At 32.5% G+C, this 72,089-nt stretch overlaps 3 protein-coding genes and 1 long non-coding RNA gene across 6 annotated transcripts; 2 read left to right on the top strand and 2 right to left on the bottom strand.

Annotated features, from left to right (window-relative positions):
• Positions 1-15,012: 15,012 nt before the first annotated feature.
• LOC114170306 (RING finger protein 44-like) lies at positions 15,013-19,678 on the bottom strand. Its single transcript, XM_028055787.1, has 6 exons — positions 19,546-19,678; positions 16,342-16,432; positions 15,922-16,163; positions 15,511-15,806; positions 15,245-15,403; positions 15,013-15,147 (listed from the first exon to the last, which is right to left on the bottom strand). Exons 1-6 carry the CDS (start codon positions 19,676-19,678, stop codon positions 15,013-15,015), a joined length of 1,056 nt encoding a protein of 351 aa, XP_027911588.1.
• A 30,574-nt stretch (positions 19,679-50,252) lies between these two features.
• Positions 50,253-53,927, top strand: LOC114169745. Of its 3 annotated transcripts, XR_003600998.1 has the most exons (7): positions 50,253-50,332; positions 50,476-50,605; positions 51,216-51,313; positions 51,414-51,572; positions 52,885-53,024; positions 53,397-53,564; positions 53,632-53,927. It is a non-coding gene; the product is annotated as an uncharacterized LOC114169745 (long non-coding RNA). The 3 variants fall into 3 exon arrangements; XR_003600999.1 differs by lacking the exon at positions 50,253-50,332 and having other exon boundaries at positions 50,400-50,605; positions 51,201-51,313; XR_003600997.1 differs by lacking the exon at positions 50,253-50,332 and having other exon boundaries at positions 50,403-50,605.
• Positions 53,928-54,114: 187 nt separating this feature from the next.
• On the bottom strand, positions 54,115-55,229 carry LOC114169743 (senescence-specific cysteine protease SAG39-like). The gene is made up of 2 exons (XM_028055028.1): positions 54,791-55,229; positions 54,115-54,707 (listed from the first exon to the last, which is right to left on the bottom strand). Exons 1-2 carry the CDS (start codon positions 55,227-55,229, stop codon positions 54,115-54,117), a joined length of 1,032 nt encoding a protein of 343 aa, XP_027910829.1.
• Positions 55,230-56,286: 1,057 nt separating this feature from the next.
• Positions 56,287-57,523, top strand: LOC114169742 (senescence-specific cysteine protease SAG39-like). Its single transcript, XM_028055027.1, has one exon. The coding sequence runs from the start codon at positions 56,423-56,425 to the stop codon at positions 57,521-57,523; it is 1,101 nt and encodes a 366-aa protein (XP_027910828.1). The 5' UTR covers positions 56,287-56,422.
• The last annotated feature ends 14,566 nt before the right edge of the window (positions 57,524-72,089 follow it).

The following is a 72,089-nucleotide window of genomic DNA, read 5'->3' as shown; positions in this document are numbered from 1 at the left end:
ATATTGAGCAATAACATCATTGTTTGCATTTGGTGGAAGCTGTTGTAAAGTAGTGTTTAACCAAGATACTCTATTTGAGTTCCCTCTTATCACCGTTGGTGGTGGAATGACACCTAGATGTTCATGGAAGGTGGAGAATATGTCTTGAACTATAGTGGGACCAGTGACCACATCTTCGTCTATCGGCATGCCAAGGAGGATGGCTACATCCTCTAGTGTCACAGTGGTCTCTCCATGGGAGAAGTGAAATGTGTGAGTTTATTATCTCCACCTTTCTAATAAAGAACTGATGAGGAAGTGGTTCACATCCATGTCCGGAATATACAAGGCGTGTCCGAATGATACTTAAACCTTGAAAGTAGAAGCAACGAAAGAAGTGATGAAGTTTTGAATACTCTTCCACTGCGCGCAACTTGAAACAATTTTCTGCCAATCCAAGCACAATGCATAAACCAAAGTGATGAATATGGGCGCAAGTTGAAACTATTTGTACCAATGCTAACATTTTATTCACGTGAATGCACAATGCAGTTGTCCATCAATGCATTATTTTTCGTGCAATGCATTATTTTTTTCGTGCAATGTGGTTGTCAGTGCATTCACAAAAAGCTTTAAAAGCTGCCACTAATTTACACCATTGCATGCAAATTTTGAACTGTGCATGGCATAGGGAGTAGGAGGAATCTCTGAATTCCACTATTGACCCCGAATTCTTAGTGTAGCGCAGGACATCACAGTCAAAGAAAATAAATGCGAGTGTGATGGTGTCAGCGATTTGGGAGGGCGAAGTCGTCATTATTGCGGGCAACACCCAATTGGAAGTCGTCATTACTACGGATGACAATCAATTGATGTCGCCAGGCCGCCTAACGGATTCATTTTAATGCACCAAAGTCGTCCTAACATGCACCGGTTTCAATTTAATGAAGTCGTTCGGTTATTTAATGAAGTCGCGTGGTTTAATTAATGAAGTCGTGGGCTATTTAAAGAAGTCGTGTGGTTTAATTAATGAAATCGCGAGTTTTAAGACAAAATCGTTGCCATTAATGGCGGCTTCTGTGCATTAAAATGAGGTTATTTATTACAAAACTGTTGGCATTTATAGCGGCTTCTGTGCATTAAAACCGGATAATAAATGTGTTGTTGTGGCCTGGACACGAATTAAGTTTCTCGATTTATTTATACTGCTTTCAACTCATTCAATTTTTTCTTACCTTATTATTATTATTCTCTTCACCAAAGTTGCACTCTTCACCAAATTTGCATACAAATGGCCGATCAATTGAGTCAATCTCCAGATATTTTGCTTGATTTCAATGAAGATGAGTTGGTTACCAACCAATATACTATCCATACAACATATCATAGTGGCTCATCAAGTCACGCCTCAGTTGAAGCTTCAAATCCAGTGAGTGAAAATTCACTATGTATTGGCATGTCTTTTGACACAAAAGAGTCCACAGTGTCATATATCAAGCAATACCATATCGATAATGGTTATAGATTTGTGGTTGTTGAGAGCAAATCTGAAAAATTTATATGTCGATGTGTCGACTAAAAAAAAGGTTGCCCGTGGCGTTTACAGGCTGCTTATAGCAAACGGAGTTTAAATTGGGAAATTAGAAAGATTGACGGATCACATACGTGTTTGTCAACCATGCAACCTGCAGATCACGTCAATCTTGATTCCAACCAAATTGGTTATATTGTGATGAACTTTGTAAAGGAAAATCCTTCCATACCTATCAAAAGTTTGGTAGCTGAAATTAAAAATCGTTTCGGATATTCAGTTTCATATGACAAAGCTTGGAATGGTAAGCAAAAAGCGCTTGCGAAGGAGTTTGGAGATTGGGAAGAGTCTTACAATGAACTTCCCAGGTGGTATCAAGCTGTACAAGAAAGCAATCTCGGCACAATAATTCAATATACTGGACCTTCTGTACTTGTAAAACCTCACCCTTCTTGCTATATTATGGAACGCGTATTTTGGTCTTTTGGACCATGCATCCAAGGGTTTAATTATTGCAAGCCAATTGTCCAAGTAGATGGCCCATTTCTCATAGAAAGATATCAAGGGACATTACTAACAACACTAGCTCAAGATGGGTCATATAATATATTCCCTTTGGCCTTCGCGATAGTGGAAGGAGAAACAAAGGAAACCTTAATATGGTTTTTTCAACTCTTAAGGGAGCACGTTACACCACAATCAAACCTCTGCTTGATAACAAACATGGGGAAAGGCATATTGGCAACCCTACAATATGAAGAACTACAAGGGAAGCAAATGAACTGTAATCAATATACTACATATGTCATATTGATTTAAATTTCAACAAAAAAATCAAGAATCACGAATTGAAAAACTGGTTAAAGAGTATGGGTAATAAAATTTTTCTTTCATTCACCATATTGAATAATTAAACTAACTAATATAATTGCATTTTTACAACTTATGAGGTGAAATAACCCATATTGGATGCTAAATTGGCGGCTTTGAGATCACATTCATCAGAAATGGCATCTTGGATCTATAGGATACCACTACAAAAATGGACTCAGGCCTACGATGGGGGTAGTAGATTCAGACACATGACAACAAACCTGGCAGAATGTATGAATTCTATTTTAAAAAGAGCTCATTCATTACCAATTTGTGCTCTAATTAAGGCAACATTTGAAAGGACCGCTACATGGTTTGTTGAGAGAGGGGTTAAGGGAGACTCCATATTATGAGCAGGCCACCAATATCCCGAGGAAATTAATGCTATTATTTGAAAAAATCAACAACAAGCAAGAATCACCAGTGCAGTAAGGGCTTTTTACCCTAGTTATTTTCCTCATTTTGCCTCGGGTCTAGAACCGAGGCATATTGGGACGAAGCCAAAAGGTACCCCTTTTGGCCTCGGTTATTACCCGAGACCATAGAGTCCCTTTTATGCCTCGGTTCTAATGAACCAGAGCTATAGGGTTCCTTTTCTGCCTTGGGTCCATGAGAACCGAAGCCATATGGTAAATGTAGAAACTTCCGCAGATTCTCCCATGTGCATTCCTCCGAGTGTGACAGCTATTACGGCAGCCACCGTTGCAGTAAGACCCGTAGAATTTAATTAATTAAATAAATAATTAATTAATAAATACAGGAGGAGTAATAATTATGACATTAAATTATGGTTGGTATGATGTGGAAAAGTGTTAGCTCATGTGGTTGAGAGCACTTTGATTGTGCGAGAGGACTTGGGTTTGAGTCCTATGTATGCTAACTTTTATTGTTATGATTTTATTATTTAAATCTATGAAAACATGTTTTTGTATATTATGATAATTGAATTGTGATTCCTAGCAAGAAATATGAATTGGTTAAGTGGTTTGATATAGACTTGGTGATTACATGGTTGTGGGTTCGAGCCTTGGAGAACTTACATTAAACTTTATATTTTTGGCATTTTTGGTTTTGACGTGAATATGGAAAGGTGGGAAGGAAACCTAAGTGAGTGGGCAGCCAAAGGAAGCTGAAAGGGCAGCCATAGGGAGGGATTGAATGGCACATTATGTCTTATTCAATGCCATTTTCGTTTTGGTAATTAATCACTTATTTTAGGCACACTTTAAAAAGGAAAATTAGGTTAAGGGCTAAGGTTTGACAAGCTGGGAAACTATACCTAAAGAGAGAGCGAAAATCTGAGAGAGTATGAGAGGTTCTGGTGTGATTTTGCGTTGCTGAATAGTGAGGAAGCAAGGAAGGTGGGTGATCAAGGGGGAATCTTACAAATTGTCAAGCTTAAGCGAAGGAGAACCAGGTTAGGGGAGCTGGACTCCGCTGTTTTTGCTTCAAATAATATTGTGATGTGATGTATGTTAATTTATGGTGCATGTATACTGTTAAATCTTGGAATACTGCGTTTCTGGGAAATTCCTAGAAACCACCTGACGGGTGATGAACCACCGCCAGGCGCTCATCTGTTCTACACTATTTTGGGGGTTCTGGAAAGGGAACCGCCTGGCGGCACACTCCCGGCCGCCAGGCGACGCTTAGGGTTGTTTCAATTTCTGGGTTTGTGGATGAAGCGCCTGGCGGGGCTGGTTGAATCGCCAGGCGGCGCGGGGCATTTCTCCGATTTTGGGTTTTTCTGAGGTTCTGGACTAAATGTAATCAGGGCAAAAGTCAGTGGGGAACCGTAAAGGGTGATAATGTTAACTAATAGTAGGCATGGACACCTAATTAGGGGCTTAATTGAATGGAACAGTGTATGTACGCTTAGGGTTGAAGGTGTTATCTTGGATTGCTATTGAACTGAATTGTGGTGAATTGGATATAGGGATAAGGATTAGTATAATTAAAATATGGAGTCGTCGTGATTGTACTTGGACTGGATTACGTGAAGTGGGAAATCACAGAGGTGGAGAAATAGTGGGGTTTTGGATGCGGGAAGAATCTGGGAAATACCCAGATGGCAAGCACCGCCTGGCGGCACGTGGGTTGGCCCCCAGGCGCTCGCGCAGTAGCAAAGATACTGCAAGTTGAGGTGTTATGCGCTGAGGATGGATTCTGCTGTACTGGGTTGGAATCAACCGGGGGAAAGTTTTAGTGATGTTTGGGAAGGTTGACGAGGGAGTCGTGCATGAGTTTCAAGAGGGGGTTGAATTGCTTTAGGAAGGAGAGATATTAAATTATAGGGGCCTCCCTTGTTGTCGGGTAATAGTGATTCTGAATAGTGAAATAGTTGAGGGAGGAGGGGATTAAAGAATTGACCAATTATCGGGAATGAGAGCTCAAACAGCAAAGTGGACTTGGCAATAACTTAGGTGTAATGAATTTAGGAGTACTAATAAGCTAAGAATGGAGGAGTTTAATGTTAGAACTGAATGGGTGCTGCTTCCAAGTTAGGATGTCGAGGACCTTATCATTGTTAGTAACCATTTAAGTAATAATTCGGGAATAGATCAAATAGAGATATGATAGAAACTGTGTTAAACTTGAATAGTAAAACTAGAGTATGTTGTACTGTCATGACGCCTGGCGGTGGGATCTGGACCGCCAGGCGGTAGCAAAATCACAGAGGGGTCTTAGTGCTTGGTGCGCCTAGCGGCAAAGGCAGTTCCGCCAGGCGGTTGCTGTTGCGAGAACGATTTAAAAAGCGTTGTGCGCCTGGCGGCACGTGTCCCTCGCCAGGCGATTTATACTGCTGCAGCTTTGAGTTTTGTTTATGAATTTGTGATCTACGGTGCGTCTAATGATGCTTTAAGGGTGAGATTGTTGTTGTTCCTGGAGTTGTGGCTCGGAACGTATCCCTTGAGTTGTGGTTCGGGATAGGGGTTAAGCACGTGGTATTCCTTGAGTTGTGGCTCGGAATAGCATCTCTGGAGTTGTGGCTCGGGATGGCGGATGAACACGAGGAACCCTTGAGTTGTGGCTCGGGTTGGCGAGTGTTGCCGGTGTGAGTGTGCTGGTTGTGGCCAGTACGGATGGGTCCGGATAGATTGCCCTCCTCAGTTGTTGGCTGACGAGTTTGGTAGTCTTGGGACGATACGGACTATGTTCGCATATGGGAACTCTACCTGGCGTTGCGGTGTATGATCCGTAGCATGTTTTCCCGCATGTGCTCTATCGGTTGTGGCCGATAGGTATGGCAGCAAGTCACCTTGAAGAAATCCTTAGACGTTGTAGAACACGAATAATCTGATTGGGGGTCAGATGGTAGGAATTAAAGAACTGGGTAATGTGATATGTTTATGTTATGTACGCTATCTTGTGTTGATATGCTTATGTTTCTGCAACTTTATTCATGTGATTTAATTGTTAAGCTCACCCTATCTGCGTGTGTGTGGCGATGATCGTGTACGCGGTACACGGGAGCAGATTCTGTTAATGCAGGTGGCTCAGGTGACGCTTAGCCGCGGAGAGGGATTAGATGTGGGGAAAATGCTTATGTTTCTTTATTGCCTTTGAAAACAGTTGTAAACCCTGATGGGTAATTTTATGACGTATTGTTTTGGTATTCGTAGACTTTATTTGATGGTTTAATAAAGTTTTTAAATTTTCCCGCCGTTTTGGGAAAATGAAGTATTATTAAAAGTACGTGGTTTTAATTTAATTCTTTTATTTATTTACAAATCAGTAATATCCTGGCGGGATGTTACAGTTGCCGCCGCAACTGTATGGTGGGCTGCCCATGGACTACTTCCTCTGTGTACTCCACTTCACACACCCTTTGTGTGTCCTCCTGCACCACCCAGTGCACCTCCATCCATGGCTCCCATTGAAACACAACACAAATCCAACAAGGAGAGGTTAAGCCAGAAAAACCTCCTCTACAAGATCAGATATTGGATCCAGAACAATCGGAAGTTCTGCAAGCTCAACACTCGGTTTCGAATTTACCAGGTGTTTCTTCATCGGAATCTGAGGAGAAGGGTGATACCAATGTAAATACCGCATCAAAGGCTACTAATGATGAGATTAACCAAGCGATTTCGAACTCACCCGCGGCGGGAGGTGATTTGCAGTCGATGAACCTGAATAGCGCGACGGAGGCGACGACGCACGATTATTAATGGAGGATGCTGGTCGGCGACAGAGGCAGAGTGTAGTGGTGGTGGCAGAGTGAAGAAATTCGCGCAAAGAGAAGAGAGTTGGGGGAGACGATGAATAGTAGCTAGGGCTCGCGAATTGGGAATTTTAACAGCCCTTATGGCCTCGGTTCAATTAATAACCGAGGCCAAAAGCCCATTTATTGCCTCGGTCCTTAAAGACCCGAGGCCAAAAGCCTGATGTTGATGGCATTTTTGAAAATTTGAAAACTGACGTTGTCTTATATGCTTCGGTTCTGTTGTAACCAGGGCCAAAAGTCCCATTTATTGCTTCGGTCCTTAAAGACCCGAGGCCAAAAGCCTGATGCTGATGACATTTTTGAAAATTTGAATATTGACGTTGCCTTATATGCTTCGATTCTGTTGCAACCGGGGCCAAAAGTTGGACGAAAATTGCAAAAATGCCACCGCCTCCTTATAGGCTTCGGTTCAGCGGCAACCGAGGCCTATAAGGCGAAGTAAAATGTCAAATATGCACTAGTGAATGTGTCAAGTGCGTTGATACTCAAGAGAAAATAATGAATTTCAAGTTCAAGAGATGTTTTCTCCACATGATCATCGCCTACCAATGTCTTTTACAGTTAAACTAAATGATTGGTGGTGTGATTGTGGTCGTTTTCAAGCTCTTCGAGTGCCTTGTCATCACGTAATAGTTGTTTGCTCTTTCTCGCATATAGACCTAACCTCATACATCCATCTAGTTTATAGCCTCTACAACATCAACAAAGCATATGAAATACAATTTCATCCGGTTAGGAATAAAGAATATTGGTCCATATACACCGAACCAAATTTCATTCCAGACCCAAATATGCGTCGTAGGGTAAGGGGAAGACCACCAACTAATAGAATCCATAATGAGATGGATGAACCAAATCCAAACAGACGAAGCAAATGTGCATATTGTAGAAATGAAGGACATCATAGGGGCAACTGTCCCTATCGTCAGTAATTTATTGCTTTATCCAATTTTCTAGTTCATTTTTATTATATAATTTTTATTATGTTATTTTTATTATGTCATTTTTATTATATCATTTTGATTATGTATTTTTAGGGTGCGAATTTTTATTATGTTATTTCTATTATGTAATGTATTTTTTAAAATGAATTTATTGTACCAATAAAAAATTAATTCCAAACAAATTAAATATAATAACTACTCTTAACAAAATTCTGTAAAAAAAATTATCAAATCTAAAAGGTTAAAAAAATTGAAAACCGAAAATTTTTAAAAGATAAAATAAAACTTCAATGATGAAAAAAAAACTGAAACCGACCTCCTACCTGACGACTTCAGGGCAATATTTGCATAAACGGATCTCCTGTCAATGACTTCGTTTTTTTTTTGAAGAAAAAGGAAACCGGCTTTTGGGAGGACGACTTCACCTTTAATGTTGCCTCTCCCCTGATGACATGATCCAGTTTTACAAAAAAAAATTCAACCGACCCATATTTATAAATTGTTGGTCAAAATGACCCAAAAATACAAAAAAGCCTCCAATCTGGTCTGCTTAAGATTTACTGGTTGCTATCTGTCACTAATATTATTGGTACATTCTATATCAATGCAACTGTCATCTTAATTATTTGGCAAAGCATGTGTCCACTATTGGATAAGCTATATCGATCACAATGGATGAAAAAACAACAAATTCTCAGGTGCGTAAGTTGTTGGCCACAATCTCGAAAGGTGAATATGAACCACCAGTGAGCATCCTAATCCTTTAGAGAGATCTGTGAGACAACATGTGATCCTTAGTCCCTCGATATATTATTGAAAATAACTCGTTCTTTGACTTCTCCGGACAGTGTTATAGATAATGATTCATACCATTCATGGTGGTATAAAGTAAAGCTACTGTTACAGAGTAGGCCAAGTTAATTGAAGAAAAAAAAATAAACCTTGAAGATAAGTCAAATTTTATGTTGCAACCATGCCTATTTGAGCAGAGAACCAACCTCTTTTGTTAAGGCCCTAGCTTCTCAAAATTTTGCTTTGCTACATATATTTTTATTAATAAACTAAACTACCCAATTAAATTTGTTTCCTCTTTGGTCCAAGTGAAATTTTTTCACTCTACCATTCTAGGAATCATGTGGTCTATTCCCGCATTGACATTTCACAGAATAGAGTCTAGTTTTAGAACTGGACTTAACCTTGTTCATACAGAAGAAGCGAAGATTGAAATTGGTAAACTAAAAATAATGAGTAGCTACTTGAATAGTTGAGTTCACTTTCATTGCACATCATTCTTTCTCACAAAAGGGAGATCTTTACAAGTTAAGAAGACGCCTATTGTACAAAAATGTCTCCACCAATCTATGTTAGTCTCCTAAAGTAATGACATCTATTGTCCATCCAAGCAGGAAGTTATATGATAGAAGATTTCTTCACTACAAGGAATTGTGAGGCCAACCATGGGATGATCATATCCAAACTCTTCCTCGACTTTACTCAACAAGTCTTGGAAGGAAGGTTTGTTCAAGTATGATACAGGAATCATAAATCTCTTCATTTTCTCTCCCACATACACCGCAAGATAGTCCTTTTGTGCATCAACTGCTTGTGAAGATGCTTGATTCGCTGCAGATATTACCTTTTTGATTCCAAGTAAACGAAAACTCATTACTATCATGAAAATCATGAATCTTAAGATCTCTTATAGTAACTTTTTATAATGAAGTATTATTACATGAAAATTACAAAATAATTTAAGCTAAATTCATTTCATTTCTGTGAATGCATAATACATTAATGATGTCTCTCTGAAGGAGGATCTTAGCTGCTAGTTATAACTTGTGGTCAGGGACGAATTATATAGTGTGACAAGAAAGTCACGGCTCCCTAAAATTTTTGAAATTTATTTTTTATATATATTTATATATTTTTTTAAATTATATTTATATATTATTTATATTAAGTTTATATTATGAAAAATTATATTAAAAGATAAAATAAAAATTTAATAGACACATTGATTTATAAAAGAGATTAAAGTCTTTTCTTTTGACTATAAGATTTTTTTCACCGTGTAAATTATCATAAAAGTGTGTGAGAAAAAATAAATACAAAGAAATGAATTGAGATTGAGGAACACATAGATTGAAATTTAAGTATACATTCTCGCATGATCTCTCATAGATCAAGGTGGATATCTTATTATGATTTATGTATGTTAGATTTATGATTCTTTTTAGGATGTTTCTTCCAAATTAAGTTTCTTTCAAATTAATATAAACCCTACTTATGATTTTAGGGATTCTTTTATGAAATGGTATGAATCCTAATTATAATTTTTCTCAAATTATTGTAACTCTTAATTATGAAATTTAGGACTTTTTGTGATTTTCGTTGTCTATGGTAAATTTTTCTTTAAAGTTTTGAATTTATAAAAGGTTGTTTATTTAATTAGTTTTGTTAGGTTTTCAATTGTTATAATTGTGATTTGTGAATATAAATTTAATCTTTTTTTCTAAATAGGTGAGAGGTGATAAATTTATATTAGAAATATTATAATAAAGAGTAAAATAATTTATTCTTTTCTTAAAGAGAAGGTTTGTGATAAAGATGAAAAAAAATACATCTACTTTAACTCAACTCTAGAAATTTTATGAGAACCAAGAATTCAAAACAATGAAAAACAAATATCGAAAGTTTCTAGAGTTACATATAATGAATTTAAAAATTCATTAGAATGTGATCCAAAAAAAAAACTTCCTCAAATTTAATAATACCCATCAAATCAAATTGATGAGGTAGAAGTGCTTATCAAAATAGTATTCATGGTTTGATATCATGATATAATAGTGAATGGTAGTCATATTTTTTTGAATTCTATTATTATGTGTTTAAGAAGAAGAAATGAAGAGAAAGAATGAAGAGTTTTTTTTCTAATGAAAACAAATTATATATAACAAATATAATATAGTACTCCTAAATTTTTTTTCCAACTTCTGCCATGCTTGTGGCAAACCACATTCGATCCTTTCTACATTCGTCCTCACATATTTTGCTTGACTGCTGTTATCTTTTATACATTCGTTAAGTTGATTTAGTTCAACTGTTTCCTTTGTAGTTGTTGTAATTGAAACGTGCTGCATGCTACGATTAGTGGTGCGGCTTATTTTTTATTTATTTAAAGTAGAAGGTTAAATCTCTCTAAATTAATATTGAAGCATGCAGTAGCAACATTTTTAGTGCATTTGGCTTATTTTATCAATGCTAATGCATACATACCTGGCTCTCCCAAGGCCCTTTCCCTTCCCACAGGGATAGGTATTGTGGTTGTAGACCCTAAAGCTATTATTAAGGCCTCGAAAAACCCTAAAGCTATTATTAGAGTTTTATTTGTTGTATGGTCTGAGAGTTGCTCTTATTCTAGTTTTTGAAGAAGGACTTGACAATGTGATTGTAAGGAACAATCGTTTAGGCACAACAACATATGCTAGTCCAAATCCTGGTTAATGATTTTAAGATGTGACTTTTTATTTTACTGATATAACTATTTTTGAATTTTATTGATCTAAAAGATTATTTTATTTTATTTTTTGTAAATTATATTCTTTTACTGTTAAGTATTTTTTTTTTGCGAAAAAGTAAATTCCATTATGCTCTTTTTAGTTTTGCAAATTATTTGTGACTGAAATTATGTCGCAACATTTTTTTCTAGCTTTATAAATTTATATATTTATTTACAATAAATTATTTTATTAAAAATCTATAATTGTTTATAAACTTTTGTGATTATAAATTTAAAAAATATAATTAATTTAATATTTATAAATTAAATGAGAATAAAAAAATTGAAAAGTCGTTATAATAAATGTGAGGACCCTTTTTCTTTATTTATTTTATTTTCCCCCTTTTCTAATAACACTCTCTGCCAACACACAAGGACAATACGCTCCACTCACCTACACCCCTCTTCTGCACAATTCTCCTTCTTCTCTCTAACCACCAAGGAAGTCCAGATTTCCAAATTCAGTTCCTAAACCTTGTTTTCATTCTTTCAGCAACAGCAACATCACCTGAGATCACCACAGAACCCCTCCCCAAGCCGTTCGATCCATCCTTACGCGTAAGTCGAATTTCAATTTCCTCGGTTCACCTTTCTTCTTTCTGATTTTAGGGTCTTTAAGTGGTTAGGTCAAATTTTGGGAATCAACTCATGTCTAGCATTCCCTTTCAGCTCCTTAAGTGTTGAAGTGGTACCATTCTTCTATTGAGAGCTGATCTTGCTTGGGCTTGGTTGTGGGAAGGTAAGGGAAGCTAACCCTCTCTTTAAGGTTTCTAGAAAATCCGTGAAAAAGCTTGAATTGCATGTTTGATTTATGGATTTGGTGTTTGAAATTTGTGTGAATTGATGAGTATTTGATTGGTGCTAAAGGGAAACTGGCTTGCTGCATGAAGGAACAAGTTCGTGACCTGATATTTTCGCCTAGGCAAGTACCGCTCGCCTGAGCGAAAATACCAGGAAAACGCACCTCTGTTCCTGCACGAAGCCTCGCCTAGGCGAGTTGGACTCGCCTGAGCGAACCAGCCTAGCCTAAGCGAGGGTTCGCCCAGTTTTCTATTTTGCCACTGTTGGTGTCTCGCCTAGGCGAGACTGGCTCGCCTGAGTGAGATAACCTCTCGCCTAGGCTAGACTTTCTAGCTTGAGCGAGAGGCACTGCAGTAGTAATGTTTCTAAATCTGTTTTCTTTGGTACAAGTATGTGTTTTAAAGCATTTTTGTGTAAATTAGACTCTGTATGATTGAAATGTTACCTTTGATGTATAGAATGATTTAATTGGATGAATGCACGTAAGAAGAAATGGAATTTGGATGGAATTTCAAGGGAAATTCAAATAGTAATTTGTAGTGTGTGTAAGGACGTAAGGAATCTATAATGGTTGGTATACTGAAACTCCAGTAATCATTCAAGCTCAGGTAGAGTAGAATGGATTATGTCGTGAGGAGTAGCAGGAGGTCCTCATCGTCAGACTCGATCAAGTCTTAGACGTGGAGGGGACTTACCCTGGGAACGGTCGGGTGAATACTCCATGTGTCCAGACTCTGCAGAGTCTGGAAGCCGTTACAGGTGCAAGCCACCAAGAGCTCCAACGTCACTTACACAATCCGGATGTAGAGTCTAGAATTTATGATTGAATTACCTGCTATAAATGACATCTTTTATTGAATGACATCTTTTATTGTGAAGTGTGTTAATGTTTTGCTTCTTCAGTTAGCTTACCCTTCTTGTCGTGTGTTTGCTTTTTGCATAATACCCCTTTGCAATGATCACCTATGTTTGGTGGGAGCAGAACTGAAACCTGATGGAGACGCTTCCTCATGAGCAGAAGTTGAAGAATTGGCAAGGAGTGCTACTGTAGTTAGACCTTTACTGTTTTATTTCGAGGTTTTGGGTGTAGTCTAGGATCCTCTCTAGCCGCTTTTATCTGATGTATATGAGTTCCTAGATGTTTACATGTGGAGTACTGTACTAGAGATGTTTATTCCACGCGTGCTTTGTTTGCCCTTACTATCTGCTATGCTTGACCGTAAAATAATGTTTTGTTTGATAGTATGGAAAACTATTAAATGGGATGTTATAATAAATATGATAATTTAAATATATTAATTATCATAACAGAAAAATTATCATAATAACTTTTTTAATAAGTTAAAAAAACAAAATAAAATATAATTTACCAAACTTAATTCAAATCAATTTCCTTAATTTATCACATTCTTTGTTTACTAGACATTTATTACTATCCTTTTTTGAAAAAACTAAAAGTTTTAGTACAAAGTAATTTACTTTTTCTAATTATTAACTTTAATTTGAATAACTAATAACTTCAACAAATAATTATTTAATTTTAATTTGAATTTAAATTTAAATTTTTGAATTTGATACCCATTGTATTTTAAGTTTTTTATAAAATTCTGTTAAGAAATTTTATATTTTGCTATATTTTTAATTTCTATAATTTTTGTAATTAAAACTTTAAAAAAAATTATATACCTTTTTAATATTTTCTATAAATATTTTTTTTATAAATAAATCTAAATATTTTACATTCATATTACTAATTTTTAACTTTACATTAAAAATGTTTTCAAATGTTTCCACCTAAAATCATATTATTATTTTATTTTATTTTTCTAACTTATCACACACACAAAAATATTACATAAATTATTTTAACAAAATAACTATATATTTATCAAAATTAATTTTACGAAAAACAACCATAATTATAATATTTTATTATGATAATTTTGTATAACTATAATTAAAATATATTTAAATTATTTTCTTTAATATATTTTTTTTAATTTATATTCACACAATTTTATAAAAAAATATAAATTTTTTAATAAAGTAATTTATTATAAATAAATATTCAAATCTATAAACAAAAATATTAAGGATTCGTACCTCAACAAATAGGATTTTATAAGTAAATAACTTGAAAAATTAAAAAAAAATATATTTAAGGAATTTAGTTTTTGTTTCAAAAAGAAATTGTACTTGAAAAGTAAAATTGTATAGTTTGAAAAATAAATTCTAAGAGCTTATAGACGATGAGTTTATAACAGTCAAAAAATCTCTACTAACATGATTAGTTTGATTTCTTTTGCTCCTCTTTCAGAACTTCGATCGCTATTAAAATTAAACTTTAATTATAAAAATAAAAAATGTTATTAAAATTAAACTTTAATTATAAAAATAGAAAATGTTAAAAAAAAGTAAATATTTGTTACTATTAAGATAAAGTAACAGAAATTATAATTTTTTTAAGAGCTTAATATAACAAAAAAAAAACTAATGAAATTTAGTTTTTTTGGTAGAGAAAGATATATTCTACTCAGATAGATATAAGATTTTAAAAATATTAGAAAAACTTGACTCAACTCGATCTAATTGTTTTGATAAACTCTTTGTCGATACATCTATTTCTATATTATAAATGCGAGTCCTAAAAGGGAATACTAGCATACTCCTTCTAATTCACGTTTTTCGTATTGAATGTAATATATATAAAACTCCAAATTCATAAAAATAGTAATTAAATAAGAATAAATAAGAACAAACGTATAGTTTCTAATAATTTTAGCTAACACTTACTAGCCTTGATCATCATAAAGGAAAAGATATATGCATTAATAGCCTCTTTGATTTAGCATTTTGAATATTCTTCATTTTTATCTTTTCTTCCGGAAATAAAAATGGTAAAAAAACATTTTTGTTTAAACCATATAAACAATACTTTTACAGTAGACTTGAACAAGAGGAAATTCAAAATATCTATATGAAGAAAACGAAAAAATAGCAACAATGTAATTTTCCGAATTTCTATACAACTCTGTAAATGTTCCATGTAGGAAGTGTGGTCGTAGGAACAATGAATCAAGTGATTTTGGTGGCACTTCTATTCTATATTCAATGCTTTTGATTTGCAGATGGGACACTCATTTTTCTCATGTAACCATGTGGTTATACAATCTGTGTGGTATCGATGTCCGCATTGAAGAATTCCAATTGATTCTTGGATCTTATATTCATCCTGTGAAATGATGTATACACGTATTCCAATTAATAGCATAACAAAACTGGAATGAACTAGTATCCTAGGAAATAAGCAATTGTGCATGAATTCAAACCTGACATATCACGCAAAGATCAATTTCTTGTTCCTGAGACGTTGCCTCTTCCAAGTGATTAGGAGGTTGATAAGTTTCTGTCTTCATTTGTCTTGCAATAATTTCATCAGGCAAACCCGTGTCTACCTTGCCAATTCGTTCAGCTAAGTCAAGAAGATCCTGTTGTCAAATTCGGAAGAATTAGCAAATAAAATTTTTGACAGTGACTAATGTTTTAGCATGGTAGAACTCATAGCCAATCACATTCATAAAACATATATGCTTGCCTCATATGACATGTTCTGAATGTCCTCATATGACATGTCCTGAATGTCCATGTTGTGTCTAAGAGGTTGAGAGTGATGTGCAAATGGTGCATGTTGTATGGGCATTGAGGAAGAGGTTGAAGGATTTGTTGGAAGTGTATACGATGGAACAAGACGTAATGGATAATCAAAGTGGATGGAGTAATAATAAAAGGAAGGGTACAACGTATGGGGATGTCTGTGGCTGCTTCTACTTCCCGCTGTTTCATGATATCTTCGGGGACTCACTCTTACATTCTCTAATGGAGGAGTTGGAACTGGAGAACACGGGCAGTAGTCAGAATTTCAGAAACACGTTTAAAGAATTGTTTTACAAATTTCACAATCATTATTTCTTGATTTGAAATACCACATTCAAAACATAAATTTTACCTTGCAACCCAAATCTTGGTACCAAGGGGATGGCAGTTGCAGTGTGCCTTGCATTACGAGGAGCAAGTGAAGAAGTAGATGAGAGTGGAAGATGTTGATGCCCAACCCTTTCATATTCTGTCATTTCATAGTCGTTGGCATTTACTATGTAGTGGGAATCTATATTACTTCCTCTCACTGTTGTGCACTGATCCAGCCAAGACATGTTTCTTGCTTTAAATTCTATGCTTTCCAAGTTAATCCTGATATACAAAAAAAAAAAAAATTGTATAAATCATGGGCCCAAAAATGAAAAATTAGAAACTAAAATTTCAAACATTCGATTCATGAAACAACTAAAAAAACATCACACAACTTTGAAACCAACCAAATCATCCTTACTAATGAAACCAAACTCAAACCGAGGAGACAAACACTTACCACGTCTTTCCCTCGTTTCCGAACCAGATTCCCTTCCTAAGAAAAAGCAGGTGAATCCCAACAAAAGTAGCAGCAATGTTTTTGCAGAGAACTGGAGAATTAGAAACGAGACTTAAAGAAAAGTAGATGAACACTTGTGTTAAATCCGTTGTGAGATCGATTATTTATAGGCATGATATTATTTTAATGCGAAGATTTAAAGATAAATCATCAATTTTAGAAATTTAATTCTAGATATTTGTTTGATTTTGGTGCCGTTAATTACTCTAATTATCTTTCAAGATTATATAAAGAAGAGTTGATACATTTATTTACTCCATAAATATTAACTGTATCTATTTACGATTTCAAGAAAGTAAAGAAATGTGTAAAAGAATAAAAATAAGATTGCATTTCCCATATTTATGCCATTATCTTTTCATATTTAAATATATAATTTGGATTCATATTTCTTTAATCATCGCATTGAATCAGATTTTAATCAATCATAAAAATACATGTAAAAAGAAAGATTCTACTTATCTATAAGAAATATAATATAAATTACCAAATATAGAACATATTTATCTTATATATACATGACAAGTTCTTTTTTTCTATGTAAAATAAATTAACCCCGATGGATAAGATAAAATATGGTCTTCCATCTTTATTCTAAATGTTAACAATTATATCTAATTTTATCTCTTTTCATTATTTAGTGTTAATATTTCATATCATTATTACAAATTAATCAATTTTCTAACAAACCAAGAAAATAAAGATAGAACATATCCATTTAACCATACAAAATAAAACAAAGCGATTTACACGTTTAGTGTACCTAACTGTTTTCACTTTCATTGTTTAACGAGACTACTTTTTTAAATTCAATTTTAAAAATTTAATTCTAAATATCCTTTTATTTCATTTTGTTGTCATTAATTATTCCCCTTTAACTTTCAAGATTATGTAAAGATGAGGTATTACATGCACTTGTTCTATAAAACTTTATGCTTCATTTTCCAACTTAATTTAAGGATAACATTATCTTTTCATATCTGTATAAATAATTTTGGTTGATAGTTATTTAATCATTACATTTTAATTAGATTCTAACCAACCATCTTCAAAATACATGTGAAAAAATATTTTATCTATCTATAAGAAATATAGTAAATATTTTTCTACAAATATATGAGATTTTTTTTTTTCGATATAAAATAGATCACCTAATAACCCCAACCGATAAGATAAAATATTCCCTCCATTATTATTGATATTAACAAAAAAGTAATATTTAAAATTAATATAGGGACAATTTAGTCGAAAGATTATTTGTAAGACCCATTTTATTGAGTGTCCTCTGCCACACTGTTGGGCCTAAAAGGCTGGTCCATAGGGTGCCAATGCCTCTAAAGCAGCCAATGTCCCTCAATTGCAAGTTATTATGAAGAATCAGTGCCCTTGGTCACCCATTTTCTCTCCACAAAACCTCTGCTAGGGTTTGGAGATTTACCCAAATTCAAGTGATCTCAACCTCCGTCTCCCATTCACGTAAGTTAGTTCTCGAACCTAGCCTTTCTAAGTTGTTTTCGTGGTTTATGTCGGGAGTCATTGTGTTAATCCAATCTCCTTTGTCGTGCCACTGTTTCAGTTCATAGATTTGTCCTTAGAGCTACTAGTTTCGCTGGCTTAAGAGTCGAAGTCCAATATTAACCCTTTTCCAGGTAAGGGAAGCTAGGGTTTCACGTTATTTCTATTTTATGTGATTAATGTTCTGTGAAATATGAGAAAAGATTGGGGGTTTTTGGTATATTTTTGAGTTAGGGGTTCACATATTCATGAAACTGTGATATTTGACGTTATTTATTGTATTCTGATGCGTCACACAATCGCTCGGCGAGTGTCCTGGGTCACTGGGCGATTGTGTGTTTTTCTAACATGCACAATTTTAGTAAAATTGACTTTCCTGACTCATTAACCGTTAGATTTGAGCTCAAATTTTGACATGTGGTTCATAACATACTATTTTATGGTTTGACCGGTTGGATCGCCTATTAGATGTCTGTAGCTTGAGAAATGTGTCACGCATTACTGCAATGATTTTGGTTTCGTGATAATAAATTTTCTTGAGAATTTTGCTGTAAGAATTATGGTTAGGTTGTGCTTGATTGTATGGAATTGCAAGTACTTAAAAGTTGGCACTCATTTATTTGGGATGAATACTATTTTGCGATATATGTATGTCTTGGTATGCATTTATAAAGTATGAGATGAATGAATTTGCATGAGTGATGTGATTCATGGATTGTGAATGATGAACTTGGATAAATCTTGGCATACGATTTCAATGAAATGGTTGGTTATATATGTGGTCATGAATTCGGTATGAACAATAATGTTACATTGATGGCATGGTATTGGTATGAGGTGAAGTTCTATATCCCCGAATTGGGAAGAATGGGATTGTATGAAATCAACATGGAATATGAATGAGGATGGGTTACAAATGATGGCGTGAGGTGTTAAATGCATGATAATTATTATTTGTTTGTTTGGAATGTGATTAGTATGTTGTTAGTGGTCGGGACGTAATTCCATGACCCTTGTTAGTGGGTGTCCATGGTGGTGCCCCATCTATATAACTTGGTAAGGATTCAAGGTAAGGATTGCATCCTGACACTCTAAGGAGTCAGTTAGTCTCACTTAGAGCGGACTGACTCCTTTGGTGAGAGTAGTAGGAGGCCTGAAACTCATCAAGGGCTAACCTTGTGTGTGAGGGAATTGATTCATTGTAACACTTGTAACACATAGCTCGGGGGTGAGCAGAGGTATCCACCACAAGTGCAAGCATTCGCTAAATCCGACCAGGTAAAATGTATCTGAATGAGTCGAGTCGAGTCTTAGTGTATTGATTTGAAGGTCATAACATGCTTGGATGATCTGTGTATATTGGATTGTGAAAAAGTATGGGCCAAGCCAAGAATTTCAGCCCGCCAGCCCATGACAGCCTGACCCGTCAAGCCCGCTGGCCCGTCGGGCCAGCCCGCGGCCGTACCACTTACTAAAACACATAAACACGTGCCTTATTTTTTTTATTATCCCTCCTCCCTCACTACTGCGCGCGCCCCCCACCACCAAAAACCACAACTCTGCGACTCTTCTTCCTTCCCGATTCTCATCTCTACGCCACACACACAGACTCGCTTCTCCTCCACCCACTCGCCGCTAGCCACCACGAAAGACGCTGGCCACCACGTCGCTGCTGGCCATACCTTCTTCTCCTCCACCGTGAGTCACGGCGTGGCTGCCAGAAGCGAGAAAACAGCGTCGTGCACGGAGAATGCAGAGCCATCGTCAGACACTACGATTGGCGGACGATTCTGACCGCCACGACCACCGCCAACACAGGTTTGTTCGTAATTTCCGTTCTGGTCCCCTTTCTCCCGATTTGTAACCTAAATTCTTGATTTCGTAACCCTAGATTTCTGATTTTGTGATTTTCGACCAGGACGACCCATTCTGTGAATCCTAATGGTTGTAGCTGCTGCCATTAATCGTTGTTCATCCTTCAATTTTCCCCCAATTTCAATTTCGTAGCTGCTGCCATTAATTGGTCATTTGGTAAACAGGTTTATTTTTTGTGTGGTAAGTGTGTATGAGGAACAGAACAATTTATTTGAAGAATTTTGGAACTTTGTTCTGATATTTGGATTTAGTTTATCTTCCTTGGGTATGGATGCATATCTATATATTGTTATGTTAGGCATTAGACCGTCGAGGTAGCAAGATAATAGACAAATGAGATCATGAATTCTCTGGACAAACTACATTCTCTTGGAACTAGGTTTTCAGTGTTACAGGGCTATACGAATTAGCTTTTTTGGTTTCTATATTATCATTGGGATTTGAAATTTAAGTCAAAGTAATGGCAAAATATCACGTTGTCACTTTGCAACATGGTTTGATATGAAATTTAATGCAACAGAGCTCATTGTTTAACTCATTCCTTTGTTTAAAAAAGTTGTAATTTAATGTGTTTGACCTGATGTTACAGGTTCTTAAGGATTTGGCCACTTAATTTCCACGTTTGCGAAAGGTTGAAAAGAAGACAGTCCCCATTTGGATGCTATACGGTGGGGGAATTTCTAATTTTGAACTGGATTGCACTCTCCTCAGACTCTCTGGAGCTGTTATGTGCCAGTTAAAGTTTGATACTCAAGTAAATAAAAATTCAGTTCTTAATGCTTATGCTCAACGTAGTACATTAACTAATTTACCTGTAAGTACTTTCTTCCACCTTAAACTCCTTAATGTAAATATTTTTCAAACTGCATAATTATGGCCACTTAGTTGATCGGACCTGGTCCAAGATGATTAGCTTTACTCATATTTTCATGGATTTTGAACTCAATTTTCTAATTGTTATATTTTAAAACATGTTGAGAATAAAGAAAATAGAGATTGAGATTAATCTCCCTTGTGTATAAACCACACATAGGGTAATCTATTTATAATAGAGAGAGGTACAAGTAAAAAGAGTAACTGAAAATAAAAAGATTAAATAGAAGATATTGTTTGATATTGTGGTTATCAATATCTAACAATATCTTAATAATATCAAACAATATCTAACACTCCCCCTCAAGCTGGAGCATACAAATCGTATGTGCCAAGCTTGTTACAAATATAATCAATTCTAGGCCCCCGTAAAGACTTAGTAAAAATATCTGCTAACTGATCACTTGAGTTAACAAATTCAGTCTTGATGTCTCCAGACAAAACCTTTTCTCGAATGAAATGACAATCAATCTCAATGTGTTTGGTCCTCTCATGAAAGACAGGATTAAAGCTAATATGAAGAGCAGCTTGATTGTCACACACAAGTGTCATTTGAGTAACATCTCCAAATTGTAACTCTTGAAGCAATTGCTTGAGCCAAACAAGTTCACAAGCAGCTGAGGCCATAGCTCTATATTCTGCTTCTGCACTGGATCTTGCTACAACACTCTGTTTCTTACTTTTCCATGAGATCAAGTTACCACCAATGGAGACACAATACCCAGATGTAGATCTTCTATCAGAAAGAGATCCTGCCCAATCAGCATCTGAATAGCAAACAACTCTTGAATGATTATTAGAACCATATAACAATCCTTTTCCAGGAGATCTTTTAATATACTTCAAGATACGAATGACTGCATTCCAATGATCTTCACATGGGGAATTAAGAAATTGGCTTACCACACTGACTGCAAAAGAAATGTCAGGACGAGTAACGGTAAGATAATTTAATTTTCCAACTAATCTTCTATACTGCTCAGGATCAGATATAGGCTCCCCCTGATTTGGTAGAAGTTTAGTATTGGGATCCATGGGTGTATCAACAGACTTTGAACTCACCAACCCAATTTCCTCCAGAATATCCATGGCATACTTTCTTTGAGATATAACAATACCATCATTGGACTGTGCCACCTCAATACCCAAGAAATATCTGAGTTTGCCAAGATCTTTTGTCTGAAACTGGTGACAGATATGTTGTTTCAACTGAGAGATGCCATGGTTGTTACTCCTTGTAAGAACGATGTCATCAACATATACTATCAAGTAAACACATCCAGCACTCGAGTGTTGATAAAAAACAGAATGATCTGTTTCACACCGAGTCATACCAAATTGTTGAACAACATTGCTAAACTTTCCAAACCAGGCCCTAGGAGATTGTTTTAGGCCATATAGTGATTTGCGAAGACGACATACCATCCCAGAAGACTCCCCCTAAGCAACAAACCCTGGAGGTTGCTCCATATAGATTTCTTCTTGCAAATCACCATTGAGGAAAGCATTTTTAACATCCAGTTGATAAAGAGGCCATTGTTGAAGAGCAGCCATGGCGATAAATAAACGAACAGAAGCCATCTTTGCCAAGGGGGAAAAAGTATCGCCATAATCCAAACCAAAAATTTGAGTATAACCTTTGGCCACAAGACGAGCTTTGAGGCGATCAATAGTACCATCAGGGCCAACTTTGATAGCAAACACCCACCTGCAACCAACAACAGATTTTCCAGACGGTAACGGGACTAGATCCCAAGTTCCACTGTTATGAAGAGCATTTAGTTCATCTGTCATGGCCTAACGCCAACCAGGATGGGCTAAAGCTTCACGAACAGTTTTTGGAATGGTCACAGAAGAAAGAGAGGAAAGACATGTATAAAAAGGTAACGACAAGCGATGATAACTCAAAGCAATATAATGGGGAGAGGAATTACGGGTAGAACGCATACCTTTTCGGAGGGCAATGGGAAGGTCAGACTCAGGTGTCAGAGCCGGAGGAGACAGAGCAGTTGGCACTTGAGTGGAGTCACATGGTGGTAGTTGTGATCGGTTTCGGCGACTATAAACCTGAAAAGGTGGTGGAGAAGCGGACTGTGGAGCAGGAACTGATGGTGATGAAGACACAGTAAGAGGGTCACAAACAAGAGGAACATTAAAGGTATGAGAAGAGGTGTCAGAACTAGATGGAGGTAGAGGTGAAGTTTGACTCTTAAAATAAAGGGAGAACTCATCAAAGGTGACATCTGCAGACACAAAATAACGATTAAGAAAAGGAGAAAAACATTTGTATCCTTTTTGTGATCTTGTAAACCCTAAGAAAACACACTTATGTGATCTAGGAGAAAGCTTGTCAAGACCAGGACTGAAATTATGAACAAAACATGTAGACCCGAAAACTCTTAGTGGTAAGGGATGAAGAGGGTCATGAGGAAATAAAATGGAATGAGGGATGTTATTCTTTAAAATCGAAGAAGGCATGCGATTAATAAGATAACATGCAGTAAGAATAGCATCACCCCAAAAATGTTCAGGAACCGCTCCATGAATTAAAAGAGTGCGAGTGGTTTCAATAAGATGTCTATTTTTACGTTCAGCTACACCATTTTGTTGAGGGGTATAAGCACAAGAAGTTTGATGCAAAATACCGTGAGAAGCCATAAATTGTTTAAAAGAATGAGAAAGATATTCACGACCATTATCACTACGCAAAACTCGAATAGAAACACCGAACTGAGTTTTAATTTCATGAAAAAAAGATTGAAAGATATGAAATAATTCCGAACGATGTTTCATTAAAAATAACCAAGTACATCTAGAATAATCATCAATGAAAGTAACAAAATATTGAAAACCTAAAGTAGACTTAACGCGGCTAGGACCCCAAATGTCAGAGTGAACCAATGCAAAAGGGGATGAAGCACCACGTGTGACACTACGAGGAAAGGAAGTACGACTATGTTTGCCTAATTGGCATGACTCACACACCAAATGAGATAATTTGGACAAGGCAGGGACAAGCTGCTGTAACTTAGCAAGGCTTGGATGACCTAACTGAGCATGAAGAAGAGAGGGAGACTCCATAACTGCACCAACTTGTGTAGAAGGACGGAGATGATAAAGACCATGAGACTCACATCCTGTGCTAATCACCTGTTTCAAACTCCAGTCCTGTAAACACACAGAATTGTGGGTAAAAGAAACAATACAATCAAGAGAACGAGTTAGACGACTAATGGACAACAGGTTAAAAGGAGACCTAGGGACATAAAGAACATTATCAATGGTTAAAGAAGGAAAAAGTTTAACAGTGCCAACACCATTAGATAAGACTCTAGAACCATCAGCCAGTGTAACAGAAGGTAAATGATTAGGAGAGGATAAAGAAGAGAACAAAGATTTGTTACCAGTAATATGATCAGTGGCTCCTGAATCAAACACCCAAGGACCAAGAGAAGAAGATCGAGTCAGACCAACAAAAGATGTACCTGTGTGAGCGATAGATGCAGTAGAACTAGAAGACTCATGATCCTTATACCATTTGAGAAATTTGTTGAACATAGCAGGTGTATCAGGTGAAACAGAAGGAGGATCCCCAGTAGAGGAAGGTGGGGAAAGGTTGGTCTGAACAGCTGCAGCAGAGCGAGGAGGACGTCCATGCAATGCATAACACCGGTCAATCTTGTGACCTGGCTTGCCACAATGTTCACACTCATGTAATGCATAACACTTGTCAATCTTGTGACCGAGCTTGCCACAGTGGTCACACTTAGGACGCCCTTTTCCCTGTTTGCGAGGGCGAGTCCGGTCATCACGATGAGATACCAATGCAGAAGAATCATTAACAGAAGCAAGTGTATCAGTGTTAGGTTGTTCTGGTACACGCAAAAGAGTAGAGCATGTTGAAGTTAAGGTGGGGACAACCGGGGAACCCAAAATTTGATCACGAATATGTGAATATTTATCAGCAAGCCCGTGTAATGCTCCGAGCATGAAGAACTTTGAGCGTTGTTCGATCTCCGTGGCAGGGTCGGGGGAAGGAGGCAATAATTCATTGAATTCATGAAATAGAGCATGAATTTTGCCCATATAATCTGTCATAGAGTCTTGATGTTTAGAGGAAATAAGCGTTGCAAATTTAGAACAGACACCATAGAGACGTTGAGTATCATTGGTGTATAATAACTTGGCATGCTCCCAGATTTGAGCACACGTTTCGTAGGAACGAAAAAGTTGCTTTAACGAAGGATCAAGAGTACCCTTAAGAACCACACATAATTGAGCATCAATGGTTTCCCAACGGTCGTTCTCAGTAGGAGTGAGAGTAGATGCTTTCGGGGCAAGATGATCAAGATACCTCTGACTCTTAAGCCATAAGCGGACGTCTAATGACTATGTGGCACAATTATGGCCAGTTAACTTGTCAATGGATAAGTGTACATTAACATAGTTAGTGTAGATGGACGGGTCAGACACACTAGAAGAGTTTTCAGAATGGGAAGAGGCAGCGGAAGACGCCATGGATAAGGCACGGCTTCAAGGTTGCCGGTCAGAATTGGCACTCCAGCAACAGAGGTCCGACGGCGAAGGTCCGGCGAAGGTCCGGCGAAGGTCCGGCAAGGTCTGGCGGAGGTCCGGCGAAGATCCGGCAAAGGTCCGGCGAAGGTCCGGCAAAGGTCCGGCAAAAGTCCGGCGGCGGTCCGGCAAAAGTTCGACGGCGGTCCGGCGGCGACAGAGGCAGAGGCAACGGCGACGAAAAGAAAAGATACCTTAAGCTCTGGATACCATGTTGAGAATAAAGAAAATAGGGATTGAGATTAATCTCCCTTGTGTATAAACCACACATAAGGTAATCTATTTATAATAGAGAGAGGTACAAGTAAAAAGAGTAACTGAAAATAAAAAGATTAAATAGAAGATATTGTTTGATATTGTGGTTATCAATATCTAACAATATCTTAATAATATCAAACAATATCTAACAAAACACAAATGCGGAATTTGATTTGTTCAATCTTCACACAATTCTCATGATTTTATGTATGCAATTTGGTTCAGTTGACATCCTAACTTTGAACAATATTAACCTTTTGATGTATGTTTGATGTAACTTTGTAGAAGAGTCAGTATGCTCATCTTTGTTTTATCATCTTGTTGTTAGGATTTAGTGAACTAGATTTAATATCATGGATGAGCATGAGTCTAATAGTAGTCCTCCTCCAAGTAAAGATCATGAAACTGAAACTGTGTGTAATGAGTATGAGTCTAAGAATGTTGATGTGGTTGAAGAGGATATGGATGATAGTGTAAAACTTAGAGAATCCTCTAGTAGTAAGAAAACTGAGAAGTCAAGAACTTCTGATGTATGCAAATATTTTACAAGGATTGGGGCTGGTGATGATGGAAAAGAGAGGGCAAAGTGTAATGGGTGCAAGAAAAAATATGTTATTGGTAGTCAAAATGGCACATCTCATCTGAAGCGTCACATGGAGAAATGTACTAAACTTAAATTTGAAGATGTTAGGCAAATGATAGTGGATGGGCAAGGAAAGTTAAAAGCTAGAAGAATAGATCCAATGGTTTGCCGTCAGTTGTGTGCCAATTTAATTATCCAACACGGTTTACCTTTCAACTTTGTTGAGTATGAAGCTCTTAGAATTTGGATAAGCTATATCAATCCTGATGCATGTTTAGTTTCTAGAAATACAATAAAGAATGATGTCATGAAAATACATATGAAAGAAAAAAACATGCTAAAGGAGGCCTGATTGGGGAATTGAGAAAAGAATATTTTCTTTGACTTTGGATAATGCATCTACTAATGATGTTCTGATTAGAACTTTAAAAAGTGAGCTTCTTTTGCAAAATTCTTTGGTATGTGATGGTGAGTTTATGCATATTCGTTGTTGTGCACACATTCTTAACTTGATTGTGCAAGAAGGACTAAAAGCTCTTGGTGATTCATTAGATCATATTAGGGAGAGCATAAAGTATGTAAATGGTTCTGAAAGTAGGATGATGAAGTTTAAACAATGTATTGAAAAATTAGGGGACATTGATGCAAAAACTGCTTTGTGTATAGATGTTCCTACAAGGTGGAACTCTACTTTTTTTATGCTTGAAAGTGCCCTCAAATATAAACGAGTGTTTGGAAGTTTGCACTTGGTTGATGAGAATTATAAGTATTGTCTGTGTGATGAGAAATGGAAAAGAGTGAAAAAAATCTGTTTTCTTAGTGCCCTTTTATGAGATCACAAATATGATTTCTGCCACATGCTACCCTACATCAAACTTGTACTTTTTACAAGTGTGGACCATCCAAACCCATTTACTGGAAAGCTTAAAAGATGAAGATGAAGTTATCAGAGATATGGCTGAAAGGATGTTGGTAAAGTTTGATAAATACTGGGATGAATATAGCATTGTCCTTGCATTTGGGGAAATTTTAGACCCAAGGATGAAGTTGGAAACATTGGGCTATTGCTTTGAGAAGATAGATCCTCTAACTTGGGAAGCAAAGTTAGAGAAGATTAAAGAAAAATTGTACAAGTTGTTCTCTGAATATTGCTTCAAGAATGATACTTCCAATCCCTTAAAGCGTAAGCATAGTGATATGCATATGTTAACAACATCATCCTCAATTGATTCTATCAAGTCCAACGCACTTCATGTAAGTCATATTAATTTCTAGTACATAAATTACTATGCATAAACTTATTGATTAAACTATGATTATGGTTTTTATGTTAGGAATTAAAACAACGCAAGATTCAAGCTTCTGTTAATACGGGGAAGAACCAACTTGACATATACTTGGATGAGCCAACATTGGATGCTGATATTACTTAAAGTATGGATGTTCTTGAATGGTGGAAGAGTAATAGTCAACGTTTCTCAGATTTGTCAATCATGGCTAGGGACTTGCTGAGCATTCCAATCACTACTGTTGCATCTGAATCTGCTTTCAGCATTGGTACAAGGATCTTGAATAAGTATAGAAGTCGTCTATTGTCAAAACATGTTGAAGCAATTATTTGTACTAGCAGCTGGATGCATGGGTTTCGTGAATATGGTAACTTCTTAATTTTCAATTCTGACTTAAATATTTTCAATAATATTTTCAATAATAATTCCATGTATTTTTTTAAGATGATGATGATGATGATGACAATGGAATAGCTGAGGGTAGTACTTCTAAGGCTGCATCTAATAACCCTGGCACTGAATTGGATATTGATGAAAATTGAAGGTGAGTAACTTAGTTAATATAAATTACAGATACTTAGTTAATATAACTTAGTTATTTTCTTGCCACTATGATGAAATAACTACTGCCACTGTGATCAAATAACTACTGCCACTGTGAGTCTGTGATCAAATTGATGTGTGTACTATGATACTATCCTCTGCATGTTCGTGCCTTCCATTTATTTGATCTGTGATCAAACTGATTTGGAGGGTTTATATGCTTCTGCAGCACATTGTATTTGTATATTCACTGTGATAATTAATGCTTCTGTTTTTTTTATGTAGCTTGCACTTTGATTATGTTCCATGCCTAAAGTACTCTCATTCAGACATCTTATTGATGCTGGAACTGAAATCGTGACCTTCATGATGACTATGAAAGAGCCAGACGTCATTTACATTTTGTTTTTAATCATTTCAATTTGTTTGGACTTTGTGATGATGGACTATTGTTGTATTAATGCATATGCAGTCTGTTAATGTAAGCATATTTGCATGTTTTCCAAATGTTTCCTTTTGTGTTGACTTTTCACTGTTGTATCTTTGGTTGTGTTACATAACAGACCAACCTGACTATTATTATAGTCACTGCGCAGGTTATTGTTGTATTAATGCATATGTAGTACTATTACATTTATATACAGGACCTGATTTAAAATCTGATTTTGGGCCACAAAATGAACATATCAGGAAAAGGATGGCAGGCCAGCCCGTCGGCCCGCCAGCCCACAGGTCGGGCCCAAACCAACAACCCATTTTGCCTTGTCGGGCCAGCCCGACCCGACCCATTTAAAATGGGCCAAAAATGGGCTGGGCCAAATCGGGTCGGGCTGGCCCGTTTTGACACCCCTAGTGAAAGTATATCTGATTGCATGATGAAATCTTTTAGGCTCTAGCTTACCCTTTGCTTGTTTGATTGCCTTGTATGTTGTTCTTCTACCTTTGCGATGATCATCAATTTATTGATGGGAGCAGATGCGAGAGGTACTCGTGCTCAACAGGGGAGACATGATTCCGCTGCATAGTCTACTTGGGTTGGACTTCACGTTTTATTTGGGCTTTTCTTTAGGGCTAAGGCCCGTGTATTGTATTGTCCCTAAGGCTTTATTTCCAATACTGGATATCTTTTACTCCTTTTGGGTTGTAGCATTGTAGTGAGCTTTAATATTTTCTTTTAAGTACCTTGGATAATTGTAAGGAGTGACCTTATACTCCGCAACTTGGCTATTTATATTATCCGGTGTAAGATTTCATTTATTTATGTTATTATTTAAATGGGATGTTACATTAATGGTATCAGAGCAGTTCGACCTTAGGATGATCTGAGGTTGTGGGTTTGTCATGCCTCGACGACGTAAGTTTTGAAGTATAGTCGAGTTTGTCAATGAAACCAAAAGTTTTAAGAACAGAAAACGTCTTGATAAAGTGATGAGGGTGCACACTGATGACTAGATCAAAGGTTGTTTTTCCTTTCTTAATTCTAATGGTTTGGGGAAGGAAGGGTAACAAACGAAAGGTTTGGTTGTCTGTAAATGATGGAGTGTTGTCTTGTATGTTCTAGTTTGTCCTGTTATGCCTCTGTGTTTTGTGTCTCGTGTTTGTAGCTATGAGGGAATGCAGATTTAAGCTCAACTTGACCTACTCACCCTTACCAGGGTTGGTGGGGCCTATGAGAAAACCTTTTGTCTCAAGGGTGCTAAGATGTAGAGGATTGTATATTGATAGATGATGAAATTTGAGTCTTGGTTTAAAAGGCTGAGAAATGATGTTGAAAGTTAAGAAGCAACGCTTTGGACTGAGAGAGAGGTACAAGATCAAGTTCTAAGATCGTACACCACAAGTTTTAGGAGAAGAGTTGAGTTCAAAGATTAGTATATGAGAAGATATCGGGGCGTGCTCATGCGGCAGGGTGTGAGAAATCAACTTGGTTTTACACCTTCACAATGTCTAAGGTTCGAAGTGTAACAGTGTGGGAGGTTTGAGGTTGAAGGTAGAGGCCATGAACTATATAGGGAAAGCAGACGTGTAGTTGAAAGCTTATGAGAGGTAGAGCTTTGAAGATCAACCAAGTGTGATGATGTTATAGGAGAAGGGAATATATTATGAGTTATATACCAGATCAATTCAGTAAGTAGTAGTTAGGTCTTCTCAGCGGTAGCAGTTACCCAAGTTAGGAGGAGAGGGGATGTTCTAAGTAAAGTGGGCCACAAAAGAGGAAGGTTTGACATTGGATATGAGATGGACGATTTCAAGCATCAGAAGGAGAAGCACATGGTTAAGTTTGTTCTTGTAGGGAAGGACAATTAGTAATGTCACAACACGAGGAAAGGGGAAAGGAATGCAAAAGTTTTGAGTAGCTATGAGAGTGTTTGCGATGATTACCACTAAAGTGGCCAACACGGGTAATCTAATTTAAAAGATACATGTTACAAAGGTGGTGATTGGATTATGGGCTTTGGCTTCGTTTAGGGTCGTACACTCTTTGATGTCGCTAGTATGGTATAGGAGTCATGGTTGTCTACAAGAAGGAGTTGAGTTTGAGAAGGTGGTTTTTGTTATAGTAGCGGCCAAGTGAAGATTCGCTCGGGTGTGTGGTGCCTTCGTGGTGATCAAAGTGTTTAAATTCAAACCCAATTCGAATTGTTTCCTTTGCAAGGTTGGGACATAGTCTCAAGGGTGAATTGGTTATTTTCTCAATCCCATTTCGATGAGCTGAGACGACCAACAAGGTGATGTTCTTTGATTAAAAAAGGATAAGTCAGTGATTGCGTATGAAGTACGGATCAAACTAAATAGTGGAGGGCAGAGTGTCATGTGAATCAGAGTCATCTGACAAAGGAAAGTGAATAATAGATGCAAAGGATCCCGGTAGTAGAAGAGTTTGTAGACGTGTTCTGAAGCAAGTATTAGAATTTTAACCTTGGTGTGGTGGCATTCAATTTTGCATTGGTGTCTGAAAGAGGACTTGTGCCAATAATTTCTAATTGGATGGTTCCTACTGAGAATTTGAAGTAAATATAGAGTCAGGGAGATGTTGGAGAAGTAGTGGCTTATCGTAAATATAATTACAAGGATGATTGGAGTTTGGTGAATCTTAAAGGAGAGGTAGTGGGAGGATAGACTGTTCAAAGGTAAACGTTGGATAAGGGAGAATAGACCTTTTGGCCTATGGTTTAAAAAGGGTGGATGCAATGTTGAGAAAATAGGAGGTTAAGACTATAAACAAGGGAGTCAAAAGGATTTTGCAAGTTCCATAGAAATTTTGGAGGAAGGTTTCTCAGCAATGATTGATTCCTTTTCACAACAGACATGAAAGGAACATCATTTTGAGTAAACAAATAAGTGACTTTGTGTGTTGATCGGAGTAGCGCAACGGGTTGACGACAAGTGATGCTTATGAAGGGTAAGAGGTGCGTGAAAAGAACTATCTTACTCACGACCTAGAGTATTACTATGACAACCAGTTCTTGTTGAACAACAAAAGTGTCGTTCTTTTGAGTACCAATTAAAGATGTTCAAAAAATCAATTAGAGTCGAAATTATGGGGTTACTCAGAGAAAGTTGTGCAAGAGTAGTAGGAGATTTGATTTATGATTTCAAGTTAGAGTGCCAACTTGGAGTTGATAAAGTGAGAGTAGATGTTTAGCCAGGGAATGGAATTCAAGACCCGTGATTTCACGAGTTAAGAGTAAGGGTTGATTGAGAAACCTAAGTGTTTGGGGTGGAAAGAGAATATGTGAGGAGATTTCATTAGTTTAGTCACCCCGACTAGAACTAATGAGTCTCCCAACAAGGTTGGGGAAGAAGCAATTCAGAAAAATCTTAGTTGAGAAGTATCTTAGAGTTGATAGGTATAAATCAAACTAAAAATTTCCAAGTCAAGGAAAGACATGGTTCTAAGGCTTTTGTGGAAGGATGGTTACAAGTTAGTAGATCAGAAATGAAGGTGAGATTTCGAAATGAATTTGGTGGTTGTAAAAGAGGGAAGCTTAATTTGGAAATGGAATGACTTGGTTGTGGATTTTGTTACCATTGGTTGAAGTTAGTACAGGAGGCAAGATGTTATGAGTGTCGTTATGCATAAAAGTGGTCAAGGGTGTTGATGGTGAGGTAGTAGGCCATAACTCAATAGTGATCAAGTTAGTGGAGTGATGTATAAAGGGGTGAACAAGATGACGGGAAGTGATAACGAATATGCTTTGGTTTGAGACTTCAAGTGATATGAGACTTTGATAAAAACCTACAAGAGGTAGGGAAGAGCATATGGTGGGTGAGTCAGTATATCAGATACAAGTTAGTTGGGCAAGTATGAAAGAGCAATTCCAGTGTTAAGGTTGCAAGTTAGAAGTTAGTTCGAGTGTAGTGACTAAACCAATTTACATTGTTGGACACATATCACATAGTACAAAGGTAAAGTTTCCAGTGACTATAGGTGTTGGAGTCATCAAATCTGTCATGTCTAGGTGGTGGTTGTCGGAGGATGTGAGGGAAACGCGGTTTTCTTTCTATCCTATCGGTGAATTTTTGATGTCAAAAATTTTCTTGTTGGGGAGAATGTAAGACCCACTTTTATTGAGTGCCCTGATGTTAAGGGCTGCCAGACTGTTGGGCCTAAAAGGCTGGCCCATAGGGTGCCAAGGCCCCTAAAGCAGCCAAGGTCCCTCAATTGCAAGTCATTCTGAAAAATCAGTGCCCTAACTCACCCATTTTCTCTCCACAAAACCTCTGCTAGGGTTTGGAGATCTACCCAAGTTCAAGTGAGCTCAACCTCCGTCTCCCGTTCACGTAAGTTAGTTCTCGAACCTAACCTTTCTAAGTTGTTTTCGCGGTTTATGTCGGGACTTATTGTGTGAATCCAGTCTCCTTTGTCGTGCCACTGTTTCAGTTCATAGATTTGTCCTTGGAGCTACTGGTTTCGCTGACTTAAGAGTCGAAGTCCAATATTAGCCCTTTTCTAGGTAAGGGAAGCTAGGGTTTCACGTTATTTCTATTTTATGTGATTAATGTTTTGTGAAATATGAGAAAAGATTGGGGGGTTTTGGTATATTTTTGCGTTAGGGGTTCACATATTCATGAAACTGTGATCTTTGACATTATTTCTTGTATTCTGATGCGTCACACAGTCACTGGGCGAGTGTGTTGGGTCGTTGGTCGACTGTGTGTTTTTCTAACATGCATAGTTTTAGTAAAATTGACTTTTCCGACTCATTAACCGTTGGATTGAGCTCAAATTTTCACATGTGGTTCATACCATGCTATTTTATGGCTTGACCGGTTGGATCGCCTATTAGATGTCTGTAGCTTGAGAAATGTGTCACGCATTACTGCAATGATTTTGGTTTCGTGAGAATAAATTTTCTTGAGAATTTTGCTGTAAGAATTATGGTTGTGGGTTGTGCTTGATTGTATGGAATTGCAAGTATATCTGATTGCATGATGAAATCTTTTTGGCTCTAGCTTACCCTTTGCTTGTTTGATTGCCTTTTATGTTGTTCTTCTACCTTTGCGATAATCATCAATTTATTGATGGGAGCATATGTGAGAGGTACTCGTGCTCAACAGGGGAGAGATGATTTCGTTGCATAGTCTACTTGGGCTGGACTTCACGTTTTATTTGGGCTTTTCTTTAGGGCTAAGGCTCGTGTATTGTATTGTCCCTAAGACTTTATTTCCAATATTGGTTATCTCCACTAGTGCAGGGAAGAGAAATGACAGCAGTTTTTTCCAGCTTTTGGCTTCGGGTCCGCAACCGAGGCATATACGACCGAGGTAAAAAGGTAGTTCTTTATGCCTCGGTTACAAACCCAAGACATATTTAATATTTACTACCTCGGGTCTATTTTAACCACGGCAGAAAGGTACATTTACTTTCTCACTAGCCCGCATCTAAAAAAACACAAACAAAAGATCAATCCTCAACCTCCCTCAGACTCTAGAATCCCTCCGAAGCCACCCTCTCTGGCTCCAGAACCTTTTAGAAGATCTCCTCCGCTTCGTCGACGCCTTCGGAATCTTCCAAACATTTGTCATGGCTCTCAAGGAAGAACACTCCTCCGTCCAGATGGCCATAAGAAAATGCGACGACTCCAAGGTTGTCGCCTACGTAAAAGCTAAGAATAAAATCTCCAAAGAAATCGAAAACATCATGTCCGTTCTTTGATGCGTCAGTCTTGCTCAACACCAGCAACATTGCACGCAGCAGGCTCCAACGTCCCTCATGGACGCTGAACTGAGACACGTCATCGCCGACGTCATGTCCGTGACGGTTTTCGTTTCCGTGGCACTGTTCAACGGGATGGTAGCGCGGTGGTGCTGGCGGAATGGCACAAAAACAGCGTTGGTGAAACGGCACAGCAGCTGTGCTGGCAGAAAGGTGCAGCAACGACGCTGGTGGAATGACGCAGCAGCGGCGGCCACAAAACCACCTCCTCCATGGTGCAGCGGTGGTGAAGCCGGAACAAACGACTGGGGCACAGTGGAAGAAGAAGAAAATATTTGGATACTACGTGGGGATGCTCGGAGAAGAAGAATGGAAGAAGATGCTTTGCGCGACTGCGAAAGGATTTGGGTTTTTTTTAACCCTAGGAAGCCATACTGCCTCGGCTAATTCGAAACCGAGGCATATTCTGTCAGTGAATTAAAAAAAAGAAATACAACCAAGAAACTGCATCGAGTAATAAAAACCTGAAGCAAGAAAGGTATTAGGCCTCGGTTCTGTGGTAACCGAGGCATAAAAGCAGTTAAAAAATTTCAAATTTTGTGGACAGCGCGAATTCATAAAATTTTTTGAGCTATATGCCTCAGTTAGTATGACAACCGAGGCATAAAAGGTGTCTTTTATTACAAAAATGCCACCGCATTTTTATATGCAGCGGGTGCGCAGGAACCGAGGCATATATTGCGATGTAGAAACTCTAAAATGCACTAGTGCTCTTACTCCTTTTGGGTTGTAGGCATTGCAGTGAGCTTTAATATTTTCTTTTAAGTACTTTGGATAACTGTAAGGAGTGATGTTATACTCCGCAATTTAACGTTTTATATTATCCGGTGTAAGATTTCATTTATTTATGTTATTATTTAGATGGGATGTTACATTATTTATGATACAAATTCTCTTAACAATTATATCTAATTTTATCCCTTTCATTTAATTAATGTTACTATTCTTTTCATTATTACAAATGAATCAAATTTCTAATATATGAAGAAAATAAAGACAAATAAATGTAGAAGATATCCATATGTACAAACAAATATAAAATTAAGGTGATTTACCGTTATACTGTACATAACTGTTTTCACTTTTTTTTTTTAACAACTAATTTCTTAAATTCAATTTTAAAAATTTAATTTTAGATATCCTTTTATTTGATTTGGTGTAATTAATTATTGTAATTTATCTTTCAAAATTATATATAAAGAAGAGATCTTGCTTGCATTTATTCTACAAAAATTAATGCTACATCTGTTTCCAATTTCCAAACGTAAAGAAATGTATAACAGAGAAAATATAAGATTGCATTTTCCATATTAATATATATATGGATGACATTATATTTTCATATCTATATAAATAATTTTAGTGGGTATTTATTTAATCATTATATTTTAATCAGTTTATAACCAATCCTCATAAAAATACATGTGAAGAAAGATTTTATCTATCTATAACAAATATAGTAAGTATTTTTCTCTGAATCATATATATATATATATGGTTAAATATGTTTTTGTCCCTTAACTTTCAGTGAACTTTGTCATTAGTTCATTTCGAAACTTTGGACCAATTTAGTACTTCATCTTTCGAAATACGTGGATTTAGTTCTTTTAATCAAATTTTGTTAGTTTTATTTAATGTTTCGTACGCATTTCAAGTTCAAGATTGTATTTGAATTGTTTATATTGTTTGACACATTTTTGCTTTAATGTTAAGTCAAATACTAATATGAAACGTGCTTGAAATGTCAAATAAACTTACCAATATTTGATTAAAAGAACTAAATTTACATATTTCGAAAGATGAATGACTAAATTGATCTAAAGTTTCGAAATGGAACTAATTTTAAAATTCACTGAAAGTTACATAACAAAAACATATTTAACCCATATATATATATATATATATATATATATATATATATATATATATATATATATATACATATATATATATATATATATATATGAGAATTGTTTTTTCAATATAAAATAGATTACCTAGTACTATCCAACACGTTCTTCCATATTTTACTATAGATATTAACAAGAAAATGTTTTTCTTATTTAAAATTAATATAGAGACAATTTAGTAGACAGATTGCTTATGAGACAAATTCTCTTATTTTTAACAAGAAATTATATATATTTTAATGTTAATATTTCATTTGATTATTACAAATGAATCAATTTTCTAAAGTATCAAGAAAATAAAGATAGAACATATCCATATGTAAAAACAAATATAAAATAAAGGTGACTTACCCTTTTAATGTTCATAATTTTTTCAGTTTTATTTTTTAACAAATACCGTTTAAATTCAAATTTAAAATGTTAATTCTAAATAACTTTTTATTTGATTTTGGCGTCGTTACATTTTTTCTATAAAAATTAATGCTACATCTATTTACAATTTTAAAAAGTAAAGAATTTTATAAGAGATAACACTATCATTTCATATATTTCATATATAAAAATAATTTGGGTTGATAATTATTTAATCATTACATTTTAATCGGATTCTAACCAAGCATCATAAAAATAAAAATACATGCGAAGAAAGATTTTATCAATCTATAACAAATATAATAAATATTTTTCTATAAATATATGAGAAGTTTTTGTCAATATATAATAGATTACTTGGTAACCCAACAGATAAGTTATAATATTTTCTTCCATCTTTTACTATAGATGTTAAAAAATATATATTTTTCTTATTTAAAGTTAATATAGAGATAATTTTGTGGAAATATTACTTAAGAGACAAATTTTGGTAACATCCCATTTTTATACTTATAATTCTACCGAAATAAGCGTAACAAAGTCAATAGTCAAGAACTGATCCAATTGCAACAAAATGTTATTACAGTCGTCAAAGTACAACTATAACAACTCAACCTATAAAAGAGTTCTATACTCACAAATAGGAATGATAAATAAATAAATCCGCCTATATGGGTATTGTGCAAATCTGTATTCGTTTTAACGGATAATTTCCTCATTAATTATAGATACGAAAAATTCCCGACTTTTTATGAGGATAGGTATAGGAATGTACATATCTGTCCTGTCTCATACCCACCATAATGTCGATTTCTGTTGAAAGTATTAAATATTCACAGTTAATTATGTAACATTAATATATATATATATATATATATATATATATTCCTACACACTTTCTAATTTTTATTTCTTCTAATTGTTTCGTTTGTCATGAAATTCATTCACATCTCCAATATATTTTTCATCTTATCATAACCTTTATGCAATTTTGTTCAAATGATGCATGTCAAATAAATATTTTTTATGTCTCACATTTGAATATTTCTATTCTTTTTTACTAATTTTATTTATTGTATATTTTCCTTTCACATGAGAATGTTTAACACTCTCGATTTAAGTGTTTAATATCATAAAGCTTTCATCTACTAGGTAATATAAAAAAAATCATCTTCTTTACTCTATTATTATTAATTTTATTTATTTATTTCTCAATCATTGACTATGTTGATATTTGAAAAGTTTTCTTATTTCTCAAAGGTACTTTTCATCTTATCATACTTTGAAATATATATTTGTTTTCCTTTGTGTGATTTCATTCAATAGTCTCTTAAATTGTTTCTAAGACACATTTGATAATTTTTATAATATTTTTATTTATTGTTTATTTTTATTATGGAGAATAATATTTTGATATATTTGATATATTTATTTTTTATTTTTTAACTCATTGTCAATCATATTGTAATTTTGTCAATATAATTGTATAAATAAATTTTATTTACTATAATATAAAATTTTAATATCATTGCTATGAATTCATTTTATCACCATCCAACATATATTGAAGTTCAAAAGATATAATATCTATGTTAAAATTTTATTGTTATTAGTTTAATGTTTGTTCTTTGCGTGATTTTTATCGAATGATGTATCATAACTTTTATTAGTGTATAAAAAAAATATTCATTAGAATTTAAAAAATTTAAATAAACAAACATTGAAAATAGATTTTAATTTTAATATTTGTTTTCCTTTTATATTTTTTTTAAAAATATTTTTAAATTTTATCAACTAGATTCCATTTGTGTTTGCAAACTTAATAAATTTTTTGGTTCTCATGAAAATTTATTTGGTATTGTAATTTAAGATGTATACAATTATAATTTCTTTCTAAATATTTGATATCAAAGAAATAACTTTCCTCTTAATATTGAATATTTGATAATATTATGTTTCCTTTACCATAAATTTTTATTATTTTATAAAAATTAATTAATTAATATTGAAACAATAAAAAAACGAGTATGAGTATGGGTACCAGAATATACTTGTTATCCGATGGTAATGGGGATAGGTATGGGATAGTGAAACTCGTTCCTGTCCCTCCCCATTGCCATCCCTAATCACACAAAAGTTGCATCTTATATAAGGAAACTTAAAGTTTTCAAAAGAAAAGAGTTATATACAACGCAGAACTTAGACAAAAAATTTAGGGGTGTCAAATTAATTTTTTTATACACAAATTATTATTTTTAATTAAATATAAAAACTCTTCACTTCCTCTACTTAAATTATTTTCATACCGTTATTCGCATGAATGCAATTTAGGGTCATACTAATTTGGAGAAAAATATAATATGGGTTAATGCCAATCTTATAAAAGTATCCATAAAATGTTAATTAAGATCATACTAATTTGGGAAAAACTTAATTTGGGAGAAACATTAGGAGAATAAAAAAATCTAAGAGATATAAATCATAATTGTAACATCTCAAAATTTGTACCCCAGTGTTTTCGGTGTGTCAATACCTAAAAGTTTATGATAATTATTTTTTTTAGGTATTGTGACTAGTATAATAAATTTTGAACATATGATATAAAAATTATAATTATTCAAGAAATCAAAATTTAGGTATTTGCAATTAAAATAATAAAAATATTACTACAAAATAATATACTTCAATAATAAAATAAGTTATAATACTTATAACATTATAGCTACATTTCAATTTCAGAAAAACATATGTTTTGCCTTTTTTATTATTATTATTATTATTATAATAATAATAATAATAATAATAATAATAATAATAATAATAATAATAATCTTCTCCAAATTGAACCTTAATCATATAGGTATAGACACTTTATATATTATGATAAGGTAAACAAAAGAATTTTTTTAGATTGAATCTCCACCACCACGTCATAGTTCATGCACATGTAGTGTCAAAATGGAAAATCACAATTAATGCCATGATAAGTTAATATTAACATTAACGTCAGATTGGATAAACAAAAAAAAATCTGGATGGGCCAATCTTTAACAAACTAAACTAAACCAAGGAAGCATTAAAACACAAATGAGATAGTGCAATTTAAACTAAGTGTAATCACTACAAAATGTAGTATAAATATGGAAAAAGTGAATTCAAAGGGGGGAAAGAAAGAGAGACAGTGAAGAAAAAAAAAAGAGAGGGAGGAGAAGCAGAGAGTCTTTGCAAGCGTGAGAAAAGAAAGAGAAGAATAATAAAATACAAAGATCATCTTCAAAAGTATATCTTCCATAGCTAAGGTAAGGGAAGGAGACATCTATCATTTTATCTTTTTACTTTAATTATTTTGTTTATTTGTTCATAATTATTTTTATCTCTATATTTACTTTAAGTGAGGTGTCCCTAACCTCATTCTAATTTATATTTAGTTCTCATTCCTATTAATTTATTTATATTTATCTCTAGTTGAGCACTGATTCTATTTATATTTACTCTCATTTACTTATTTATATCTCCAGTTACGTACTGGTCCTTTTTATTTATTTATTTATTTATATATATATATATATATTAATTATGCATCGATCATGTTTATTTAATTATATATTTAAATGGTTAATATTGAAATAAAATTTACGATATATGAAGATTTGATTATTGTAGTTGGAGGTATGACCTTGGGGATTAAAACGAGTTAGTATTACTCAAGATGAGATGTTCTTGAGTTACCTTATTGGCTATGAGCTCATTTATCTTGACTAGTCACTACAAAATTAATCAATATATTTATAAAAGTATAATAAAAATCCAGTTTTATGGATTTGGGAGAACTTTCATTTCATTTTATTTTATTATGATATGCTGTTTTTTTTTTGTGATATTTGTCTCACTTCCCTATTTTTTTATTGTGTGTGAAAAACAAAATTTTATAACATTATCATAAATGGCTACTCCAAACATGTCTGATCCCTTCTTCGCCGACATTGTAGCTATTTTCCCTAGGAATGCATGGCAAACCAATGCAGTAAATAATTTTGTAACATTTCAGGGAATGGGAAACTCTACCATTACTTTTCTCTCTGCTTCGAATGCGCCGATTGTCATCGAAGGACAACTCGGAGTTACCTTTTATTTACCCCCAACAGTTCAAGTGAACCCTATCCATAACCTTTTCCCTCCACCTGTTTGAAAGCCAGTATATGAGCGAAAAATTGTAAATAAATAATACTTTTTTCCCTTATAGTATAGGAAATATAAGATGTACTAAACGGTGTAAATATACGATACATATAGTATTGTAAATATATATATATATATATATATATATATATATATATATATATATGTGTGTGTGTGTGTGTGTGTGTGTGAATATTTTATGTATAATTTTGCCTCTAAATTTTATAAGTATATTATAGGAAATAATAATAATTAGAAGAAGAAAAAAAATTGTTGTCACATTAGATGGTATCAGAGCAACGTTTCATGCGAGATCTATGAAATGTGCTCACTATATTTTTTTTAATAACTCATACAATTCCAGATGGCAAACATTAGGAGGAACAATGAATTAACTATAGCAATGCAAGCTATCCGAGACATGGCTGCTGCTCTAATGAGGAATCAAAGACCTGAAGGAAACCTTGAATCACAAGGTTTAGCTGAATTTAGGAGAAACAAACCCCTACAATTTTCTGGAGGATATGATCCAGAAAAAGCTAAATTATGGATTAAGGAGATAGAAAAAATATTCCGAGTTATGAACTGTGTTGACAACCAAAAGGTGAATTATGTTGTGTTTATGTTAGTAGGAGAAGCTGGATATTGGTGGGATGGTACCAGGAGATTACTTGAAGGAGGAAGAATAATTATTACCTGGGATGTATTTAGAACAAAGTTTTTAGAAAAATATTTCCCTAATGATGTGAGGAGGGTAAAAGAAATAGAGTTTATGCAGTTGAAGCAAGGAAGTATGCCAGTAGGGGAATACGCTTCCAAGTTTGAAGAATTAGGAAAATACTCTGCTTTCTTTTATCACCCAGAGGAAAGGATGAAATGTATAAAATTTGAAAATGGACTTAGGGATGAATTGAGAAAAGTAGTAGAAATACTAGAAATTGTTGATTTTCCTACGCTTATTCACAAATGTAGATTTTTGGAAGATTTTGAGAACAACCAAAATATCAAACCAAAGTATTTTGGACCCCAGACAAATAAAAATAAGCATATTTAGGGAAAACCTTACAATCGCCCACAATGGAGGACCCAATCCAACCAATCTTCATCAGGAAATTCTAGTAGACCTGTATATGATCATATCAGATGCTTCAAATGCGGACAAGGACATCATGCTAAAGATTGTCATCTTAAGGGACCAGTCTGTTTCAAGTGTGGGAAACCTGGTCACATATTCTCTGAGTGTGGACAACAGAAGCCACATTTCAATCAAGCTGCAACCAAGACAAGACCTACCATAACAGGAAGAGTGTACACCATGACTGAAGCTGAAGCTGTTAAAAACCATGATCTAATTAAAGGTATGTGTTTTATTAAAGGAAAAACTTTAAATGTACTATATGACTCAGGTGCAACTCACTCATTCAGTTCCAATCATTGTGTTCAACATCTTAATATGTCGACCTCTTTTCTAAAAACTAGTTTGGTTGTTTCAACTCCCACAAATGACTCAGTAATTACCAAAAGAGTTTGTTTAGACTGTCCATTGTTCATTGAGAATAGAAAATTCCTTGTAAATTTAATATGTCTACCTTTATCTCAATTAGATGTAATCTTAGGTATGGACTGGTTATCTTCCAATCAAGTCCTTTTGAATTGTGCTAAGAAATCAGTGATATTTCCAAACTCTGAGAATCTTCTAAAATCACCTACCAATTCAAAAAGTGAGCCTTCAAGGAATGAAATTCAAGGGTACTTGTTATTATCTTCTATGGAAATAAAAGAGGAAGTTGAGTTGAAAAATATAACAGTTGTTCAAAATTTTCCTAAAGTCTTTCCCAATGATATTCCTGGTTTACCACCTAACAGAGAAATTGAATTTTCCATAGATCTGATGCCTGGAGTTGGACCAATCTTTATGGCACCATATAGGATGTCACCCTCTGAATTAGCAGAATTGAAGAAACAATTAAAAGAGTTACTTGAAAAACAGTTCATTCGTCCTAGTGTGTCACCTTGGGAGCCCCTGTTTTGTTAGTTAAAAAGAAAGATGGAAGTTTTAGGTTGTGCGTAGATTACCGTCAATTAAATAAATTCACCATAAAGAATAAATACCCTCTTCCTAGAATAGATGACTTGATTGACCAATTGAGAGGAGCCTCTGTATTTTCTAAGATAGATTTAAGGTCAGGATATCATCAAATTAGAGTAAAAGGAGAAGACATACAAAAAACTACTTTCAGAATTAGGTATGGTCATTATGAATATCAAGTGATCTCTTTTGGTGTGACCAATGCTCCTGCAATATTCATGGATTACATGAATAGGATCTTCCATCCATTTTTAGATCAATTTGTGGTTGTTTTTATATATGACATTCTTAATTATTCTAAGACTCTTGAGGAACATGAGGAACACCTTCGGATTGTCTTGCAAATCTTGAGAGAAAATAAATTGTATGCTAAATTGTCTAAGTGTGAATTCTAGTTAGAGGAAGTAAAATTCTTAGGACATGTGATTTCCAATAAGGGAGTGTCAGTGGATCTGACCAAAGTAGAAACAGTTTTACAATGGGAACCACCACAAACAGGGATTGAGATTCGCAGTTTTCTCGGTTTGGCAAGATATTATAGGAAATTCATTGAGGGATTTTCTAAAATAGCTTTGCCTTTAACCCAACTCACCAAAAAGGGCCAAGCTTTTGTGTGGACAGAAAAATGTGAAAATAGTTTTCAAGAACTCAAGAAAAGATTAACCACTTCTCCTATTTTAGCATTACCTGATCCTACTAGACACTTTGTTATATTTTGTGATGCTTCCAAAATGGGATTAGGTTGTGTTCTTATGCAAGATAGAAGGGTAGTGGCATATAGTTCTAGGAAACTAAAAACACATGAGAAAAAATACCCAACCCATGATCTAGAACTAGTTGCCATTGTTTTTGCACGTAAGATATGGAGACATTATGTTTATGGTGGTAAGTTTGAGGTTTTTAGTGATCATAAGAGTCTCAAATACTTGTTTGACCAAAAGGAATTAAATATGAGACAAAGGAGATGGATGAAATTTCTAAAAGACTATGATTTTGAATTACATTACCATCTAGGAAAGACAAATGTAGTGGCAGATGCTTTAAGCATAAAATCTTTACATGTCTCTTCACTAATGATTCATGAAATGAATTTGTTAGAAAAATTTAGAGACATGAATTTGTCGGTCACCCTAAGCCATGATAAAATGAAATTAAACTCCATTCAGATCATTAACAATTTACAAAAGCAAATCCATGAGGCACAAGAAAATGATGAGTTAATTAATAAGAAAAAGAAATTGATAGGTCAAAGGGGTGGGGAGAATTTTGGCATAGATAAAACCGGAACTTTGAGATTTAAGGACAGGATGTGTGTGCCCAATAATGAGGAAATTAAGGAAATGATTCTAGAAGAAGCACATAAAAACAAATTAAGCATACATCTAGGCACAACAAAAATGTATCAAGATCTCAAGAAAATGTTTTGGTGGCCCAAAATGAAAAAGGAAGTGGCACAATATGTAGCAAAATGTTTAGTTTGTCAAAAAGCTAAAATAGAACACCAAAAGTCAGCAGGAATGCTACAATCCTTAGATATACCTGAATGGAAATGGGATAGTATAGCAATGGATTTTGTAGTTGACCTCCCACGAACCATTCAAAAGTTTGATTCCATATAGGTTATCGTGGATAGGTTAACAAAGTCTGCTCATTTCTTACCCATTAACATTAGGTATTCATTGGAAAAATTGACTGAATTGTACATAAAAGAAATTGTCAGGTTACATGGAGTTCCAATAAGTATTATATCTGATAGGGACCCTAGATTTACTTCAAAATTTTGGGGAAGTTTACATCAAGCCTTAGGTACCAAGCTTCACCTTAGCTCAGCTTATCATCCCCAAACTGATGGATAATCCGAGAGAACCATTCAATCTTTGGAAGATTTGCTGAGAGCTTATGTGTTAGAAAATTCTGATAGTTGGGATCGATGCCTGCCCTTGATTGAGTTCACTTATAACAATAGCTTCCATTCCAGCACATGTATGGCACCCTATGAAGCATTATATGGAAGGATATGTAGAACACCTTTGTGTTGGTTTGAGACCGGTGAGAATTCAGTATTAGGTCCTGACATGATTCAACATACAACCGAGAAAATCAAAATGATTAGGGAAAAATTGAGAACAACTTAGAGTAGAAAAAAAGTTATGCTGACAAGAAAAGACAACCTCTTGAATTTCAAGAAGGTGATCATGTATTCTTGAAAGTAACACCACCCACTGGAATTGGTAGAGTGATGAAATCAAAGAAACTCACTTCTCGATTTATTGGCCTGTACCAAATTCTTAGAAAAATAGGTCCTGTTGCTTATCAAATTTGCTTACCTCCGTTCCTTTCCAACCTTCATAATGTCTTTCATGCGTCTCAATTAAGAAAATATATTTTTGATCCAACTCATGTGATAAGACCTGATACAGTACAATTAAAGAATAACCTTACATTTGACGCAATACCTATACAAATTATGGACAAGAAGGTCAAAGAATTGAGAGGCATACAAATCCCTCTAGTGAAGGTCATGTGGAATGAAGCTAATGGAAATATTACATAGGAATTAGAAGAGAAAATAACAAACCTTTACCCTTATTTATTTCAAAAATAAATAAATAAATAATTTTAAGGATGAAATTTTTTTTAGTAGGGGAGAATTGTAACATCTCAAAATTTGTACCCTAGTGTTTTCACTGTGTCAATACCTAAAAGTTTATGATACATTATTTTTTTAGGTATTGTGACTAGTATAATAAATTTTGAACATATGATATAAAAATTATAATTATTCAAGAAATCAAAATTTAAGTGTTTGCAATTAAAATAATAAAAATATTACTACAAAATAATATACTTCAATAATAAAATAAGTTATAATACTTATAACATTATAGCTACATTTCAATTTCAAAAAAAACATATGTTTTGCCTTTATTATTATTATTATAATTATTATTATTATTATTATTATTATTATTATTATTATTATTATTATTATTATAGTAATAATAATCTTCTCCAAATTGAACCTTAATGATATATGTATAGACACTTTATATATTATGATAAGGTAAACAAAAGAATTTTTTTAGATTGAATCTCCACCACCACGTCACAATTCATGCACATTGAATAAACAAAAAAAAAAATATGGATGGGCCAATCTTTAACAAACTAAACTAAACCAAGGAAGCATTGAAACAGAAACGAGATAGTGCAATTTAAACTAAGTGTAATCATTACAAAATGTAGTATAAATATAGAAGAAGTGAATTCAAAGGGGGAAAGAAAGAGAGACACTGAAGAAAAAAAAAAGAGGGAGGAGAAGTAGAGAGTCTTTGCAAACGTGAGAAAAGAAAGAGAAGAAAAATAAAATACAAAGATCATCTTCAAAAGTATATCTTCCATAGCTAAGGTAAGGGAATGAGACATCTATCATTTTATCTTTTTACTTTAATTATTTTTTTTATCTGTTCATAATTATTTTTATCTCTATATTTACTTTAAGTGAGGTGTCCTTAACCTCATTCTAATTTATATTTAGTTCCCATTCCTATTTATTTATTTATTTATATTCATCTCTAGTTGAGCACTGATCCTATTTATATTGACTCTCATTTACTTATTTATATCTCCAGTTACGTACTGGTCCTTTTATATATATATATATATATATATATATATATATATATATATATATATATATATATATATATATATATATATTAATTATGCATCGATCATGTTTATTTAATTATATATTTAAATGGTTAATATTGAAATGAAATTTACGATAAATGAAGATTTGATTATTGTAGTTGGAGGTATGACATTGGGGATTTAAACTATTACTCAAGATGAGATGTTCTTGAGTTACCTTGTTGGCCATGAGCTCATTTATCCTGACTAGTCACTACAAAATTAATCACTATCTTTATAAAAGTATAATAAAAATCCAGTTTTATGGATTTGGGAGAACTTTCATTTCATTTTATTTTATTATGATATGTTGTTTTTTGTTTGTGATATTTGTCTTCCCTATTTTTTTATTGTGTGTGAAAAACAAAATTTTATAACATTATCATAGATGGCTGCTCCAAACAGGCCTGATCCCTTCTTCGCCGACATTGTAGCTTTCTTCACTAGGAATGCATGGCAAACCAATGAAGTAAATAATTTTGTAACATTTCAAGGAATGGGAAACTCTACCATTACTTTTCTCTCTGCTCTGAATGCGCCGATTGTCATCGAAGGACAAATTGGAGTTACCTTTTATTTACCCCCAACAGTCCAAGTGAACCCTATCCATAACCTTTTCCCTCCACCTGTTTGAAAGCCAATATATGAGGGAAATACTATAAATAAATAATACTTTTTCCCCTTATAGTATAGGAAATATAAGATGTACTACACGGTGTAAATATAAGATGCATATAATATTGTAAATATATATATATATATATATATATATATATATATATATATATATGTGAATATTTTATGTATAATTTTGCCTCTAAATTTTATAAGTATATTATAGGAAATAATAATAATAATTAGAAAAAGAAAAAAAAATTGTCGTCACAATAATAGAATTTTAATCTTGATTCAGGAGAGATATTGTGATAATGTGTTCTTCAATCTCTTTGTTTCTTGATTTATCTCTTTACCTTTTCTTCTACTTTCATACTTTCTTCATCATTTACTGGAAAAGAACCTTACGTCCAAAGACAAAACCCTAATCCCTTTTGTTAACTAACATCAATCAAATTATGTCACAAGTTCAATCCATAGAAAATATGACACTACTCTTAACCTAAAGCTTCAAGTTCAAGAGTGAGTCCCTTTCACTTGGTATATTTCTACTAGTCACAACGACAAACCATCAACTCTGATACAACTGATGAGTTTAGAGAGAAATTATATATATGTGATTTTAATCCAACACACATAAGAACTTTTAACCAAAAATCTTGAGACATCAAGTTTCTAGGATTTTTTTTTCTTATATGGTCGCATCTTCAACTACATCTAAGGTCATGACCCTAACTACTCATTAGTGTAGCCATTATATACACACACACACACACACACACACACACACTAACACAAAAGAGACAACTTATGTTTGCGATTTTTTGTCTAACACACATGAATCAGACATAAAAAGTTACTGGTGGCAAACTTGTAGATAATTTATCAATTGCTTACGTCTAGCACCCTAGGGTCAGACATAAATCTCATTTTTTACGTCTAATTGCACATGTTGCACATAAATTTACGTTTGACTATAGGGCGTCAGACGTAAACGTTAAAACTTAAATCCCTAACCTTATTCTCCAGCAGCTCTGCAACTGAGCGAAAGGGTGTTTTTCTAGTTTTCACGATTGCACAATGGGACGATTGTGTGATTGCTTGTTGAGAGGTTTGTTTCTCCTTTGATTTCGTTTTTATGTGCCTCCATTTATATGGTTCTCCATTTTCTTTTTCGAAATGTTGAAACCCCCAATTTTTTGTAGACGCGGTGGAGTACGGTGGTTTGGTTGAACTACAACGATGCAGGATGGTGGTTGGCAACGTCGCAGAGGGTGCTTGCTCCTGCTGCAGCTGCCACGCAACAACGAGTCTTCTTCCAAGAGTAGTGTTTGCTTCAACCATCATCTGTGGTGTGGTGTGCAACGTGTGACCTCCCAAAACACCCCTTTTTTACGTTTTTTGTCAAAGTTAGGTCTTTTTCGATTGATTTTTGACATATATAAATTAGTTTTGATATACATTAGTATTCCTAATTTAAAAAAAAAGTTGATTGCATGTTAATCCATTGTCTTAATTTTGTCATGTCTCATTATTTTTTCAATTTTGAGAGACTTTGTTTGAATAATTTTTTTCTATAAACTATTTTTTACTTTTGTATTTATTAGATTTTTATTAAATTTTATTTTTGGTTTATATTAGATGTTGAATGTTTATGTAATTTTATATTTATTATATGTGTCATTAATTTATAGATTGATTGAGTAAACCTTAGTTCCTATTTAAGATTTAGTGCAAATGAGTAAACCCTACATTGAAGGCTTAGTCTTAGTGAGATTTTACTTTTAAGTCAGGGTAATTAATGAACTAACAAATTCTAAATCATTGTAGGTCTCATTGTTAGTTAATAGTGATGATTTCCGACGAGTACCTAATTGTTTGATTTTGCTCCATTCATAAAAAACCCAGTCACAACATGAAGGAATTTCTACAAGGATAATGTTATAAGTTCCATAACATCCAATTAGTATATAACAATTATTACTAATAGTTTTTCAATTTAACAAGAGTTATGGTAGCATCAAACCAGTTACTAAACAAGAGATAAAAAAATGTTCAATTTATAACTCCAAAGGTTAGAAATCACGTCTATAAGTTAATTAATAACTATACAAGTTATATATTAGAATAATTTCTCTCTTTGCTAGTTTAGTGCAACATTTGAATGCGAATATTATATGATGCATTGAATTAAAACTATAATTAGGGCATAAATTGTTGATGATTGGATAAATGTATATTTGTAAACACCTATAACTTATCAATTGTATACTTTGTGAAACTTCACACATGCTAACATTGAATTATTTTTTTACGACTTCAATGATGTCTCACCGTTGACAAAGGATGACATGTTGGAGATAAGGAAAGAGTATTCATCTTATTTGTTGAAAGAATTGCAAGAAGATTAGGTTTTAAGAGTCTTTTACCTTCACATTGTAATTGTTTTTATTAATTAGTTATATGTACTTTGACTTTGGTAATTGTACTATTAATTTCGTAAGTTAAAAGATAAAACATGTTCTGGATCCTTTTTGTTCTTGTGCATCATACGTAAATTCCCGTCTGTTTGCTTTCGGACTACCGTTTCTACATCAGACCTAATCTAGACGAGACAAGAAAAAAACACCGAACTACCTTTTTATGTTAGTGATATATATATATATATATATATATATATATATATATATATATATATATAATTTTATGCATTATAGAAATTAATAAATGTCAACATGGTATATAATACGGAAACCATCTGTCCACCACTTATGTTGCTTTTGAAACATTAATTTAGTAAAACGGTATACATGAAAAGTGATTTATCAGAATTTATATACGATGTCAACAATGACATGAAACCTCAAGTAACGAGTTAGTAGTTATTTATTTCTATAATTTTACTTATTTTTTAAGAAAAATGTCATAGATATGTTCACTGTTTTTTAGACTAAATATATATTTTAAGGATAAGTATATTTTTTATTCCTATGTTAAATTGGAAATTGTCTCTTTATAAAAGTTCATATAAAATTTATATTTCTACTTTCGTAACGATGGAAAACATCACCCATTTTAAACTCTGTTAAATATGTGATGAGTTGGCATACGGTACAAATGATGTGACCTTTTTTTAATTTCGCAGGAGTTACTGAAATTAGAACATGTGTTTATTTTTTTTATAATTTAGGTTTTAAAGAAAGTCTATTTAATTTATTTTGTTTGCAGTAATTATTTACGTTGTAAAATTATTTAAACTTGTTAAGTTAAAGTAAAGCAGTGAAGAAGAGAATTTGCGAACCTGGTGCGGGACTGCGACGACGATGAGTCCAGATTTTTTTATTTGTTTGTTTTACTATTCTTTGCTTAACATTAAAAATTCATTATGATATTTTAAATAATTTTTTAATATATTTTAAAATGTTAAAATAGTGAAAATCAGAAGAGAATCCAAATTCGAGCTGAGAGGTTCGTTTCTTGTGTTACAGCGCCAACAGTGGTGTGCGACTTTTGTTGGTGAAGAACCCAATAGCTGGTGGGGGTAGTGTGCGACAATGAGTGCGGCGATTGTGAGATTGGAGATAACGAAACCTAGGGTTTTCCTTTGTGACAGTAAAGGTATGTTTTTATGATTTTTTGATTTCGTGAAGGATAAATTGGGTGATTAGTTGATGTTCTTATAGTTAATTTGATTAGGTTTTCATTTTTCAGTCGCATATGAATGAATTTTTTTGAAATGGATTGTAATTTGTGGTTGTCTGTTTGAAATTGTATGAAATGGGGGGAATGAGGTTCAATGTAACAGTTGACTACATTGGAAATTTTGTGATGGCAAAGAAAAAGTTGTTTTACATTGGTGGGGAGAAACATAGGATATATAATGTTGATACTGATACGTGGTTGCATTTTGAAGCTGTGAATATAATAAAGAAATTTAAATATGTTGGTCAGTTCACGTTATGGTGGAAGCCTAGTAACAAAAACATGGTTAGGGATTTGAAACTTTTTATTTTGGACAAGGATGCCATAGAGTTAGTCAATTTTGTTGCATTTACCTAAATATGGTCTTTTCACAAAAATAAGAAATCAAAAAACCTATCAGCTGCTTGTTCTCGTCTATGTAGAATTGTTGTCATTTTCTGTTTTAAGGTTATAGCATTTTTAAATATAGATATTTAATAAAAGCTTGAAATTAAAATATATTATTTACAAGATCTCTTATTACTAGGGTGGCAAAGTGGGTGAGAGTTCACAGACCGATTAGGCAACCTGTAAGGACTAGTTGTGTTGCACCAGGGCCAATATGAACTCCTCTTTTGGAAAAAGGTAACATTTTTGTTGGAAATGTTAGTGTATGATTATTGTTGCCATTTATTTTCTTTTTCATGTGGACTGAGGGCATCATGTTATCGTGTTGTGTTTGAAGCACTCTAAAGAGGAAACTGTTATGAATGCCGTAATTTCTCAAACCCCTCTCAGAGGGATTAGAGAGGCAGAGGAGGTGTCTTCGTTGGTGGCATTTCTATGCTTGCCTGCAACTTCTTACATTACAGGACATACCATTTGCGTTGATGGCGACTTCACGGTAAACGACCTTCATTGCTTTGTTTCAATGATTTCTGTGTTAAGTCAGTTACACCTGATTATATTGGCTTTTAGGTCTTTTTCAGAATAAATTAACAGATTGTACTTTCCTAAGTTCAGGTAATGAGTGTGTGCATGAATTCAAAATTAGCTAAGTCTCACAGTGAGAGTGTTATGTTTAGTGTATTTTGAAATGTGTGGTGTTTATTGTTACATAGTAATTAAACATAGTACGTGTGAGATTCTTGGAGCTTTCATGAAAAAATAATACTGTTTCACCATTAATTTAAGAATATCTGTCTTTTGTCTTTTTCATTGTCTCATATTTATATGCATTAAAAAAAATCAATTCACGTGCAATAAAAGAAATTAATGATAAAATTAACGGAATTTGAAATCCCAAGAAAACGTACTAAAATTGATGACTCACGCGGTAGGAGTTTGAACTCCTGAAATGTAGCGGGGTTTGAAACCCCTAATAATTTATGAGATTATGAAACTCCTTGAAATTTACAGAGATATGAAACCCTGTTAATTTACGGGAATTATGAAACCGTACATAGAGAGGTTCCAATTTATCGGGAATCACTCAAAATTGCTGGTAACTATATTTATTTCATTTCATTTCATCTCCCGTGTCCCTCGTATTAATTTATATTTTGTTATTATATTTGTTCGTAACATTCTAATCCATATTTAGTTATTTATTTAAAGTATTTGTTTTGATTCTTATTTAATCATTATTTTATAATTTGAAAAATATAAAAGTAAGTAAAAATAAATATTATTTTATTCAGTGAACTTAATAAAAGAAAGTTATATATATGTTTTATTGTTATTTTACATCCTTCGTGTATGGTTATATAATGACATAGTGTGATAGCCATCACATTTTATGATTTTTAGAAGTGTTCAAGAATATGTCAATTAAGAAAGAGTCTTATTTAGTTTGGTTTCAATGAGTTAAGATCAAACTAATGTTTGGTACGATATGAGATGAAAGATAAGAAGCATGATAGGGTCTAAGGAAGTTTTACCAAGTAAATGGATAGTTCAGAATAACGTCGTGGATAGTTCAAATAGATAGTATGAAGTTATGTTATTGTTGATGTTTTCTCCAGAAAAATCTTATTATAAAAAAAAATCAATTCCATCTTTTTATCAAATAATTATTATTTATATAGAAGTCGGGACATTAAAAGATCTACTATCTAAATTATATTTGGATTTGAAGTTCTGTGCTGTAAAATAGTATAGTGCATGGCATGTGAAATTTTTGATGTTGTGAAGTAGCTAATAATCTTCTTTTGTAGATTGCACATGCTTTTCTCCTCACCAAGGCATTTAGTAGAAGCTGGTGCATGCATCATCACAATGGAGAATGAGTACAAGATGGATTTTTCTCTTGCAGCAATTGCAGGATTCACAATTTGTTGCTTAATATTAGGTTTTGGTAAGTTCATTTTGAATATTACCATTCTCTTTAAATTTTATTTTCCATGTATTGTTTGTCAAACTGAACTTGGAGCAGATTATTCTTTGTCGAATCTTTCTAAGTTTTTCTATTTTATTTTTATTGTTTTATATATTAGGGTTGCAATTTGATTTTCAGAGAAATATGTTAGAAGTAACCATTAAGTGCAGTAACTAATTATGTTTACATTTTGAGGCCTTAATAATAACTTTAGGGCCTTCTGAGAGCCAGTTATGTTTACATTCTACATTTGCAATGTTACTGTTATGCACCTCTGAAACATAATAGAAAGCTTTTACTTGAGCATGTGAATTTGTGCTTCTGAAGTAACTTATTTTTTTGTCTGTATAGGGCATGTTAGCTGTATAAAATACTTTATCTGAAGATGGAAAAAGGGAATTTGAGAAAGCATATAGTGCTTCATATTATCCCTGCATGGATATTTTGTACGAGTGCTATGAGGATATCGCTGTTGGGTGTGAGATTCGCAGTGTTGTCTTGGCTGGACGTCGCTTTTATGTACGTGCATATTTACTTTCCATTTAGAGCTATTGAGCAATATCTAAACTGTACCTGTGTTTTACAGTAGAAAGAGGGTCTGCCTGCCTTTCCCATGGGCAAAATTGATCAAACCAGGATGTGGAAGGTTGGTGAGCGTGTCCGATCAACAAGGCCAGCCGGTGATCTAGGCCCATTATATCCATTTTTATCCATCATAATTGTTTCATATACTGCTTTTGGTATGAGATCAACAGAAGGAAAAACAAACTTTGTTTTCAGGTGCATAGGTGATGTTATCCAGAAAGCATGGAATTGCTTTCCTCTGTAACACAATGCACACTTTCAAAATGGCAAAATACCAACCATATATGAATGGGTTTCTCTTCCAGGATCTCAGTTAGAAAGGTAAAATAGTCGAAGCATATATGAACCATCATAACATGTTTAGTCACAGACAAATTTTTCATTTCATCATAAGTGATATGTTGAAATACAACGATTCATGAGAGAATACAGTGTTATACACAACAGAAAGCAGTTTAGAAATAGTAGTATACAAATTTAATAATTATGCAGTAGGGTAAGATGCCATCATAGCTATGCCACAGAGTCCTTCTTGAGCAGCCACACCTCTTTGCATCCTAATGTAGCCTTCTTCACCCCACTCTGTTCCCCAAGAGTTCTTAACCAACCAATACTCACTTCCATCATCACTAACACCATATCCCACAGCAGTCACACCATGGTCCAACTCAGTTCCACATGAACCACTAAAGACACCGCTTTTGTAAAATTGAAAGTCAGAGCCACTGGCATCGATGGCTACGGAGACAGGTTGATTGGCCACAGCCTTTTGCAGTGCCTTCTCGTTGTTGGCAGGGACATCCTCGTACCCAGTAATGGTAGCAGCATGGCTGCCTGCTGCATTTGCATTGCATTTTCCATCAACACCCTGATAGGGGTAATTGGCTTCGGTGTTGAGTCCATGATTTTGAATGATGAATTTGAAAGCGTCATCCATAAGACCACCACCACAACCTTGGTCCTCCCCATTGATGTCACAATCAACAAGTTCTTGTTCTGACAAAGAGATCAATTTTCCAGTACTCAGTTTGTGAATTCCTTCAGTTGCTGCAACAGCAGAAAAAGCCCAGCAGCATCCTACTCAAGGTAAATTATTAATAGTTAGATAATCAAGCAATTTAATTTCACTCAGCAATGTGAATGAGTAATGAAGCACGTACCACACTGGCCTTGGTTCTTGACGGGTGTCACTGCACCCTTTTGCCTCCAGTCCACAGTGGATGGTACTGCAGTCACATTTTCATACTTAAAAGTGGTTGTCCTTATGATTGAGGAACACATGTGCCCCTTGAACCTATTTCTTGGTGCTATGAACTCCTCGTTGGTGAGGTCTGCAAATTGATTAATAGCTAACTTGTAAGGTTTATTGGCAGCACTGTTGAAGGCTTCAATGTAGTTCACATTTTCCTTGAATATCCTGAATCGCTTTTCCCTTTCTTGAGGGTCCTTGTAGCCTTTGCCATAACGAGCCATCCATTCCTCATGCCTCTCATACATGGTGGCATCTTGGAGAGTGCGACATGAGACTTGAAAAGCCAAGAATCCCATGCAGAAAAGCAGTGGCAGTGAAATATGATAGAACTGATTTTTTGCAACCATGGTGGCTACTTATGTGACAGATAATTGGAATAACTACTTTAGGCTGGTTAGTGAAATGATTGAAAGATGTGTTGTGGCGTGGTATTCTGGATTGTTTGTGGTGTTTATATAGGCATGATAGCGTTGAATTCTAAATTAGTTTGTTTTAGTTTCCAACTTAAATCTGAAAGCATCTCTTTATTGAATGTAGCTGAGATTTTTCTTTTCTAAAAGAGACCATTGCCAGTGGATATTGGCAGTGTGGACAAATTACTTGTCAAGCGTAACGTATAAATGGTGCGATATATGGTGCCAAAGTGCTTGTCAAAGAGAATGTGCGTATTGGGAAAGTTTAGTATTATAAAAATGAAGTATGAAAACTTTATTAACTTCATTCACGCAAATTTCTACACCATAATCAGATAAAAGTCGCACTTTTCCAAACCAAATAGGTTTATACAAAGATATTTATTAACAAATGAATTATGTTGTGTTGTTTTTGGTTTAAACCTTACGCTAAACTTAGCATGAATTCAGAAACAAATAAATTGTGTAAATTTTATTCTTGATCATAATGAATCGATTTTAAAAAGTTTACACTAATCCATTTTAATTTAGTAAAAATTTAGTTAAAAAAATATGAATCAATCTGATTCATTTCATAAAAATCTAATCCAATCCATTGTTTTACTACATGGATATCCCATCCATCCATACAAATGATATTTAAAAAAAAATTAAAATATAGTTAGCTGATGGTTTATCTGTATTAAAATTCTGAATCAGTATAAAACTGCTATAAAGAAAATTGATGACAGTAAGAAACGGCTACAAAAGACATATGTACAGACTAAAATTATTGATATTTTGTTGTCATACGTGGAAGAACTAAAACTAAGAAACAAGAACAAACATAAAGATAGAAAAATAATTTAATCCATAGTATATTATATTTTATTGGATTTGGAAGGCTGGAAGGAAAAATACTGCTACTTTATTTGGTTTTGCGCCATAGCAATATGCATGCAAATAAAACAAAACAAGTTTCAAACTTTCGTTTATATAGCTCCAAACTTTTCCAGTGCCAACAAAGAAGGCTTCCTTGGAAAACTACTTCATTGGTATATTAAGGATAAGGTGCTTTCAGATATGAATTGAAAACACATAAGGTTAATTTACGATTCAAAGACAATTTAGAATAAATACCACAAATAATGTTGGGAGCACCACACTGCATCTTTCACGTACCAATTTCAAACAACTCTAAGAATACACTAGCTACCATGGCTACCAAAACTCAGTGCTATCATATTTGTTTGACATTGGTTTTCTGCATGGCGATGTGGGCTTTTGAAGTCACATCTCGCACTCTCCAAGATGACTCCATGCATGAGAGGCATGAGGAATGGATGAGTCGTTATGGAAAAGTGTATAAGGAGCCTCAGGAAAGGGAGAAGCGTTTAAGAATATTCAGGGAAAATGTGAACTACATTGATGCCTTCAACAATGCTGCCAATAAACCTTACAAGCTTGGTGTTAATCAATTTGCAGACCTCACCAATGAGGAGTTCATAGGAACAAGAAATAGGTTCAAGGGTCACATGTGTTCCTCTATCACAAGGACAACCTCTTTCAAGTACCAAAATAATACTGCAGTGCCATCCACAGTGGATTGGAGGAAAAAGGGTGCGGTGACACCAGTCAAGGACCAAGGCCAATGTGGATGTTGCTGGGCGTTTTCTGCTGTTGCATCAGCAGAAGGAATTCATCAATTGAGCACTGGAAAATTGGTTTCTTTGTCTGAACAAGAACTTGTTGATTGTGACACAAAGGGTGTGGACCAAGGTTGTGAAGGTGGTCTTATGGATGATGCTTTCAAATTCATCATACAAAATCAAGGACTCAACACCGAAGCCAATTACCCGTATCAGGGTGTTGACGGAAAGTGCAATGCAAATGCAGCAGCCAACGATGCTGCTACCATTACTGGGTACGAGGATGTTCCTGCCAACAACGAGAAGGCACTGCAGAAGGCTGTGGCCAATCAACCGGTGTCTGTGGCCATCGATGCCAGTGGCTCTGACTTTCAATTTTACGAGAGTGGTGTGTTCACTGGGTCATGTGGAACTGACTTAGATCACGGTGTCACAGCTGTGGGATATGGTGTTAGTGACGATGGAACTGAGTATTGGCTTGTAAAGAACTCATGGGGAACCCAATGGGGTGAAGAAGGCTACATTAGGATGCAAAGAGGTGTGGCTTCTCAAGAAGGACTCTGTGGCATAGCTATGCAGGCTTCTTACCCTACTGCATAATTCAAAAAATTAAAACCCTGTTGGCTATACGTATCTTTTTAAGCATTGATTGCTGTTGTTGTCGTGTATATCACTGTATATGCAATATTGTACTTTGCACTTGTTTTAATCAACTTATCCAATCAAAAATGGTTACGCACATGACTAAAAGTGGGTTGAACTCAACACGGCTCACTTAACCCACGGTTTAAATGGGTTCGAGTCGGGTTGAAAGTGGGTTGGTCCATTTAACCCACCAACATCTTTTACAATTTTTTTTTATTTTTTTTAATTTTTTTAATAATTATTTACTAGTTCTATTACACATGTTCACAATTTTATATTTTGAAATGTCAGAATGTTGTTCAATAATATTTGAATTGTTTGAATGTTTGATTAATTTGATTGTTAAATACATGTTGATACTTTAATTATAATCTTTATAGTAAATTATTCAAACAACTGTCTTATAAATAATTTTTTTTAAATTAACATGACCAAAATGTATAGTTTTTTTTATTTATATTTTGTTAAATAGTATGACAGAAAATGTGTAATATTAGCCATGTTTTCTTAGACTATATGGATACTTTCTTGAAAACAATTCATCATATATTGGTTGTGAGCATTTCAAGACATTGGTTCTTGATTTCACTAAGATTGTCATCTCATGGGTTACTTAAAAATTTATTTAAATATTTGAATAATAATAAATAAATAAATAAATAATTTTTTTATGTGGGTTGGTGAGCCAACCTACTTAACTCACCAACCTGTGATGGGTTGAGCCATGTTACAAAATTTTTGGCTCACCATAAAGTGAGCCAGGTTGGGTTCACTTATTTTCAACCCGGTCCGTGGTGAGCCAACCCGTGTGAGCTGGATTGACTCACTTTGACATGTCTAATCCATAGGAATGATGGTTGAGAAAGTGAAAAAGATGTGTGATGTGATATATATTTTAAATAAATGTTTTTGGAAAACTTTCTCTTATTGAATAACATGTTTCACACAATAAAAATGATTCATGTTGAAAAGTAATTTGATGTTAATTGTGTTTTTTACAAGAATTATGGTCTTTTGACAAAAAAAAATATAATAGAATAAATTTTTAGAATATTGATATTATATGAAATGTACTGTAATGTTTTAATTGATAAAAAAATCAAAGTCAACTGTTATATGGATTAAATCTATATTTTATAAGGAGTTATTGAAGATGCAACTAAATTAATTTTTTTATACAGATTGTTAACAGATGTTAACCGGTAAGTATTTTTAAATTGGAAAATTATATTTTAACTTCCAAAAATTTTGACTTCAAACTTAACTCCCTCATGTAGAATTTATTGTTTTTATTTTTTTATTTTGCAAAAGGCATGGAAAAGAAAGGGTGTGAAAAATAAATAGGGAGTTTGTTAAATTGAGTTTTGATTTGTTTAGTTGATTAGAGATGTTTTTAGACCAAATGGAGATAATAGTCAAAGATAAAAAATGAAAAAATATATATATTAAAAAAACGTAAGAAATCGATATATTTTCTTTAATTTTATATAATTTTTAAATTATATCATAGCATGACAATATATTAATTATTTTTTCTTGTTTCTTTTATCCTGTTATATTAATCATATTAATCAAGGGAATTTAATTTAACATTAAAAACTAAATATCAAACATAATTTATGTTTGGTGTGTGGAAAAAAAATATGATTTGTAATTAATTATTTGAATATATTAAAGTTTACTTTTTAAAATATAATTTTCAAAACATAAATATTATAACTTCATGATCAATCATCTTCCAATTTTAATTTAATTCACACTCATTTACATTAAAATTAAAATAAGAATATTTCAGTATTCATAATACAGTAAGCATTCGCTTAAGTTTGCACTCATTTAAGTCTGCATCCCGCCTAAATTCGCATTTGAAAAGTGAAAATTCTCCGATCAATAATTTTGTGATTTTATTTTAAAAAAAAAAAATCACGTAAGTTTATTTGACAACTATTTTCAATTCACTCACATGTGGTTGCCGATTGACCATGGTGTAAGATGCGAAGAAGGGTGAAGAATACACACTTAGCTTGATTTAACTGATCTGATAATAAATAAGAAGAATTTTTCAACTCACTCATATGAATAAAATAAAATAAAATAACAAGTTCATCCTGTAACATATCTCTTATCTCTCATATTTTCACAATCTCTAGAAATTTCAACACATAATATTTGATACTGTAATTATATGACCTCTAATATTTCATATTGTAATATGATTCATAAAACTTCATAAGTTCGCATCCTAATAAAGTCCGCATCAAACTTCCAACATCAAAATGCGGACTTAAGTCAATGTTTACTGTATTATTCTTTTTTTTGTCACATTAATTAAATCTATATTTCAAGATTTTTGCTCATTTTTGTTTCCATTAAGTAACTTCACTATTCACTTATTTTTTTTCATCTACAAATTTTTATATTTCTATTTAAAAAAATAAAAAATAAAAATGCTTTTGTAAAATTAGTTTAATGGGAAGGAAAAATTGTATTTATTATTTTTGCATTAATTCTCCACAATGCAACACTACATTGGTAAACATTTAATATAATTCATAGCTCTGATTGTGAAGATGTGCAAAATCTTTAATACAGGTCAACACTTAATACTACATTGGTAAACATTTAATATTTTCATATATAACATGTCTGTAATATGGTAGTTGTTGACCAATTATCTCACACGAAATTTGATCATGTTAAATATCTTGCATTATACCATATTGAAGTGGTCTCATTGACTACAAGTGGGCTACATATTGAAACCCTTACCATAGTGCACTAGTTGTGAGGGTATGCAAAATCATTAGCGTAGGTTAACACTTAATACTACATTGATAAACATTTAATATTTTCACATTTTTACATGTTTGTAGTGTGGCAACTGTGAGCCAATTATTTCACACGAAATTTGATCATGTTAAATATTGAAGTGGTCTCATTGACTACAAGTAGCCTACATATTGAAAACCTTACCACATAGCTCTAATTGCTAATTGTGAGGGTGTGCAAAATCTTTAATGCAGGTCAACACTTAATACTACATTGGCAAACATTTAATATTTTCACAAATAACATGTATGTAATATGGCAATTGTGGACCAATTATCTCACATGAAATTTGATCATGTTAAATATGTTGCAATATACCTTATTGAAGTTGTCTCATTGACTAAAAATGGGCTACATATTGAAACCCTTACCACAGTGCACTAATTGTGAGGGTGTGCAAAATTTAGTCTGCGGGTTAACACTTAATACTGTGTTGTAAGCATTTAATATTTTCACATTTAACATGTATGTAATGGGGTAGTTGTGGATAAGGATGTCAAAAATACTCGCGTCAGTGGGTATCCACAGATAAAATCCACAGCAGATAGTTGATATCCGCAGGTATTTATTATCCACAGGTGGCGGGTAACAGGTATTTTAATACCCATTTATAAACGGATCGGGTGTAGGTATCATATTATCCGTACCCGCAAAAAATTAAAATTAACATTAATTTATATTTTATTAAGTTAAACTTAATTAAAATTAAAATTTAATTTATATTTAATTAGATTAAATTTAATTAAAATTAAAATTTAATTTATATATTAATTTGATATGTTTTTTCTAATTTTATTTAATGTTTATTTTAAAATTTATAATTTTTTTAAATATTCGCGGGTATCTATGGGTACTGCAATAAAATACCCTCGAGTAATTTTTAAATGGGTACCCTCATAGGTAACAAGTGGATTTTTTTTTTGGGATAGACACTCTTCATGTACCCAAAAGATATTGTTTTTCAGTTTTTTCTATGTTTATTATTTTTCCTTTATTTATTCTCATCCAAATAAAATGTAGGCTTAACTAAGAGAATGATGAAATTAATTTAAATATAATAAAAAAGTATCTGTTTAAATTAGTCTAAATTTCACAATATGTAAAGATATAAAAATCACCCTTCATCATTCCCTGTGTAGTTCCTCACTTTGTCAAAATGATGAAATTATATATCTAATTTCACTTATTTGTTCATCTTTTATATTATTTTTATTTTGTTCACTTGTCAGAGTGTGACTTTGGTTCAAAAGTATAGAATCTAATTTAAAATATGTATGTTAGAAAGCCTTATAAACTTAGAAAAAATTGAGATTAAAAATTATTTATATATATATATATATATATTTATATATATATATATATATATATATATATATATATATATAAATATAACTTAAAAGCAAACAATAACTTAAATATAATAATTAATTTAACAATATTATTTTAAGACTAAACAATCAATTATTATCTTTTATCTTTTATCTTATATCTTATGTAATAACTTTAATCAAAATAAGAATAATTTAATTATTTATACTAGATAATTCTATTTAAGTTGAATAGAATATTATCCATATTAAAAGGTTAGATAGTATATTAGACTTTAATCATGTTTAATATTCCATCTTAAATTCATATTTAATACAAAACTATGTCAAACGTAATGACAAATTTTCATGGAATATAAAAATAAATATTAATATTAATGATATCGATGATAATATATAGATGCAGCAGTAACTACTTGTCATTCCAATCAGTCTATGAATGAATCTGACACATCAAATTATCATACCACCCTTCCATTTAGTTAAGTAGGTTTAAGAGTTACGAGGGATCAAGGACATGTTCTCTTGGGTGGATTAAACTGTTCACAGGAATAATTGAGCACGGATTGATGAATATAATTGTGTTCCATTGCATTGATTTGGACGGATAAGCGACGACGGATTTGAGGGATCCATAATTTTTTTCATCCACCATCCAAGGAGAAGATTAGCGAGTATTATAAGTACATTACCATATTGCCTCACTTTTCATTTCACACGCAGTACAATATTGCGTGAGAGGTGTTGCGGTCGGGCTGTGATCAGTGTTGCGGGGTGGTGGCGTGAGTGGTGTTGGAGTTGAAGTGGCGCACCAGTGTGTTGGGGTGGTGATAGATGGCACTAATAGGTGAGGGGTGGTGAGCGAGGCACCGATGTCATTGTTGCGTGAGGTTGGGATGGCACTGGTGTGGGCATCGGTGTTGTGAGTGGTGTTGCAGGGGCGTGGCAGGTGTTGGGGTGGTGAGTGGATGGCACTGGCAGGTGAGGGTGGTGAGTGAGGCACCAGTGTCTTCCAGTGGTGGTGAGGTGTTGTGTTGTTGCGTGAGATTAGGATGGCACCGGTGTTGTGCTGAGAAGAGAGAGGGACGACACCGGTTACGTAATCGGTGCCTTGTTTCCAAAGGGGCGACACCGGTTACGACACTAGTGTCGTTGGTTTTTTTTTTTTTTTTTTTTTTACCTTTTTCTTGACTTCTTTTGACTTTTTTTTTTTAATTTTTTAAATTTTTTTTAACATTATTTAACTTTAGTTTAAATTTTAATTATATAATTTTTTTAAAAATTTAATTGTGTAATTTTTTTTACATTCATAAAAATTTAATTTTTTTTATTTTAAAATTTTATATAATTTTAATTTTTTTAATTCGTATTAATTAATTATAATTATTTTTATAATATCAAATTACAAAATCATTCTCTTTTTTTACATAAGGGTATTATGATAACTTAATAAATATATCTATTTTAACATATAATTTTATCTATCACATCAATCAAATCTTTCACTAACTTTCATAAAAATTATCTCCAAATCCATTCACTTTACCTTCTAAATCAGTCAAACAAATACAAATATTCATCCACCTAAATCTACACAAATCCATCTTTACACTCTCTCCGATATCTATCTACACAAAGGAACACATCATAAGTATAAAACGTGAGGGAAAATGATAGTACTTGAGTGGGTTCAGTAAGGGCTAATGAGCAATAATTTGAAGATATCAATTTCTGTGCTTCCTCCGATCTCACCTTTCATTATTAAACAAATCAAAACTCAATTTACGGGGTCCATAATTATTTATGACACTCTTTCCTTTCCGTACCTTTTACAAAATAAAAAAACATTCAAAAATAAATTCCACATCAGGAAGTTAAACTGAGAGTAAAAATTTAAGAGTTAAAACTAGCATGAAGCCGTGCGTACGCGCGGGTCGTGTTTTTGGTTTTTAAAATTTTTGTTTAGAAAACATATTTTAATATTATTATTGATAAATCAATAATTTAATTTAAAAGTTATAGATGTTATAATTGTCAATTTAAATATATTCAAACGATAAATTTATCTAATAATGATATAATTATATATTTATGTATAATTAATTATTACTATGTATTATGTGTTATATGTTATGTGTTTTTGAGTAATTTGGAATAATCAATTTGTGATGACATAAATTGTTATTTTGTTTAGATTAAAAAATATCAGTATGATGTTTTTTAAGAATTTAATTACAGAACATGTTTGTGATAATAAGTTTAGAGTTTTAGTCAAGATTAAAGAATAAAAAACAGGTGTTAATTTTTTTTGTTTTGGATTTTCTTGTTAGATTTCAAAGTTATTTAAAATATATTTGAAATAACTGAGTCATGTTTTTTTTTATATTTTTAATATTTATAACAGATTTTATTGTTAATATATATAAATTAGTGATTTGAATAATTATTATTGTTATTAGTTTAATTATTTAATGATTAATTTTATTGTTTAAATATATTATTAATTTATTTAATTATAACAATTTGTAATAGTAATAAGTTGTGAAAGTAAAATATAAGTATATTATGTAATATGATCATGTATAAATTAAATATAATATAAAATTGATGTTAAAACTTTAAAAAAATATATTATATGTTATATCTATAACAATATATAAAGAGAATTCTCTCTTTTGTGTCCACATTTTAAAATACCAATTTTACCCTTTAAAATATAATTATTTATTAAATTTTTAAAAATTGACCGTTATTTTTACAAACATTTTTATAAAATTGTCTATCTCTACTCTTTTATTTTTTCTATTTATCAACAATTATTCTCTCATATTTTTTAATATATTTCACTTTATTTTTAATAAATATAATTTTATTTTATATATTAACTTAATAATATTACATTACCACCTACTAATATAATATAACGTATATTTAAAAAATGTGTCGCGCCTGTGTGTACGCTAATATTAAAATAAGATGCATACTTTGTATGATATATTAGAATAAAATATGTATGCACATATCGTTATTAAAGTAAAATTTAGGCATATGGTATTATATGGTCATGTACAAAATATATACAATGTGAAATAATGTTAAATTAGTGTTAAAATTTTTAAATATAAATATATGTTGATATAAACACATGTATATTATAATAGAATAAAATGTAGATATATTATGTTATATGGTCTCGTACAAAATATATATAAGATAAAATTTATGTTAAAATTTTAAAATAGAGATACATATAAACACATGTATATTATATTAAAATATAATGTGTATTCATAGGTCCTTGTTAAAGTAAAATGTAGGGGTATTATGTAATAATGTCCCATATAAAATAATACAACATGAAATTTTATTAACATTTTTAAATAGAAACACATGTAGATATAAACACTTGTATATTATATTAAAATAAAATGAGTATGCACGGGGTGTTGCTAAAGTAAAATGTAATATAGTCCCATAGAAAATAAATATAATATGAAATTGATATTAACATATTTAAATAGAAACAAATGTAGAAACAAACACATTTATATTACATTAAAAGGAAATGCATATGCATGAGTTGTTGTTAAAGTAATATTTAGGCATAATGTGTAATATGGTCCTATATAAAATAAATACATGGTGAAATTGATGATAAAATTTTAAAATAGAAACACAGATGTACATAAAAACCCTTGAATGTTATATTTAAATTAAATACGTATGCACATGTTGCTACTAAAATAAAATGTTGTCATATTATGTAATATGGTCAAATAAAAAAAATAACATGAATTTGATGTTAACATCGAAATACGTGTAGATACAAACACATGTATATTACATTAGAATGAAATGCATATGCACGTGTTGTTGTTAAAATAAAATTTAGGCATAATATGTAATATGGTCCTGTATAAAATAAATATAATGTGAAATTGATAATAAATTTTTTAAATAGAATTATATTAAAATGAAATGTGTATGCACAGGTAGCTGCTAAAGTAAAATGTAGACATATTGTATAATATGATCCAAAACAAAAATAAAATATAATAAATCTTTCCAATCTTCAATAAATACAGAATCAACCTCCATTGAGTATTAAAACAATAGTTTAATAAATAAAGAAATAAATTAAAAAAAGTTGAACATTTCATCATAATTATAATAACAAATAATAATAATACAAATAACATTAATAATTGAACAAAAATATTAAAATGAAATAAAATTATAATATCAATAATAATAATGTTAAATATATTGCAAATTAAGAAAAACAATGTAAACATAATTAAATATATTAACAAAATATAATTCTACAAATAGTTTTTGAAATACATATGTTGTTAAAGTAAAGCTTATAGGTGTAATATAGTCCCATATAAAATAAATAAACATGAAATTGATGATAAATTTTTTAAATAAAATTATATTAAAATGAAATGCGTATGAGATATAATGTAAGCATATTTTATAATATGTTACTGTACAAAAATAAAATATAATAAATCTTTCCGATCTTCAATAAATACAAATTCAATTTCCACTTATAAGTATTAAAATAATAGTATTAATAAATAAAGAAATAAATTAAAAAATATTCATTACATTTATAATAACAAATAATAATAATAAAAATAACATTATTAATTGAAAAAAATATTAAAATGAAATAAAATTATTGAATAAAATTATAATACCAATAATAGTAATAATAAATATATTGCAAATTAAGAAAGATAATGCACATATAATTAAATATATTGACAAAATATAATTCTACAAATAGTTTTTGAATATCGTTAAAGAAATTTAAAATATTTAAACAAATCAACAAATAAGAACGTATGAATTCAAAATCTTGATTCACAATCAAAGAAATTTAAAATAATTAAGGAAATTTACTAATCGATAAAAAATCTTTATAAATTAAATATGTAATTATTAATTATAAATATATAAATTTAAAAGATTTCAAAACCTATGAAATAAAAAATAATTAATCCGTAGTTAGAAAATTAAAAACATTTAATAAAACTAATTGGTCAATTAATAAAAAAATTTAGAAATAGATCATATAAATTGATTGTAAAAATAAATGTTTTAATCCTTGAAATATTCTCAATCCCATTTAAAAATAAATTAATTATCACTTTCAAAAGGTTAAATTGATACAAATTTAAAATAGAAATAACTAAATACAGCTTTATCATTTTGGTAATATGAACAGCAAGAAATCATAAAAGTAAAAGTGGAATCGACCAATATTTTTGCAATAAACCCAATTTTTATAAAAGAGTAAGATAGCCTATTACTATATAACACTCTGGATATGTTAACATTCTATATCCTGATTTTACTTGTTACCATATAATACTCCCTTGAACCACAAATTTTGGCCAAATCTTGAAAAGATAACTTATTCACACAGTAAAATGCTTACTATACTAATAACGTTGTAAAATAATATTAAAACTGACATTGTAAATAAAATATAATAAATATATTCAATATATTGATTCAAAATTTGTTGAGTAATAATTAAAGTAATAATTTATAATAAAATATATTTATCGATTCAAATAATAATAACAAAATAGATATTGTAATATTGTTATTTTAAATGCATAAATTATTTTTTGCAATATTATGATTGATATATTGTAAATGTATTCAATATATATGAAATTCAATAAAACTAATAAATCTATTATACAGTTATGAGAATAATAATTTAACTTGTGTACTTATTGATTTGGATATTCATGTAGAGTGATAAATATATTATTTAAATAATCATTTGGGTTATTGACAATAATAAATTTATATTAGCTAAATTATTCAATATAATCAATAACAATAACGTGATTAAGTAAATATGACATTGTAATATGTTTTTGTTATAATATTTGTTAGTTATTTTTTATATTTAAATATATATTTGTGTTAATTGAAAATAATCGGTTTATATTAGAAAAAATATTTTTTCTATAATTACCATGAAATGATATATTTTTGTTAGTTATTTTTTATATTTAATGTAGATTTGTGTTAATTGAAAATAATCAGTTTATATTAGAAAAAATATATTTCGTATAATTAACATGAAATGATATATTAGTTATTTTGTATTGTATAATTGATGATTAATTGTTATTATTTGACAACATTTAACTATTAATTATTCCAATATATTATTAATATAATTCATATTTCACACAGCTTAAATAAGTTTTGTGAAGTAAATTTATTCCAGAGTGGTCAAATCATTATATTTTCAGAATCAATAAGACGAATTTGATTTTGACGGCAAAGAATACTTATTAGGTGTCTTTTCAATACTCTGCAGTTTGATTTGGTGGAGGCCCTTTAGATTTAGTAAATCAGTTTTCTAATACTATACCCAGTATGGCTATTAACTTGGTTCAGTATGTCTATTAATTTGGTTCAATGATAGTCTAATATTTTGTGTTAATTTGTTTACTGTAGGTAGGTTATTTCATTGAAGTAGTTTTTTTTTTTCGTTCCATTATAAAGTATTGTGAAATTAATTGAAATTAATTATAAATAGTTATTTTCATGATAACGTATGGTCAAATCAATTATAAATCTTTCTATTCAAATTTGACATTATTTATTATGAAGTGTCACTATGATTAACTATAATAAACTTATTTTACTTTGAATGCTTAAATTATATTTCTGTGATATTATGATTGATTTAGTAGTAATAAAAATAATAATTTACCTAGCATAAGATTAACTATTATAAAAAATTCCATTAATAAAAGAAATGTGTTATTATACAGTTATTAAAACGATTATTAGGTATAATTATAAAATGTATAATATTTTTTATTATAGAAATATCAATTAATTAAAGATTTAAAAAAAGAAACATTTTTAATAATTATTTAAATTAAATAGCCATTTACTTTGTATAATATAATATTACTTATTATAGAAGGGTCGATTAATAAGATAAATGTACTCTACATTTAATAGCACAATTATTATAAATAATAATAAAATTAAGAGTTATATACTATATTAAAATAAATTGTATATTTTTTGTTATTGTTATAGTTAATCGTATATATCTTATGCAATATGACCCGTAAACAATATATGATAAGTTTTTTTTATGTTTTTTGAAATCCTATTGTGATTCCATTGTAAACAATAATAATAATGGACCTTTTGTTTTAATTTGTTGTATTATTTTTATTGTATTTATTTGTAGTTATATAAGATAGCGGTTTTAGTTTTTTTTTTCAATAATTGAATCTATTTCTTTTAATTTGCAATAAGAAAATTGATATAACAATAATAACAATAATAATAACAATAACTTGTATAATATGAAAGTTTTTAAAGATATGAAAGATTTTGAATATAAATATTTATTATGTTTAACATAATTACAACAGAAATAAAATAAGAATTTAATGGTACATTTATTTAGCATATGATGAATTAAAATTCAATGCTAACCATGTAAGTATACAATCAACCAAGTCTAAACATCAAAGATAGCATTATCTCATACACCTTTGTTACTCAAACCACAATCTAAAATGTCTTCAACTGCCTTTAACCGTTTAGGTACCAAATTCAATCAATCGAAGGTAAATTCAACTCCTAGAACTATCGGTTGCAACAACCAATGAACACAAACACTTAAGTGACTATAAACACTAAAGAAGCATTACAAACCATAAATCATATAATGCCATGGTTAGGAAAAAAGTAACACGATAGCCAAAAAAAAATTTAAAATTGAACTACATGGATTGAGATTTAGTGTGGGAAACAATAATAATTGTTGTAGTGATCAAAATCATGTTGGCCACAATCAACAATATCAGCCTCACCCACAATTATTTCATCAAGATTTAATCTGCAGACAACGTCAACAAATGATATCAGTCCAAGAAGCTGCAAAACATGAAAAATCCTGAAAAATACACAATAAAATTTCGTCACCTAAACACATGCCAGAAATATTCAAAAACCATCTCCCAAAGAGGTTTTACACTTCCCGTGCATGAAAGCCATCAAACAGAAAGAAGAAAAGAAGAACAACCAAGAAGCAACTAAAAAGTTAATAAATTAAATAAATAGAAAGAAAAGTACATTCATCAAATGAAACAATAAATCGTAACATGTACCTTCTATGTGTTATTTTAACAACAAACACCATCTCCCCAGCATTTCAAACGGCTGCAGAAAAAGAAAAATCTGCAGAAAAAGAAAAATAAGCACACAGATAAATGAAACGCCTTTTCTTGAAGAGACATAAAAAAAAGGTTTTCTGCAAAGATCAAACATTTGAAAGCAAAATACATAAACCCAAACCAAGATATGATATAGCTGTAAAATTGTAAAATGGTAAGGACAGAATTGGGAGACATGAAGCATAGAGAACAACACCATCAAGAAAAACATGTACAAAAATCAAGACAGAAACATAGACATCTTCATTTCAGTCATACTTTTTCTTCAATCCACAACCATACACATTACAAAAAATCTTACCCTTTATTCAATCTACAACCATAGACATCGAAAAAGCAACTAAACACACAATAATGATATTAAAAACAAAAAATAGTAAATATACTTCATGAAAACAAAAGGTTTAAGTTTTTCTTCAAAACAATGAAAAAACAAAAGGTTCAAGCTTTTCTTCAAAACAATGAAAAAAGAAGAAGTAGAAAACAAAAGTAGAAAAAGACCATGAAGGAGGAGAAAGAAAACTCAAGCTACTGACTTTAACCAACTATTAAAACGTACTAATCCAGAGGACACCATCTTCATCACAAAAAACCACAAAAAAATTAAACCTTTCATGATAAAAAGAAGAAGGAACACATAAGAATTAAAAGAAAAATAAATAACACCATAAAAAACAACAGAGAAATCTGAACATAGCTTTCAATAAATACTAACCCACTGCTACAACATATTTAACAGAAAAAAAATTACAAAAACATAACCTTTTATAAAGAAGAAGGACCACAAAAGAAGTAAAAAAAATAACACAATGAAGAACAACAAACAAATCTCAAAAACAAACCACAAATAGACGAAAAAAAGAAAAGAAAAGAAGACCACCAACAATAACATCATCATCCTCACTCATTCTTTTTGTTCAAAAATACTTTCTAAAAACGAAAAGTTGAACCTTTTCTTCAACCCACAGTAATAGATGTATCAAGTATAAAAAAATAAATACAACAACACCATCAACAACAACAAAACATGTTCAAGATTTTGTTAAAAAATACCTTCTAAAAATAAAAACATCAGCGATTTCTTCAAAACGAAACACATTGCAAAAATTAAATCTTTCACGAAGTAAACAAAAAAAATAATAGAACAACAACAACAACAAACAGAACAAAAAAAAACTTAAGTTGGTATGAGGAAGAAGAAAGAAGAAGGATTGAAGAAAAAGAATAAGGAATACGAAAGAAGAAAAAAAGAAATTACCTCGACGAAGTTGATTGCCTTGGAGAAGAAGATCCTACCGATTGCCTTGCAAAAATTAAATCTTTCACAAAGTAAAAAAAAATAACAGAGTAAGAAGAAGAAAGAAAAAAGATCCTTGAAGAAAAAAGAATAAATTAAGAAATAGAAGAAAAAATGACCTACACCAACCAAAACTTCTGTCAATCAACAAAAATAAATAGAAAAAAAACTTAAGTTGGTATGAGGAAGAAGGAAGAAGAAGGATTGAAGAAGAAGAAGAAGGAAAACAGAAGAAGAAGAAGAAGGAAAACAGAAGAAGAAGAAGGAAAACGAAAGAAAAAAAAATTACTTCGACGAAGTTGATTGCTTGGGAGAAGAAAACCCTACTGTCAACATTCAACAACAACAAACCGGAAATTAAAAGAAAAAAAACGAAAACCTAACTTGATATGAAGAAGAAGAAAGAAGAAGGATTGAAGAAGAAGAAAAAAAGCTAACCTCGAGAAAGGTGATTGCCTTGGAGAAGAAGAATGCTGCTGACAACGTCAATCAATATTTAAAAAAGACGTTCGAACCGCGAAAACACAACCACATCAAAAAGACAAAAATACCCTCAATTTCAACCACGTGTCAATAAATTAAAATGTCTATTTCAGTAATTTACCTACACTAAGAATTTCTTAGATATATAGTAGATATCATTTCTCTTTTAAATTACTTCACATCTTACGTTTGATCCGACAAACTACCTCGTTAGATCAAATCTTAGGATCATTTGTTTATTAGCATTATGTAATTCATGCTAAAAAGACAATTGGAGTTAGTTGCCATAATGATGTTTTTGGCAATAGATAGACTTTTTTACTTTTAAATTTTTGGGTTAA

Source organism: Vigna unguiculata, chromosome 11, assembly GCF_004118075.2.
Source record: "Vigna unguiculata cultivar IT97K-499-35 chromosome 11, ASM411807v1, whole genome shotgun sequence".
NCBI lineage: Eukaryota > Viridiplantae > Streptophyta > Magnoliopsida > Fabales > Fabaceae > Vigna > Vigna unguiculata.
The sequence above is the reverse complement of the archived record's forward strand: the minus strand, read 5'-3'. Positions and strand labels throughout refer to the sequence as shown.

Excerpts from the sequence above, each read along its gene's own strand:
- LOC114169743 (XM_028055028.1), bottom strand. The coding sequence starts at position 55,229 with ATGGTTGCAAAAAATCAGTTCTATCATATTTCACTGCCACTGCTTTTC. Across the intron at positions 54,708-54,790 it reads CAAGAACCAAGGCCAGTGTG|GATGCTGCTGGGCTTTTTCT; the intron begins GTACGTGCTTCA and ends TACCTTGAGTAG.
- LOC114169742 (XM_028055027.1), top strand. The coding sequence starts at position 56,423 with ATGTTGGGAGCACCACACTGCATCTTTCACGTACCAATTTCAAACAAC.
- LOC114170306 (XM_028055787.1), bottom strand. The coding sequence starts at position 19,678 with ATGGCTCTGCATTCTCCGTGCACGACGCTGTTTTCTCGCTTCTGGCAG. Across the intron at positions 16,164-16,341 it reads GGAAACGAGGGAAAGACGTG|GATTAACTTGGAAAGCATAG; the intron begins GTAAGTGTTTGT and ends TTTGTATATCAG. Across the intron at positions 15,807-15,921 it reads ACCAAGATTTGGGTTGCAAG|TTCCAACTCCTCCATTAGAG; the intron begins GTAAAATTTATG and ends CGTGTTCTCCAG.